Here is a 72,089-nt window from a genome sequence, read left to right on the forward strand (position 1 = left end):
AGTCTAAGTCTCTTTGTAGGTCTCTAAAAACATACTCTATGAATCTCAGTTCTCCTGTATTGGTTGCATATATATTTAGGACATTTAGCTCTTCTTGTTGCATTGATTCCTTTACCATTATGTAATGCCCTTCTTTGTCTTTTTTGATCTTTGTTGGTTTAAAGTCTGTTTTATCAGAGACTAGGATTGCAAGCCGTGTTTTTTTTTTTTTTTCTGCTTTCCATTTGCTTGGTAAATATTCCTCCATCCCTTTATTTTGAGCCTATGTGTGTCTTTGCATGTGAGATGCGTCTCCTGAATACAGCACACCAACGAGTCTTGACTCTTTATCCAATTTGCCAGTCTATGACTTTTTATTGGGGCATTTAGCACATTTACATTTAAGGTTAATATTGTTATATGTGAATTTGATCCTGTCATTATGATGCTAGCTGGTCATTTTGCCCATTAGTTGATGCAGTTTCTTCATAGTATTGATAGTCTTTACTATTTGGTATGTTTTTGCAGTGGTTGGTACTGGGTTTTCCTTTCCATATTTAGTGCTTCCTTCAGGAACCCTTGTAGGGCAGGCCTGGTGGTGACAAAATCAGCATTTGCTTGTCTGTAAAGGATTTTATTTCTCCTTTGCTTATGAAGCTTAGTTTGGCTAGATATGAAATTCTGGGTTGAAAATTCTTTTCTTTAAGAATGTTAAATATTGGCCCACTTAGGGTCATCTTAAACAGCAAAATCACCCCCCTGCAAAAGAACAAACATGTGGTACTAAATAGACTGTGTAAAAAGTGACACTTGCTTATGGATGAAGGCTGAAATGAGAAGGAAGAGCATGGCCTTTTTCCACTTTAGATGGAAACCTGCACATCTATTGGGTGCACCTTTTGCAGCCAATTTTGGTGCAAATTGTGTTTCACTCTGTTTATATTCAAAATGACTCAAGAAGCAATGCAAGTCTTGATTTGAGGGTAGCAAATAAATATTAGCAAAGAGACTAATTCGCAAATTTGTCCTCCACAAATAGTGAGGATAGACTTCGCGTGGATGTGTGTATCACGTATTTTTTTCTTTCCTATGTTGTCTTCTTATCATCTAACAGAAGACATGTTAATAATTAAATTTATATCTCAGGAATTAAGTTATAGAATAGGAGAAATTATCTATCATGTTATGTGGAAGTTTAATTTTAATATGATACATATTTAGAGATTAAATATGGTTTAAGTAGGTATAAATGGGTACCAAATTGACAATTTATAGATTGTGATGGTTTCAATGCTGGATCAACTTGACTAGGCTACAGTCCCCAGTTATTTAATTAAACACTAATTTAGGTATTACATGAAGGTGTATGAAAAATGTAACTAAAGCCCCAAATCAGTTGATTTTAAGGAAGAAACATAATACTGGATAATCTTGGTGGGCCTGACTGAATCGGTTAAAAGGTCTTAAAAGCTGGGCCAAGATTTTCTCAGGAGCAGAAACTCCAGCTATAAACAGCAGTTCAATCTGTGCCTGTTGAGTTCAAGTCATTTATGGTTGGCCTTTCCGCATTGTCTCTTTTATGGACCTGCTTATACAATCATGTAAGCCAAATCCTTGAAATACATACATACATACACACATAGTCAATCAATCTTACTGGTTCTCTAATACTTTTCTTGATCTCATTCCTCCTTCCTGAGTTTCAAACAAAAACTGCTGTGCATGTTTGGTGATGGGAAGGAAAACTGGAACAAGAAGAATGGAAAAACTGGATAAAAATGTGGTTGAGGCTTTATCCACACTAATGGACATCTATTGCCCATAATCTTCCCTTATAAACCTCCTCCTAGGAAAGACTTGGAAAAAGTGGTTTTTGTTGTTTGTTTGTTTTTAATATTTTCTGATACTCTGGGTCCTTTCAATTTTAGGACCTTCTCCTGCTTAGGAAAAATTTGGGCTATAATTATTTCAGGTATTTTATCCGTTCCTTCTCTCTGCCACTGATTTACTCCTAATCTTTTTTCATGTCCTAATTAGTACTTCAATCACATTGTGCCCATCTGACACTTCATTCTGGCATGGACCTGTGGTCTTGTTGTTTCTTCAGCTGTGCACATTGTTGAGCTTATCAGTGGCTAGCCACTACAATTCTAGCAGTTGGTCCTAAGATTAGCTGTATATGGAGCAGAGTTCTTGGCTCCATTATGTGATTACCTTCCTAGCTTTTTAGGTAGTTTGCTGGAGGTGTTTGACTGAGTTTTTTCCAGTGGAATGTGGGCAGAAATGGTGTGTGCTAGTCTGGAAATGGAACCTAAAAATCCTCCCACAAGATCCTTCGGCTCTCAAGCAGAGGATGTAGGCCAGGACTTCATGGTCTTAAGAAATGGTAAAATCTTGCACCCCTAAGAGACTATGATGCAACAGAACAATCAGCTTAGGACGAGGACATAAGTGAGAAGTAAACTTTTACTGTGATAAACCACTGATGCCAGGATTACTTGTTACAGTAGTTAGCCTACCATAACTAATAACAACTAGTATATTCACAAGTCATAAAAAATTCCTTGTTATTTTCTCTAACCCTTTTAAAATGCCGTATGGTAATCTTTAATGCGTACATCAAGTGTTGGACAAGTTTTTTTCTTAAAGTGCCAAAGAGTAAATACTTCAGGATTTGCAGTACATATGGTCTTCATTGTGTTACAATTCAGCTCTGCTGCTGTTGCATGAAAGGTGAAATAGACAATACATAAACAAATAGGGGTGGTTGTGTTCTAATAAAACTTTATTTACAAAAATGGGCAGCCAGCCCATTAGTCAGTGTCTGACCCCTAATTTAGATAATTAATCTCTCTGGATTTGTTTTCATTAAAAATGTGAGGCGGCATAAATTTAACTTTTTCTGCCAAATGAATAGTGAATTCTGATACCATTTATTAAATAGTATGTCTTTTTAAAGGTATAGACTGAATATATGCCTCCAAAATTCTTATGGAGGGATTTATGCCAGTTTTAAAGTCCAGTTTTAAAGTAATGAGATGGTTTATAAATCTGTATTCAGTCCCTAAAAACTATTTTTCTATTTCTTGGTCAATAGTGGGCTGTTTTGATTTCTGTAGCTTTAAAATATGATCTAGTACCTTCTATTGCAAAACTATAATTTTGGCTTATTTTTCAAAAATTTCTTGGCTAGTCTTGTACCTTATTCTTCAAAGTTTTAGAATCGGCTTGTCATAAAATTTCCATAAAATTTTTTTGTTAGAATTTTTATTGGGATATCACTGAATGTATAAGCCTGTTTTGGAAATAGACTTTACTGGATTGAATCTTCTCATTCATAATCAAGGTATATGTCTTAACTTGGGCTGTGATAATAAAATACCATAAGCTGAATGGTTTATAACACAACAAACATTTATTTCTCTCAATTCTGGAGGCTGAGAAGTCCCACATCAAAGAACTGGCAGATCTAGTGTCTAGTGAAGACATGCTTCCTGGTTCATAGCTCGCCATCTTCTTGTTGAGTCCTCACATGTCGGAAGGGATGAGGGAGCTCTCTGCAGTCTCTTTTATAAGGGCACTAATCCCATTTCGAGGAGCTCTGACCTTATGATCTAATTACCCGCCAAGGGCCCCACATCCTAATGTATCACTTTAGGGTTAGGGTTTCAACATAGGAATTTTGGAGAGATATATTCAGTCTATACCAGTCTATTTCTCTATTTATTCACATCTTTATATTTCACAGTTGACTATTATTGATTTCTCTATAAGTTATATACATTTATTTGCATTTCTTATTTTTTTTTTTTCCTCGAGATGGAGTCTCGCTCTGTCACCCAGGCTGGAGTGCAGTGGCGTGATGTCAGGTCACTGCAAGCTCCGCCTCCCAGGTTCATGCCATTCTCCTGCCTCAGCCTCCCCAGTAGTTGGGATTACAGGCGCCCACCACCACGCCCAGCTAATTTTTTGTATTTTTTAGTAGAGATGAGGTTTCACTGTGTTAGCCAGGATGGTCTTGATCTCCTGACCTCGTGATCCACTTGCCTCAGCCTCCCAAAGTGCTGGGATTACAGGCGTGAGCCACCGTGCCTGGCCATTTATATGCATTTCTTATTTGATTTATTTTGAAATACTGTACTACTGCTACTATAGGGAACTTTTTGGTATTTTATTATAATTGGTTATTAATATAATATCAGAAAGTTACTTTTGTGTGCTAATATTTAATTCAGATACTTTATGAACTGTTTGAATAGTTTTTCAGTTGTTTCTCTTGAAATACTATATGTGTAAACAAAGAAGGCACCCTTTCTTCCTTCCCTCCTTCCCATTCTTTATCCTTATAATCCATATCTGTGGCCACCCATTCCCTACCCAGAAATCCTCTCAGATGGGACTGTGGAGAACAATAAAGTAAGACTTTCTCAGAGAGTAGAACTAGAACTGTCAACTTGACTAAACAAAGAACACAATTCACTTTTAGGGTAAGGATTCCATGTAGTTCTGACCCAGTAATACTTGATATGTGCCATGCAGTAGTAATTTTGTGTAATTCCCATCTCTCCCGTTACATGGCGCATTATTGCAGCCATCTTTATTTGCTTGTGTTGAGAGAAAATAATTGTTCATTAGCATATAGGTCACCAGAAAATGAGAAGCTAATTCTGGACCTTTCCCTAATCCCTAAACAGCCTAGGCTTTAAACTGTATGCTGAAATTGAATGAGGCTTTGGAACTGCCTGGGGTTTATTTAATTTTATTCTCGCCTATTCATTCCCCCACCTTCACCATTTTTGTGAAAGTATGAATAATTTATTTTTTGTGTTTGTGGTCTTTTGGCTGTGATACATGACATACTTTCTTTGATATGTAACCTTCTTGGTCATTTGAATCTAAGTGATATATGGTCTTCAAAGATTTCTCTCTCACCAGCCTAGCTGTATGCGTATTTTGAATTCTTTTTCTAGTGTTTTTAGGGTTTCTATGCTGAGAAGGTCTTTCTAGACATCTACTCCACCACAATACTGGAAAAAGAAGTCCTGATTTTTGGAATTGAATTTTAGTAATCTTTGCTTTATTATCACAGGCTTTTCTCTATTGTCAGATTTTGCTGTGGGACAATTTTCTTTTTTGTGGGACAATTTTGTTCCTTTTTAAATTTTTTCTAGTTTTGTGAGTTGAAATGTAGATTAGATATTTTCAGTCTCTCTCATTTTCTAACTAATGCATTTTAGGCTACGTTTTTTTCCTGTCTGTCACTTGGCTATGTCTGAAGTTTTTGAAATGTAATGACCTGAATTAGTTCTAAATGAACTATTTTAATGTCCTCTTTGTCTTGAGTTACAAACCTTTTAAATTTCTAGCTTTATGCAATGTTATTATTATTCCTAGTTGTATTGCATTCAAGTGAGTGGAAGTTACTTATGCAATAGTATATAGTAATATAGTTTATATTAGTATATATTTATATTAACATGTTAGCAAGATATAGTAATATAACAGTATACAGCAATGGTCTGACGAAATTGTATGTGTATTTGAAAATAATGTGCACTCTCTGGTTTGGGTTAAACATCTCCATACATAACTAATGGATGAAAGATCATTAAACTTTTTACCTAAATCTTCAATATTCTGACCTTTTTGTTTCAGAGAAAGAAGTAAATCTCCTATTAACATGGTTTACTTATCATTTTCTGTTTGTAATATCACTTTTTGCTTTCTGTATTTTGGAGTTATTTTGTTTGCTATAGCTCCTATTGTTTTGCCCAGAGATGATCCCACTGTGGCATTTCCCATGGGCTCTCTCCTCCTCCCAGCCCCACCCTTACAGGCATGTAGCCTCTTGTTTCCATCTTTTAGAATACTGTTGTCCGATGTATTACCTTCTCCCTTTAATATAATCCTGTCTTTTTCTTTTTTCAGTTGCTAGTCAATTGGAAATTCCTCTTGTTGTTTTAGGGTAGAGGTATTCCTTTTTTAAAAAAAAAATAATTTGAGTAAAGAATATATACTGTAGTATATGTTCAATCTAATATGTTAAAATTTGAAATGCCTACTTATTTATTCATGCAAATATTTCAGATAAAAAATTCCTAAAAAACAGAGTTGTTTGGTCGAGGCATGTATATTTGAAATTGAGAGATAATGAAAAATTATTCTCCAGTGAGGGTATAGTCAGCCTTCTACCAAAAGAGTACACAATTGAGACCATTTCCACACATTTGTCATTAGTGATTGATATAAATCTTTTACATATTTTCTAATCTCAAAAAAATTGCATTTTATTTGCATTAATTTTGAGTTCAAGTATAAATTCCTACTTGTACACTTTGATTAAAAGTGATATCTGGTTGGGCACAGTGGCTAATGCCTATAATCTGAGAACTTTAGGAAGCTGAGGCAGGAAGACCACTGGAGCCTTGCAGCTTGAACTGCGGTAACACAGTGAAACCCCATCTCTACAAAAAATTAAAAAAAAAAATTAGCTAGGAATGGTGGCATGTACCTGTAGTCCCAGCTACTTGGGAAACTGAAGTGGGAGGACTGCTTGAGTCTGGGAGTTTGAGGCTGCAGTAAGCTGTGATTGTGTCACTGTACTCCGTCTAGGTGACAGAGCAAGACCCTGTCTCAAAAATAAGAGTTTAAAAATTGATCTCTAAAATAAACGGATTGAATTACAAAGGGTGAGTTTGTGTTAGTCTTTTCTTTCAAAAAACTTAATCATAAGATCATAAACTTATGAGTAAGCTAAGAGTAGGCCAAATAATCAGATGATTACATTACCTATGACATGAAATAGAAAATACTGCTCATAAAAAGAATAAACGTTTACTGGGCTGCCTTAATGTTTCAACTTTTCAGCCACAAAATAACTTAGACTTTCAAAATAAAGAGAGATATCTGTTATGTTTACACTAGGCTGAGTCCCAGTTAATTCTGGATACAGCCAACTGGACCGGGTAAATGTCTCTTCAACTCAACTGGAATACTCTTAGAATGAACTGTCTAAACATTTAAAGAGGTAGTTTGTAAAAAAATTTAAAGTGGCAGGTTGCTGCCAGTATTTTATATACAGCTCTAGATAAAGTAAATAAAAATGCTTACCACTGAGAGCAAGTGTCCTTGAATACTGTACTGCTACAATTGAGAAGTGAAAAGAGGATTTGAACAATGCTTCCAGCACCTAAAATCATGCTGCTTTAAAAATGCACCCTATCTAAAGTCATTTTGGCTTTCCTGTAAATCAGTATGTCTGTATACTCATAACTGGTATATAAGATGGCCATTCAGGCAAGTCAGTTTTATCTTACTATTGTTTGAATTAAGATAAATATTTATGTTTTAAAAATTATATACCTTCAATAAGTCATAAAAGGATAAAAGCAGATCTAAGTTAAAACCCAGATTTGACTTGAAAAATTAAGTAAATAATAGTATAGTCTATTCCAATCAAAGCTTGGGAAATATGTCACCAAGTACTTTCTGTCAGAGTTAATAGGATTAACAAAGAGAAATTATTTTATCACCTCCTTAGAGTACAGGGCTTCCCAACATTTGTCCTCACGCCATTCACAGAAAACATTTGCTCAGCCCATTAGGACAAACCAATGAGGAAGTTCCCAGTCTGAGATGACCAGCCACTCCAGGACTCACGTGGCCACCAGAGGGCTAGCACGCCTGCAACCCATTGTGGTACAATGACTGGAAAGCTCTGCTTAGACTCCTCATGATCTTCCTTACCCTGTATCCCATTCTCCCAGCCCCTCAAAATGCTATAGTTGTACTTCAGCTCTGTTCTCCATTGTAGTACTGAAATAGATAGTGAAGAATAGAAGAGGATAATGTGTAGGGGAGACAAAGGGGATGAAACAGTGTATTTTTGGCCAGTAAACTGTCTTATTTTGAGTTTGAGACTGTATACTTTCATCATTGTATCCCCTACAATCAAACACAATGCCTTGTGTATAGTTGTTGCTTATAGTTGACTGGACTGAAACTTTGGGTACCCATCACCACACCATTTTGAGTTCTTGCAATTCTAAGTGTCATAATTAGATCTTTAAATATACTTGAAAAAAGATGATAATAATTTCATAAAGGGAGATTGTGGTATTACTTACCTAATACTTTTTTGCCTTTAATAAGTCTTTTGATGATAAAAGCCAGCCTAAGTTAAAACCTAAGCAGTGTGGATCAAAAATAAAACAATGTACCATTTTCCCAACATTGTTAATGAGTTAGTTTTTAGGTTGAAAGAGCAAGTCAAAGTTTAAACCCCAAGTTGAACTAAGCCTCAGTTTTTAAACTGTAAAAAGGAAAATAGCAATAATAGTACCATAGTACATACCTCCTAAGGCTGTACATGTTATACAAAATAATGCCTAAAGAATGCTTGTTACAGTGCCTGACATGGAGAAATCTCTTAACATTTTATCTATTACTTAGTACATCAACTGTATTCCATTAAACACATTAGCTCCTGAAATAACTTTTCAGTTTGTTATATCTCTTAATAGGTATTAAATAAGTTCAAAGATTATAGAGTACTACAAAGTTTTTAAAAAATATGTCAATGTATGGCTTTGTGAGCTGAACAAATTTTCCCTGATATAGATAGCACAACATGCTTTTCAAATTATCTTTTATTTCCAAGAGAATGATACATTTCTTCTTAAAAATTAATATCAAAATACATACTATTTAAATGAATTAATGTGATCATTCATACAATCTTCTTCATACATTAAAATGTGAGGTTGACTTATAGTAGTCATATATATTAAGCCTGAACTGACTTTTTAATACAACAGTAATGTAATGGCCTCCTCTTTTTGAATCATGTGACAATGCCACTATTGAAATCACTAGTGGTAAAGTAACAATATTTATATAAATAAAAAACCTTGAAAATATTAAAGCTTTTTAAAAGATTCTGTAAAAATCTAATGATGTTATATGAAGTTCAAGAACAAATGTTTGAGTGATAAGTAGTTGAGTGCTATAGGAATTAATAACCAAGATTCCCTGTTCTCATGTTTACTATGTTCTAGTATAGGTAAGTAGACAATAAACAAATAAATCAGTAGATATGTATAATATTTTACATAGTGATAGGTCCTATGGAAAAGTTAAAAGTTATGAAAAGAATACAGAATTCTATGGTTCATAAGTATTGAAAATACTCATTTCTTCTTTTTAACCAGATACAGGCTTACAAAATAGCCAGCTGTTCATAGTATTTTAGGAAGGAAAAGAAGATACTTGTTGAAGAAGGTTATGTTTTAAAAGTATGTGTGACAAATGACATAAATATTCAGATAATGCATTTTTAGGAAATCCTTTAACTTGAAAAATACACAAGTTATCCAGTAAGGACACAATTAGATAATATCAGATGCATAAAAGTTTATATTTCAGTAAAACACTCTGTGAAAAATGTGATTTAACCTTAATCTTAACTTTACATAGGTTGTTACAGGTATCAGTGTGGTCTCTGTTTAGATTTATTCTAAAATAAAAAAATGTTGACAAGTTATCAACAAGGCAGAAAACTTGAAACTTGATTTCGTTAGTTTGAGAAGGGTATTTTTTTAAATTTAAGAATTAAGTACCTTACACTTCTCAAAAGAAGACATTTATGCAGCCAACAAATATGAAAAAAAGCCCATCATCACTGGTCATTAGAGAAATGCAAATCAAAACCACAATGAGAAACCATCTCACGCCAGTTAGAATGGCGATCATTAAGTCAGGAAACAACAGATGCTGGAGAGAATGTAGAGAAATAGGAAGCTTTTACACACTGTTGGTGGGAGTGTAAATTAGTTCAACCATTGTAGAAGACAGTGTGGTGATTCCTCAAGAATCTAGAACCAGAAATACCCTTTGACCCAGCAATCCCATTACTACAAAAGATTATAAATCATTCTACTGTAAAGACACATGCACATGTATGTTTATTGCAGCACTGTTCACAATAGTAAAGACTTGGAACCAATCCAAATGCCCATCAATGATAGACTGGATAAAGAAAACATGGCACATATACACCATGGAATACTATGCAGCCATAAAAAGGATAAGTTCATGTCCTTTTCAGGGATATGGATGAAGCTGGAAACCATCATTCTCAGCAAACTAACACAGGAACAGAAAACCAAACACCACATGTTCTCACTCATAAGTGGGAGTTGAACAATGAGAAAACATGGACACAGGGAGGGGAACATCACACACTGGGGCCTTTCATGGGGTCGGGGCTAGGGGAGGGATAGCATTAGGAGAAATACCTAATGTAGATGATGGGTTGATGGGTGCAGCAAACCAACATGGCATGTGTATACCTATGTAACAAACCTGCACGTTCTGCATATGTATCCTAGAACTTACAGTATAAAAAATAAAAAAGAGTTAAGTATCTGAAATAGATTTGGGATTAAAATTATTTGTATTTCATCTTTTTGGGGCAACTTAAAAAATGCTATTATCAATATATTCCATTCATGAATCTGAAATTCATGAAATGAAAATAAGAAATCAATGGTTTGCAGTATATCTTTTTTAAGGATTCCCTTTGGAGACAAAACATTTAAAATATATGTTAAAATGGAAAACCGCTTCTTAAAAATCAGAAATTACATTTTTCTATTGTCATTTTCAGTGCTATTTAGAAAATATAAATTTAAGCCTACATTTGCCTAGTTATAAATTACGTTTCACCCATAAACCAAAGCAGTTTTGTTGAATCACACTCAGTAAGTTATCACTTGATATAGGTTCCTCATAAGATGCTATTTACAAATATGTATTTCACAACCTTTAAAAAATTCTGAAAAACCACTGATCAAGGAAACAGAAATCTACCAGAAAAAAAAAAAAAAAAGCCTCACAAACTTGTTAATGATTCTTCTCCCTTGAGAAACTGGCTAGGAGGAGCACATTCAGGTAATACATCTTTTCATTTTCGTTTTTCCATATTATTCTACAGAGATAATTTTGGGCACATTCCATCTAATTTCAAATCATACTACATGATAAAAGATTTTAAAAATAGTAATTAAAACACAACCTCTGACAAAAATTGTTTGAAAAAAGAAGTTGATGAAAACAAAAGTTTAAAACAAGTTTAAAACAAAAAAACTTGAGCTCAAACTTTGTGACTGGGCAACTCCTTTAAAAGTAAACATTCAGAAAAAACATTCAGAAAAAGTTCACCAAGTGTTTGAATAAGTTTAGAGGGTGACAAGTAGAGAGGGGTTGGACACGAAGTGGGCATTGAAAAAGATAGAATTGGGGGATAAAAAACATGGGCAAATAATTTTCTAAGAAAAAAGGAACAGAGAGAGCAAAGGGATAAAGGAATGAAGTGTTTCCAATGAGAAAGAACTCTATTTGGTCAGGACATAGTCGAAGGGCAGTAAGAAATGATTGTGAACTGAAATTGTAGCCAGCTAATGAAAGGTTCTCAACACCAGAGTAAGAACTTGGGCTTTTTTCAGTAAAAAAGAAGGAAGTGCAGACATACCTCCTTTTATTGTGCATCACCTTATTGCATTTTGCAGATATTGTGGTTTTGATAAATTGGTTTCTTTCAATCCTGTGTCCAGCAAGTCTATGAGTGCCATTTTTTTCAACAGCATGTTCTCATTTCATGTCTCTCTCACATTTTGGTAATTTTTGCAATATTTCAAATGTTTCCATTATTATTAAATCTATTTTAATGTTCTGTAATCAGTGATCTTTGATGTTTTTGTAAGTATTTGGAGGCAGCATGAACCATACCCATGTAAGGCAGTGAACGTAATAAAAACAAGTGTGTGTTCGGACTGCTCTACTAACCAGCTGTTCCCACATCCCTCTCTCCTTGAGACAAAATAAGATTGAAATTAGGCCAATTAATAATCCTACAATTGCCTCTAACTGTTCAAGTAAAAGGAAGAGTCACATATCTCTCAATTTCAATCAAAAGCTAGAAATAATTATACCTAGTCATCAAGAATTTCTCATCAAGAACAATCTTGGAAAGCCAAGATAGGCTGAAAGCTAGGTCTCTTGCACAAGTTGTTGAATGCAAAGGCAAAGTTCTTGAAGGAAATTAAAAGTGCTATTTCCTTACTATAAGTAATCGAAAAGTGTTCCAGAAAACATGAATAAGAAAATGAAACAGCCTTATTGCCGATATGGGAATGTTTTAGTGCTCTGGATAGATCAAACCAGCCACAACATTGCCTTAAGCGAAAGCCTAATCCTGAGCAAAGCCCTAACATGCTTCAATTCTATGAAGGCTGAGAGAGATGAGGAAGCTATTGAAGAAAAGCTGGAAGCTACCAAGAGGTTGGTTAATGATGTTTAAGGAGATAAGTTGTTTCCGTAATATAAAAGTGCAAGGTGAAGCAGTTAAGTGCTGATGGAGAACCTGCAGTAAGTTATCCAGAATATCTAAGATCATTGATGAAAGTGCTTACACTAAACATATTTTCAAGATAAAACCTTCTTTTACTAAAAGGTGCCATCTAAAACTTTCATAGCTAAAGGGAAGTCAATGCTTGCCTTTAAAGCTTTAAAGGACAGGCTGACTCTCTTTAGTGGTGAATGTAGCTGGTGACTTTAAGTTGAAGCCAATGCTCATTTGCCATCCTGAAAATCCTAGGGCCCTTAAAACTTTTACCTACTCTGCCTGTGTTCAATAAATGGAACAGTCTGGATAATAGGACATCTGGTTACAACACAGTTCACTGAATATTTTAAGCTCATTGTTGAGACCTGCTTGGAAAAAAAAAATTCCTTTCTAAGTATTACTACTCATTGACAATGTACCTGGTCACCCAACAGCTCTGATGATGTACAAATAGATTAATGTTGTTTTCATGCCTCTTAAGACAACATGCATTCTGCAGCCATGGATCAGGGAGTAAATGTGACTTTTGAATATTACTATATAAGAAATACATTATGTAAGACCATAGCTGTCATAGGTAGTGATTCCTCTGATGGATCTGGGAAAAGTAAATTGAAACCTTCCAGAAAGGATTTGCCATTCTAGATGCCATTAAGAACATTTGTGATTCAGGGGAAGAGGTCTAAACATGAACATTAACAGGAGTTTGAAAAGAAGTTGATTTCAACTCTCATGGATAATTTTGAGGGGTTCATGACTTCGGTGAAGGAAGTCACAGCAGATGTGGAAATAACAAGAGAACTAAAATTTAGCAATGGAGTCTGTAGATGTGACTGAATTGCTACAACTTGACGCCAAAACTTGAACAGATGAGGAATTGTTTCTTATGAATGAGCTAAGAAAGTGGTTTCTTGAGTTGGAATCTACTGGTGAAGATGCTGAGACCATTGCTGAAATGACAATAAAGAATTTAGAAAATTATTTAAACATGGTTGATAAAGCAGAGGCAGGGTTTGAGAGGACTGGCTCCAATTTTGAAAAAAGACCTACCATTGGCAAAATGCTATCAAAACAGCATCACATGCTAGAGAAATCTTTCATGAAAGGACAAGGCAATAGATGTGATAAACGTCATCGTTGTCTTAAGAAATTGCCATAGCCACCCCAACTTTAGTAACCACTACATGGATCTATCAGCAAACAACATCCAGACAAGATCCTCTGCCAGCAAAAGGAGTACAAACTTCTGAACGTTCAGATGATTGTTAACATTTTTTAGCAATAGTGTGTGTGTGTATGCATATATTTTATATGGGGTCTCGCCATGTTGACCAGTTTGGTCTTGAACTTCTGGGCTCAGGTGATCCTCCCACCTTGGCCTCTGAAAGTGCTGGGATTACAGGTGTGAGCCACTACACACAGCCTATTTTTTATTAAGGCATATATATTGTGTTTTTCGACATAATGCTATTGCACACTTAATAGACTACAGTATGATGTAAACATAACTTTCATATGCACTGGGAAACCAAAAAAAGGTGTGTAACTTGCTTTATTATATCACTTTGTCGATATGGTGTGGAACCAAACCTGCAGTATATCCAAGGTATGTCTATAATATCAAGGGAAATTTCACATACGAGATAAATTCCAGAGACATTACAGAGGTAGAATGGATAAAGCTTGAGTACTGATTGGAAGTTAAGTGAATGAAAAAAAGAAATCAAAGATAATGCTAAAGTAGAGTTCAGGTAAGGACTACAAGGATGAAAAGGATTAAAGGTAAAAGATTTTCAGTATCTACACTGATTTGTTTATGTCAAGGAAATTTCAAAAGCATAGCCAAAATACATGAGTGATACAAATTTTATTTTTCATGCTGAAATTTTTTTACAAATTTTATTGCATCATACACAACTACAAGAGTAACAGTTACAACTGAATTAAAAAAATAGCATTTTGGGGGCATTTCTATTTGTTTGCTACTATCATAAGCATGTTTTGTTACATGAACAGCAATAATAATTACAATTACAGAACTGCTCAATTCATAAATGTAGTAAGTGTGTCATGATGGAGGCTACTACATAATATAAACAGTTAAGTGCCCAAACATATTTTCATATTCTATATTATTTATTATATAACTAGAATCAAAGATTAGAATCTAGGTAATACCATCATTCAAATATCTGACTAAGTGAATCAAGTGAGCAAGCACGTCAAATCATTTTCCAAAATCTGTTATAGTTTAGTTCTAATGAAAAATATAAGATGAAACATACAAGGCATGGCTTGTTAATAATTTATGCCTAAAACCATTATATAATAAAAATCTGCATCTTTTGCAACTTGGCATTTGTTTCATCTGACACGATGATAAAAAAGATGAATAGTACTATCAGCACTTGGAATTACCCAACTACAGCTGATATAGTACCTCCCAGACTTGTAGTTTCTAAAATTCTGGGGGAAGTGGGACAATTTGAACTATAACAGTCTACATGGTAGTAATATTACCTTTTGGCCACTGGCTCAATACTAATCCTTTTTTGTTTCTTAATATACAAAATATGCTGAAATCATATCTCTTAAAACACATTTCAATTAATGTAATTAAAAACAGAAGGGTAACAGCTTCCTTTTAGAAGACTTAGATTTAGTTATGAAAATTTGCCATATTTGTTAACGGAACATTTTTAGGGTCAAATATAGATCATACTGTATTTTTCAATTTAGAGTCTGTGATAAATACTTGTACAAATAACTATAAACACAACCAAATTAGTTTTAAAAATGTAAATTACCATTTTTATCTCCTTAGTAACTTTAATCACTTGATTTTATCCAATTTAAGGACAAACTTCAAAAAACTGTGAAATTTGTATTCTGACTAAGCACAAAAGTACACAAATATTAGTTCTAGTCAGAAATTTCAGCTGACAAGTGAAAATCTCACTTTGAAAGTAGATCTGGGACACGGAAGTTAAATTTTTGATCTAAACACATCATAAATATATTGCAATGTAAAAATAATTTTTTAAAAGAAATGTTTAACAGTCTTTTTACTCTACCATCTCAAACATGTAAAATTTTTCCCTAAAAGAAAATAGTCTAAGATAAACATCTCATCTGAAACCCAATTTTATAAAATAGAATAAAACTAATTACTCTTATATGTACTTGAGCCAAGTAGTTGCTGCTTCCAGATGTGAGCTAAAAATCATGACCTAATGACATTATGGTAAGCAACCTTTTGCTTATAACCCTAGTAACTTGAAATTCAATTCGTATTGCTTATCAAAGACCCATATGTATTTGTAAATTTAAAAATTTACATCTTTTAAAAAGTACCTAACAAACTATTTTCTTAAATAAAATATAATTATTATATAAAGAACTGTTTATTCTAAGAACTTCAAAAGACAAACAAAATGGGGTGCGGGAGAGTTGGGCACATGCCCTCCAAGAAAATATCTAGAATTATATCACAATAATAAGGCTAAGAACCATGAAGGATTTATTAGGCTAAAGTTTCAAGTCTCCTAATATGTTACTTTAATTGTGTTTTTGATGGTCTCCTACCTATTTGAACATTGCAGTGTCCTTTCCAAACTGCAAATCAGACAATCTGAAGTGTGCTATATTTTATTGTAATTTTCTTAGAGAAAATAATTGCTTCACTGGCCTAACAAAAAAGGCACAGAAAAACTGTACACAAATAAAATATAGCCATTTAAATGTTCCATACTTAAGATGGTTATTCAGTAATTTCAAACAATTTATGTGGTATCTAATATTTTCATACTATTCTTATTTCAAATCTCAAATACATTAATCTCTATTATTTATAAATAATTTCCTTAGACAATGGATCAGTCTTACCTTTATTGGAATGATGAAGGGGTACTAAATTTTAACAGAAAATTAAGCTAAAGATTATGTTCCAAAGCATTTTATAAGTGTTCATTCTCAATTTAAAATATTTTAGAAAACAATGCTACCAAAATCTTAGTCCAGCAGTATTAGTTTGATTGTCACTACTAACTATTTGAACTTTCCTCTCATTTTTAATCATACCAATCTGAGTCAGCAGGGATTTCCAATATATATTTTAAACGATAGAACACAGATATGGGAGACAGAGAAACTTGGTCTGGCTCCAATTGTACTACTTAGTAAGTATGTAATCTTCAGCCAGTCCCTCAACTTCTTCATGCCTTTCCTTCCTCTTCTAAAAGATAAGGAGCCTATCACTCTCCTTTGCTGGACTCATGGAACTGTGGGAAATCACATAAGAAAAACATAGGAAAGAACTCTAAAAAGGGCCAATGTGCTATCAACATACAGAGGTTTGTTATAGTACTGGATTTTATTAGAATGACCAGTCTACTAGGGTGTAACTTAAAGTTATTCCAGGAAGTATCAGAAAAATTTCTGTAACATATCTTTACCATGTCCTCTGGATAGGGTCTGAGAGCAGTTTAGAAAAGTGTATTAATACGTATCCTATTCCTATGGAAAAAAGCACATTGGACATTGACCTAAGAAAAGCTAAAAGCCTCATTCACTCTTTCTAGATGTTTTATGGCTATACTTCTGCTTCACCTGAATGTGTGTTTGTAGTTTTATTAATTTACAGCCTGTTTTGTTCTAGGCTTATTCTGACAGTTACTTAACTCTCTCTGAAAGTAGCCACATGCCATCTTTATTTCTCTTCTATCTTTTTACTTGTTTCAAATTCTTGTTTTTTTTCTGACTCAAATTCCACTAAAACTAGATAGAGTAAAAAAAAAAAATTCAAAAGATGAAGAAAAAAAGATTCAAAATTAAGTGACTAAAAGCAAATGTTTCTTCTACTTTCCATCCTTTTCAGGAGATACTATGCATGCACTCTAATGGTATATAAGAAGCACAGATCATCAGAAAAATCTGTTTAATTTACACAATGTAATTTTCCAAGGTTAAAAGACATAAGCAAGAAATTTTCCAAGGTTAAAAGACACGAGCAAGTAAACAAGGGTTGATTTTTGTATGAGTATATCTAAAAGATAGTTTTGAAGAAATGAATGGTGATAATGAAGTAAATGGGACATGAGGACAGGATGGGAACAGAATAGAAAGGATATGATAAAATGCCTTTAACTTTTTTTGATTTTACAGTCACTAAATGTGTAAAATTTACACATTTTAGTAAATGTGTAGTTCACTAGCTAAATGTGAAAGCAGACAGGTGACTGGTCACATATGGAGAAGCAGATTTGGAAGCCCTACTAGAGATATAGGTGATTTTTTTGAAGTCATATAATTAAAAATTTTGAGACAAAAGGGGACCTATATCATATATAGACATAGATCATGTCAAATGAGAAAATGAGAATGAGATAAAAAATACAAACAGAATCTGTATCAGAGAAGTATGCAGTAGTAGTCAGAAAATATAGCAGAAGAAAAACGAAAATGAAGGTTTTTTTTGTTTGTTTTTTGTTTTTTGTTTTTTTACTGGAAAGGCCATAATGAACTTAAAGGACTGATTTGGGTTTAATAGTAAGGATGGCTTGAGTTGGCAATGAATTAAGAGAAGACTAGTGTTAAAACACACACACACACACACACACACACTCAACGAATTTAAGATACTCAGGAAAACTTGGAGAAAATAATATGAAAATTAAGGGGAAACCTGAGTGTGTTTAAAGGCAGAATTAAATAAAGCTTATGTTTTAGGGTTGAGAGAGTCAGACTAATAAACAGGCTGTTTCAGACCTAAGTTAGGCACTTAGGGATGGGGAAAGGGAAACCTGATTTCTGTCACGAGAAAACAGAACGAAATTAATCTCAACCCACCTACATTTTTTGGTATCATAACCACTCCTACACTTAGTACATATTTTAAATGTCCCTAGAACTTGGTAAGTGAAAAGACAAAAAAAATCAAATGAAAAATATTGAAAATATAAAAGAGCAAAGTTGAATAAGTCAATAATCTATATTTGAAAACAATTTTAAATAAAATTAAAACCAAAAGTAGAAAACTATAAAAAAGTAACTACTAGAGGCATCATATTCCAAGTGATATGCAAAGTGATTAAATTTCTAAATAGGTTTTATTTTAGCCACCATCATTTAATGACAGGATTTCTTGAACAACTTCTATCAAAAAAATAATTTCCTCCTCTGAAACATTGATAAAATTGATAACTGGGTACCTAACAGTTGTAAAACATGTCTACACCATTCTTTAGTATGAAAAGCAACATAAAAAAAATGGAGCATCAAAATATTTTATTTCAAATTTATTTTATGCCAGATCCAACACATAATTGGAACCTATTCCCAATCTATGGGTTTCTGAATTTCATTTTCCTATTTATTGTATTTTTATGAGAAACTTGTTCTAATGAATCTGTACTACTTTATTTGACATTGACTAAAGCTGTATAAAAGCCATGCACAGTTTATTTACAATATTGTACATTAAATGATAATGTTTGAAGATCACACAAAGATTTCACAAAACTATAATACAGAAAGATGTGTGAAAACATTAGGGGCTTTCAAAATTTTAGGTATGAAATTTTGCAAAGATTATTTTGACTTATAAGTGTTAGGCAATCACTAACCTGAAAGAAGTGACAAAAACATGCAGATGATTACCGTTTCAGCAAATGAAAAGCTATAAATGTCTAGCTAAAAGCTAAAATACTGTGTAGCTGAAATACTACCATATAACAATGGGAATTTATAAAACAGGAAAAAAGGTTATTCTTTAAAAGTCTTCCATGAATAATAGACTTTCAGTAATTTTCTATAAAAACATTCAGAAATTAAGTTTCTCAAATTATGTTTATCACCAAAATTATGTTTTCAGTAGTGACTGGAGCTATGACTTTTAAATAATTATTTATTGTACTATAGGGGAAGTATCAGCTTTTCCCTATGGGGATAGGCTGGAGAAGGAAAGCAACCAGTAAATTTAGATTCAAGTAAAAGATCCTAGTACAAATATATTGTTAATACAGAGTGGAGAGTTACAAGAACTGCAGGTCCACATACTTTTAACTGTACTCTTAGAAGTGTAAACTTTAGGTTTGTTCAATTTAAGGTCTCCTATTAGGAAATACCTCTTCATTGAGAGTATAGGAAATATCAATAGATATTTCTTCTTTAAATCCATCTCTTCCAGTTTTTACTGTTGTGGCTGAAGTACATTTAAATATTCAGACTGCCCCAACTGATAAGTTGTGTTTCTTCCACAGTCGACATACTGATATCTCTCCTGGGATATCTGTTCAGAGTGGCCAAAGTATGTTGTTGTCACAGTAACTCTAAAAATAATGTAAGTGAGGAGAGACATTTAATAGTTATATTAGAAGTTTTTCCATAATGAGACTACTTTTACACATAAAAATTATCTCCCAGAAGAGAATATTTGATTAATGATAACTTAATATTGTGCACAGAATCCTCTTAAGGAATATTTCCCCAACAGACAACAAAAATGGATAACTGAGTGAGCCCTGTCGATATCATTACACATAATAAGTGTAATATTTTAAAACGATTATCTTCCGTTAAAAATATAAAAGTTCATTATATGCTTAAAAGTGACCATGGTTCTCTTATCATAGAAAAAAAGGTTAATCAAATGTCAGCTAATGGTCAAAACACCAAACCTATAATCAACAATGTTTTATTGGCTTAGATAACACCCAATTTACAAACCAATAATATTCTTATTACTGTTAATGACTATTTGTCAAGGGAGTAAGGAATTGGATGTGGGGCTCAGTTCACTGTATCCTTTCCATTTTCCTGAACTCTTGTGACATCCAGATTCACTATTTAGCAGTCACGTAGTCTTTCACTACTTCTCTGAGCAACCGTTTCCTAATTTTTAAAGTGGGTGATATTTACTCATAGCACTCCTGTAAGGCTTAAAAACCAACTGAGGTGGCATTTATAAAGATGTGTATATTATAAGCCAATGTTATAAATCTAAAATGTTAACAAGCAATATCTCTTTCAAAAAAGATTTGTACTTACTGCATCATGAGTACTATGTTATGCACTTTGATGGATATCAGAGTACAGAAATCACTGTTAAAGAAATTAAAATGTGAACAAACGCAAGTTACTACATTATAAATTAAAAATTCTCCTTCCTACATTAAAGCTAACGGAGATGCTAAGAATATATAATAAGCATTTATTGGTTGAGCATTTTCTATATTTCAAACAATGACTGATATATTCATGACTTCTTACTCGAAAAACATGTATGTATTCACACCACTGCAGTTGCAGGGTTGTTTAAATGGAGGCTATAAATTACTTATATATTTTGCTCATATTCTGAAATTTTGATAACTAGGTTATTATCTACCCTAAAATTCTGTATCTACGCTTATTCAAAAGATGATGAAAATTTGTAATTATTTTAACATAATAACTAAGTTTAACACAGTAACATAGTAACGAAAAATAAAGTGACATGGTATATATGACCCTAATTCTGAAAAATAAATAAAAAACAAATTTTATGTGTATACATACATGAATATATGTTGAAAAAGAGGAACAGAGAGGACCAGAAGCCAGAATACTACATAACGTACTCTTTTTGACTGATAATAGAAATTAAAAAATATGTATACTCTTTATACACTTCATTATTTGATAATAAAAAGTTATTATAAATCAGAACTTACTACATATAACTCATTTCCTCTGCTATAATGGTAGGTACTGTGTAATCAATCTGAAAGGCAAAAGGAGAAAAATCGATAGAGAATAGGATCAAAATATCAAATATTTCAGATACACTTCATAACTTCAAAGAATTAGAAATTTTTCTCCCTTTACAAGCTTGATTCTCAAAGATTTCATCTTGTATGTGTATAAGACACATTTCTTTTTCTTTTTTTTCTTTTCTTTTTTTTTTTGAGACAGGATCTCACTGTGTCACCCAGTTTGGGGTACAGCGGTGTGATCATGGCTTGCGAGCCTCGACCTACTGGGCTCAAGTGATCCTCCCACCTCAGCCTCCCCAGTAGGTGGGATGAGAGGTGCACATTACCACACTCAGCACATTTTTTTATTTTTTGTAGAGATGAGGTTTCACCATGTTGCCCAGGCTGGTCTCGAATTCCTGGGCTCAAGCAGTCCACCGAGCTCAGCCTCCCAAGGTGCTGGGATCACAGGCATGAGCCACTGTACCCAGCAGAGACACATTTCTAAATCAAGTTTTTGAGGAAATCCCCCACCTCCTTCAAGTTATATGATATACAAAGTTGACATTCATTTAACTCTTACAAAGTATTTCATGACTGAGTCTTACTTGTTTCATATCAAGTGGACCAATATTGGTTATGTTGTTTAAGCGTGCCTTTCCAATAACTGTTTTTGAAAATTGAACTTGGGCAGTGATGTTTTCAACTTCGACAGAATAATAGTTATTGTTCGTTATATTTAGTGTGTTCTACAAAAAAAGGAGGCAGAAAATGTACAAGTTAGCTAAAAATAAACATACAAATATGTATTTAAAATTAAAGTAACTTCAGCTGTGGCTATGCTCATTAATTAAGAAAAAGAAAGTAATACCAAAATGTCAAAGAAAATTAAACCAATTATTTGGTTTTATGTATGAGCACTATGTAAGTAATATGCCAAGAATAAAAACATAATTCAACATTTAAAAAAACAGAAAATGTATAGCTTCAGAATATTAGTAAGCTGTTTCCTATTCTATTAAATACAAAGATGATCATTTAAAATGTTCAACAGTACCTAAAATAATCTTTTTTGTTTAAAAGAAATGGCTATTTCAACTTATACACTAGTAGAGATTTACAATAGCTCACTATGAAGAAGAAATGGGCTAGATTCAAGTCTGGTTGGTTGGGGAGAAATGTGGTTGCATCATTCACATGCTTAAGTAACAACTAATAGCTGGGATCACCTTCTACATTTCTAATTTACAACAATCATCTCAAATTACTGTAAAAAACAGTCATTAAAAAATTTAAAAATGTTAAATAAAAAATAACAGGTATATAAAAGATCTAAAACACTCATACCAAAAGGTATCATAAACAAAATCCGTAACACTAAATGATAAATAAAAGAAATATTTGTAAGCATCGGTTATAATCTATAACATGCAAAGAGCCCTTACAAATTGAAAAGAAAAAGACAAAACTCTAACAGGAAATGAAAAAAGAACAAAGGATATACATAAACAAATCAAAAAGGTACAAAGCTAAATGGCCAAAAATATTTTACAATGCTCAAATTCATTTATAGTTAGGAAAAAGTTAATTTAAGTAAAAATGGAATATTGCTTTAAATTCCTCAAACTAGTACAATTTATAGAAATCACCAAATTCTATTCCTGGCACAGATATGGGAAAAGAGTATATTTGCATACTGCTAGCAAACATGTGAAGTGTTACAGCCATTTCATCAGTAATTTAGTTATATACATTAAAATTAGAATTATGTATAGACTTTGATCTAGCAATCCTACTTCTGAGCACCTATTCCACAGAAATAAAAACATTAGGATGCTAATGAGTGTTATTTGGAATGGGAAAAAAAATCCTGACAATAAAATGAATTCTATTCATAAAAAGAATGAATAAATTATATTAAGTCCTTATATGGAATATTATGAAGCCATCAAAAAGAATCAAGTCAGATAATTAGGAAAGATTTTTACAAGGTATTAACAAATGTGAAAACCAAGATGCACATAAATAAGTACTAAATAATATTTTTTAAAAATACCGATTTTTATAAAGCTGAATATGTGAGTGTATACATAAATGTTAATAGGAATATGGAGAAAGATATGAAAAGATGCAATATGGGATGAGTTGAAGGAGAGAAAATAGTTTTAGTAAAAAAGGATGAAAGAATATGCTACAGTCAGCAATCATATGATTACATTTATGGAGTCATTTACATTGGTATAGTCACAAATGTAAAGAAATTTCAAAAAAGTTCTCTAACAGTAAAAATAATCTTTAAATATATAAACATTTTATCGATTTGGCTCTTAATGTTCATGTCAATTTCATTTCTAGACATGATAGGAAAGAGATAGTTAATCTGAGGTCAATGGATCTGATAAGACCAAGGATTGAAATTTAGAAGAATCTTGGAAGTCTTTGTATATGCAAAATTATGCTGGTACATGTCTTTTTCTGTACTGTCCATAAGTTTCATTAGAATATTTAAAGGATCAATGATGTAATACAGGTTGAGAATACAAATGCTTATGAGAATTAAGACAAAAAATAAGACAGAATAAATAAAAATTTAGTAATGAAGGTTAGACATTTGTTGCTCAGAGTAGTGAGAATCCATTTAATTTAAAAGATGAAAAAGAGATCACCATAATTATTAACAAAGACCCTAAACTACCTATGATCTTTAATTGGCAAATGTACTTTCAGGAATTTATCCTAAAGAAATAACTTGAAATGGAAACAAAGTTTAAGCACAAAGATGTTTTCTGAATATTTGTAATAGTAAAATTAAACATCCATTAAGAAAATGGTTGAATTAATTATAATATGATCATGTAAAAGACTACACAAGACCATTTAACACGGGAAAAGGTACTGTGACCTCAGTTGAAATGTGCATTTGTATATATGTGAATGAACGTGTGTATCCTTTACACATGAGAATGATTATATTCGTAAATGTATATGCACAGTTCGTAAATATAAGTATATGGTAATAGTTCGACCTAGGTAGTAGAAGTAAAAATCTTTATACATTATAGTTTTCAAATGTCTTATAATGACAAATATTTTCATAAGTAGAAAGACAAATGTTACTAAAAAGTAGTACTACTAATATATACTACTCATTTTAAGAAAGCAAAGCAGTTCCATTTTCAAAATAATGATAGATAATGTACAGAAAATTCAGCCTCTTATCTCACTGTCATCTACTTAAACTTAATGTTTATCCAAATAATCTTATTTTTCATTTAATGTTCAGTCTGTCTCAGTTTAAGTGACAGTATTCCAAAATGTGAGAATTTCTGCATAATTATTTAAAATAGAGTATGATATTCACATTTAAATATACTTGCTGGTACTTAAAAGAAAACATCACATGGCTTTTTATTATTTATTAGTACATATTTATGTTATTTGACATGAAAAAAGGCTTTGGAGGTAGGCCAATGTTTTAAACAGTGTACAAAAAGAAAATATGTTCCTTGTTCCAAAGGGCTAAGTGAGAAAATACCCAACAATTTCCCAGTCGTATAGCATTGTGTTACAAATGTTTTATTCACATATATATACATATATTTTCCCATATTGTTGTTTTTAAAGAAAAAGCCCTTAAACTGGCAACTTTTGACAGAAAGCAATAAGGATAAATGGATCCATGGGATCCATTTTTTCTCTGTAATTAAGTAGTGATTCCGCTTTAACATACCATTCCATTTCACTCACTGTCCCGACAAACCTCCCTCTTTCCAACCACCACCACAGACATCTCTACCTCAACCTTAACCATACCATTCACCTCTGCAAGAAAAAACAACTATCACTCTTCCTGGCAGATCACTGTCACTCAGATATATCTCATGGCTGGCCAATAAATATCATCCCTTTTCCTAATTCAATAGTTAGCAAACCATGCTCTTTTCAAACAAATGTTAACATGTAAAACAGGTAGAAAACCTCTCTAAGGTTTCTGTTTGTTTTGTTTTAATGAGTGGCAAAGCTACACAGTCCTTTCAAAAACAAGGTCCTAAGAAACACACATTGTTTGCAAAAAGAACAAAGCTGGAGGCATCACTTCAAACTACACTACAAGGCTATAGTAACCAAAACAGCATGGTACTGGTACCAAAACAGAGATATAGACCAATGGAACAGAACACAGCCCTCAGAAATCATACCACACATCTACAACCATCTGATCTTTGACAAACCTGACAAAAACAAGAAATGGGGAAAGGATTCCCTATTTAATAAATGGTCCTGGGAAAACTGGCTTGTCATATGTAGAAAGCTGAAACTGGATCCCTTCCTTACACCTTGTACAAAAATTAACTCAAGATGGATTAAAGACTTAAATGTTAGACCTAATATTTAAAAAACCTAAAACCATAAAAACCCTAGAAGAAAACCTAGGCAATACCATTCAGGATGTAGGCACGGGCAAGGACTTCATGACTAAAACACCAAAAGCAATGGCAACAAAAGCCAAAATTGACAAATGGGATCTAATTAAAGCAAAAAGCTTCTGCACAGCAAAAGAAACTATCATCAGAGTGAACAGGCAACCTAAAGAATGGGAGAAAATTTTTGCTATCTACCCATCTGACAAATGGCTAATATCCAGGATCTACAAAGAACTTAAACAAATCAAACAACCCCATCAAAAAGTGGGCGAAGGATATGAACAGACACTTCTCAAAAGAAGACATTTACGCAGCCAACAGACACATGAAAAAATGCTCATCATCACTGGCCATCAGAAAAATGCAAATCAAAACCACAATGAGATATCATCTCACACCAGTTAGAATGGCGATCATTAAAAAAACAGATGGTGGAGAGGATGTGGAGAAACATGAACACTTTTACACTGTTGCTGGGACTGTAAACTAGTTCAACCATTGTGGAAGACAGTGTGGTGATTACTCAAGGATCTAGAACTAGAAATACCATTTGACCCAGCCATCCCATTACTGGCTATATACCCAAAGGATTATAAATCATGCTACTATAAAGACACATGAACATGTTGTGTTTATTGCGGCACTATTCACAATAGTAAAGACTTGGAAACAACTGAAATGTCTGTCAATTATAGACTGGATTAAGAAAATGTGGCACATATACACCATGGAATACTATGCAGCCATAAAAAATGATGAGTTCATGTCCTTTGTAGGTACATGGATGAAGCTGGAAACCATCATTCTAAGCAAACTATCACAAGGACAGAAAACCAAACACCACATGTTCTCACTCATAGGTGGGAATTGAACAATGACAACACTTGGATACAGGGAGGGGAACATCACACACTGGGGCCTGTTGTGAGGTGGAGGGATGGGGGAGGGATAGCATTAGGAGAAATACCTAATGTAAATGATGAGTTAATGGGTGCAGCACACCAACATGGCACCTGTATACATATGTAACAAACCTGCACGTTGTGCACATGTACCCTAGAACTTAAATAATAATTAAAAAAAACACAGAGGGCATTTTCACATATGCTAATTTACAAAAGAGAAACCAGTCACTTGTATTTCATCTTTAAAGCTGATAAAGGAATGGTCTATTAAAGGTGGCAAAAACTGTATTTCCCAAATACAATGAAATGAAAACGTTACATTTATAAAATCTATCAAATCAACTATGTCAACACTTTGCTAGAAGTTATTCAGAGTCATATGTTGAAAAGTAAATTGTAATACCTTTTTTCTTTTTTTAGTTTATTTTACCCTCCTAAAGACATTTTCAAATGCTAAATGATTCTGTATATACAGAATTGCCAGTATTTATTATTGCTATTTTTAGCAGAACCAGAAATGGTAGAGAAGGTCAATACAGAAAAGACATACAGAAAGCACACTGACCAGTGTCACATTTAACAAACATTTCTTCTCAATGGGGACAAAGGTGCTGCTTAATAGGATAAAAGAATGAAGTTAAACATTTTTCATATAAATTTATACTCACTGTGATATTTAAATAAATTGTACGCTTCTGAACATCATAACTGACATAGGCTGATTTTACACCAATGTATTTCACGTCGATAGAGCGAGGGAAAAGGAAAAACACAGCCAATCCAGAAAGGAGTAGACAGACAAACACAGAAGCCATCACATACAGCTTTCTGAAAAGGAAAAGAAGGTATTTAAGTACATGTGCATCAGAAATTATATAATGCAACATTAGAGAAGGTACGTTCAATTTCCCCCATATATCAGCAGCAACATATATAAGATACTAAATGTGACCAAATTTTCACATCTGAAAGTATTGGGTATGGTTGAGTCTGAGTCTATTAAGTGTTAAGATGTTCTCTTTAAAAGATGAAATCGGCGGGATGCGGTGGCTCATGCCTGTAATCCCAGCACTTTGAGAGGCTGAGGCGGGCGTATCACAAGGTCAGGAGTTCAAGACCAGCCTGACCAACATGGTGAAACCCCATCTCTACTAAAAACACAAAAATTAGCCAGGCGTGGTGGTGCGTGCCTGTAATCTCAGCTACTCAGGAGGCTGAGGCAGGAGAATAGCTTGAACCCAGGAGGCAGAGGTTGGAGTGAACTGAGATTGCACCACCGCACTCCTGCCTGGACGAGAGAGCAAGATTCCGCATCAAAAAAAAAAAAGGAATCACATTTTTGGACACTGAGATTTTGGGCTTAAAAACAACAGAACATTTACTTTCGTGACTGCCAGAGCAGTTTTCACATTAGATTCAAGCTGAGGAGCTTCATACAAACACACATTTCAAAACTCCCTCTGAATTCACTGAAGCAGAATTTTCACATGTGAGTTTTGCCATTACATGATCCCCTAAAGTGATTGCTCATCAGAACCATCTTAGAAATAATAATGATGGGGAAGGGAGAGCATTAGGAAAAATAGCTAATCATGCTGGACTTAATACCTAGGGGATGGGTTGATAGGTACAATAAACCACCATGGCACACATTTACCTATGTAACAAACCTGCACATCCTCCATATTTTTAAAATTAAAAAAAATGACACAACCACATGCCTCATCAATGATTCTTACTATAATTAGTCTTTTTTTGAGTATTCTCATCTCAAAGTACTTATGTACTCAGTTTTTAAGATATTCTTTACATTGATCAACTCTGCTTTGAAGGTGTTGTTACGTTTCTTTTTCTAATCAAGAAAAGATATATTATGCAGGTATAAGACGAGGAAAAAACTAAAACTTACATGCCTTTGATATTCTTCTAACTCTCCTGAAATGTATTTTCTCCATTTCTTGCTCTTTCCAATATTTGTAGGTAAAAATTTCCTCTTTTCAAGGTTAACCTCAAAACCAGAGTTTCAAATAACTATTTCCTGTTCTCTCTAATATACAAGTCCTCTACTGGATGCCCACAACATCCTTTTTTGTTTCTGAGTCTTGCATGACAATTACTTATTTTCCTTACATTCTACTTATACAAAAATTTTCCATTTTATTGTTTCTTCCACTCTCTTTTCGCCATTTCCTTTCTAAATGCTCTGATGGATTTAATCTTGGTACGTATTACAAGAGCAATTAAAGTGCCTCCTGCAGATATTTTATAAATATTTCTTAGTGTTTTAAGTTGCCCAAGTTAAGAACAGAGCAAACTGGTTTATTAAAAAACAAAACAATACAAGCAAACACAAATTTGCTAAGTCACTGCTACTAAGTCCATGCTGTTGTCTTGAGCAAACAAAGCAGTTCCCACTCACTCATTTTGGACTCCTGAAACCTGAGTAGGGTAGTGATCCCCACTGGATTACCTAACAGGAAATTTAAACAACATTTATAGTATCTACAATACACCAAAATACATAAAAAGGCATAAGAGTTTAACATCATCATAATAAAATCTGAACTTTGTTGGATTTTCTACACTTCAGCGTTTTATTTTTAATTACTTATGGGCTGGCGAATCCATCATAATCTATTTAGTCCTTAGGACTTATAAGTCAGTCCTAGTTGTGAATAAATGAATCATGTTCTAAATTACTCTGTGTACCAAGTTTGTAGCCATAACAAACGTTATTGAACCTGGTGGGACAATAAAACAACATTCCATCTAGTATTTCATTCCAAATTGAAAAGTTGGCTAGTTTACTGACAAAATATATGTCTCCATTACAAAATTAATTAGTAATGATTTTTCTTATGGCTCTAGTGATAGCAACCAAATCCTGGGGGTTATAAGGTGCTGATGAAGTTATGAAAGTTGTGTGGTATATCTGCAATCAAGTTAGAATTCCACTTTCGCCATTTCCTACCTGCAGTATTTAACGCAGTCTACTTTTCTTCTGCTTTAAAATCCATGTTTGAGGATTAAATGACATAGCTAAAGTATACAGACAAAAGCAATTGATAAATATAATTTTCTAATAATCTCACCACAACTCAATTTGTAAAGGAATAAAGACCCAAAGTTGTTCCCAAAATATTATAATTTTATTACAAATTGAGAAACAACAACTGTTCTTGGCCTTGTGTGAGCTCGGAGGACTATTCCCTCTGCTCCTATTGGGTGGTCTTTCCTCAGCCTCAGGTATGTTCCTCACACATATATGTTGATCAGGACACAGCTGCAGGCTTAAGAGCACCCTCTCCAGCTCTCTACCTTCTGGTACTCGGCCCTGCTAACTCTAGTCATTTTGGCTTTCTGGACACCCAGTTCCATCTCCTCCATTGAGGAAGACCACTGAGCTCTGCCTGGGTTGGTTCCTTCCTTGTGCTGCAGGCTGGAACCTTTCTCAGACAGTAAGCTGGTACAATCACAGGGCTTGCTGGTGCAATCATAGGGCTTATCTCCTTTGTTTTTGCTTTCTGTGCTGGCTGATGTCCAATGTCTGAAAATATTGTTTACTATATTTGTCCAGTTTTACAGTGATTTCAGGTGGGGTATTTCAGGCAGCATTCTATTTGGGTAGAAAGTGGAAAATTCAATTTCTTTGATTTTGTATCTCTTTGGTCTTACTGCTAAAACTCTTGCTCCCTAAGGCATTTACGTAATAACTTATTTACTTTAAGTATAAAATTTCCAAACTACACCAAAGGTACTCCTAACAATGCAACTATTAAGTACTGTTTAAAATTTGTTGTGATTCTCTTTGCCATTTGGAACACAACTTACTAGACATTTATAGTCATAGTACAATGTTTTCAAGTCACTTAAAATAATTATTTCAGTTTTGTTAGTGTCACCAACTTCATATACAGTTAGAATAATGTTTTCTTTTGTCTCAATTTTTGGCAGTTACTTTTGATTTCATCTTTTAAGTTATGTAAAAAAATATGTACACAGATATAAACACACACACACACACACACACACACACTTTACTTGCTTATCCACTCCCTCTTCCAAATTCCTTCCCAAACTCAGAGGTGAACCAATTGTATTAGATTTGGTTTATCATCCCATTGTTTGTCTCTTTGCGTGTATATGTGTGGGTGTGAGTGTGTGGTGTTTTCAAAGAAAAACATATTGTCAATATCACACTGTAGTAAAATACAGTTCTCCTTCCATTTTACCATTGTGTACATGTAGTATCTTATTCCATCAGCCCTCTATTATTGGTATTTACATTGTTTCCAGTTGTTTGCTTCTGCAAACATTGGCACAATGAATAATTTGTGCAAATACCATTTACTATATTTGACAACTATCCTTCGAATAAATTTTTCAAAGTAGGATTCCTGAGCCAAAAAGTAAATGCAGATGTAATTTGGCAAATAATGCCAAATTTTCATTCACTAGCAAGGAGTGAATATGCTTGTTTTCAGTCACTACTGTTGACAACTGTATGTTGTCAACATTTTGGATTTTTGCCAATGTGGTAGAAATGGCATCTAAGTGTAGTTTTAATTTGCATTTCTATTATGAGCAAGATTGGACATCTTTTCAAATGTTTAAAGGTCATTTGCATTTCTTTTTTGTGAACTAGCTGTTCATAGCTTCTATTCTGCTTTGGAGGTTGGCCTTTTTCTTCTCAAATTCTGAAGCTCTTTATAGAGTAAGGATATTGGCCCTCTGTCTGTGATACGATTTGTAAACATTACTACTCAGTTTGCTATTTGTATTTTGACTTCAGTTAAGGTTTTGTCTTCATCCTATAAAAGTTTATTTGTCAAATTTATCTTTTTCTGCATTCAAAATCATAGTTTAAAAAGTTCTCCCACTTTTAGGTTATAAAGGGATTAATCCTAATTTCCTTCATATTCATATCTGTCTATACATTTTGTAATAAAAGGTCAGACTGTTTATAAAATCCTTGGTTCGTTTTATTTTCCTGATTTAAATATGTCACGCCACTGCTTATCTGTTTGAGGCACTGTAGTCAAGAAGCAGCATGCCAATCTGATTTTCTAACATTTATAAATTAATTGATCCTTTTGCCTGGGTATTTAGGAGTTTTGTTGTTTTCTTAACCTTAAAGTTCAAGAATTTCACTAACATGGGTTGATTTTTTTCAGGATTGTGGTGTCTTTTCAATATGTAGGTCTCTGTGTTCTTGATTTAATGTTTTGCATTTGTTCAGTTCTATTCCTTTGGTTTTCTTCTTCAGATGCTCCAATTACATACATGTTTAGTTTTCTTTATTTGACTTTTAGACATTTTCTCTCAAATCCTTTACATCAATTTGTTGTTTATGTTTTCATTCCTCCTGTTTATGTTCTATTTCCCTGACTGTATTTCCAATGTATTTGTACTTGTGTTCTTCCAGTTTTGTGGAAATGTTTTTCTTCTAATTCTTTCCAGAGGTCTGTAAATTCTCTCTGCACATACTCTCATTGTTTAGTTATCTCATTTCTGAGCTTCTCAATTTCTGACTTATGCTGTCCTGTTATAGCTTCTATAGTATTAAGTTAAAGTGTTCATCTGCTCTTCTCACATGCCTTTATTAAAGTGTCAGTATTTTGCTCAGCTTACTTTCTTCAACTTCTTAAAAAGTATATTTTTATAAAGCTTTGTTGCAATCCTTTCCAGGTGTTCATGTTTAAATGAAAAGGGCTTTTGTACTTTTAAGAAAAGGTTCCATTTTCGGTGATGGAATATGCCAGCGTTGCTTTGCTAGCTTCACTGTTCAAGGGCTCCATTCTCTGTTGATATACAAAGTATTTGAAAACATGGCCTCCATGTATATTTATCTCCAGTTTTGAGATGATCTCCCTAATATCTTCCTTCCTAACTCCTGTTCTGTAAACATTGGATTCTACTCAACAACTTTTTTTCTTGAGGATACGTATCTGTATCCTTTTGCAGTAATTTTTGTTTCCACATTTCCTAAGGTCTCTGAGGATTTAGGATGGTCCAGTTCCTTCTGATCTTCTCGAAGATACTTAGCAGATCTCTGTGGTCTTTTTGCACTTTCCCCAAGCTAGAGCATGCAAATCTTGTCATTTTTGCAGATTATTCTTGGAAATATTTGCTGGGTGTCCTCTTCTTTTGGGACAAAGTATTTGCTTTGTGTATCAGGGCTCATATGATCCTTAGTAACTCTTTTTGCTTTCCTTCACAACCTCCACACAGCTGCTAAGGCACTTGGGGTCCCTGCTGTCATCATGTTTAAATACCAATTTTTATCCTGGGGTTGTGGAGTACACCTTATCATCCAACTTTTAATGAAAATTTCATGTGTGTGTATGTGTTTCCTACTGCTATTCTAGATCTATTTACATAGATTTGAGAAGATAAAGATACCATACTGCTTTCAAGACCTTACCCCAACCAGAAAATCCTTTCTTGTCTGTTTAAGGATACAAAGCATATGATGACATAATTTAACAATGTGACAGCATTTTTCCTTTTAACAGTTTTAACTAGTTATTATACATAATTTGAAAAAAATACAAAAAACAAAAATAAAACATAAAACACTGCCATATTCTTAGAATCACTTACGTTCTTCTTGGCCTTAATCTCTGATCACTATATGGAATCAATGCCACCAGTTGGTTTTCTTGCCCTAAATGTGAAAGAAGTAAGTTTAGAAATTACTATGATTAGTTAAAAATATAATGGCTCCCCATCACAATCTGGTTTGGAAAGACCAGAATATCATCTGGCACTCATCTGTTTCCTTTAGTAAATTGCTAAGTCTTCAGAAAGTACCCAGCAGAAGTTCTAGAGAAGACAGCATGTTTTTTGACACCTAAATGTCTAGCTAAAAAAAAAAAAAAAAAAAAAGTATAACAAATGAGGGCTCCATTACTTTTTCTTCCACTAAAAAAAATCTAAGTCCTAGCTTTCAGAAGAGCTAAATTTACCAGGCCTTCCTTCAGCTTCACTGGTGTCCATTAAGACTCTGATTTGGTTGTCTGGATGACAGAAGAAGAAACATTGGTATCTCCCTTTCCTGAAACCTCTATCCTCTCTATCATTGCAGAGCTTCTGACACTCCCCCCCTTGAAAACCAAAACCAGCCTTTGAAGTAGAAGTCTCAAGCTTTAACAGCCCCCTACATAATGAGCCTTCCAGGGCCCTTTCAGGTCTCACCCCAAACCACATTAAAGTCACTTCAAAATCCATGATTTCTTTCTTGGGTTGAGCTATATCCATAAGTTTAAAGGATAAATGGACCTTTAAATGTCAATTTTATAATCTTATTAGAAGTTGGCTTATCATATTAACTATTAAGGTACCAGATAGTCAAGTTCTCTTTAAAAGCTTTCTAAAATGCTTCTGTTATTCCCCTGACACATCTATACTCTTCCTCTCATCTGTGCTCCCCCATCACACCCATATATAATTATACAAATACATATAACATGGCTATCTGTATCTTTGTGTGTTTACATATCTCACCTTGTTTAGTGGTATTCATCTGGCTAAAACTACAACCCTGGTTAAAACCAACCCTCTGGCTCCTATGCATATATCAACACAGCTAAACATGGACACACAGAAACACACAACTATACTCACTGGTTTCATTTTTGATCACTCATGTCAAGTAGCACTTAATGATGTCAACAATCATACTACATTTCCCAAGTTCATACTCTCAAGCTGACTCTCCAAGACCACAATTTTACAACTTCAACTCTCTTCAAATCTTTAATATCTTCTTCGCTATCCTCATTCTTAGTTCATTATGTGATAAACAGAAGAGAATTTCTACAAGCTTCTATTATCAGATCTATCCACCTACCTGCTTCTGTGTCCATACTTTACCTTCTCTTTTATTGCCAAGAATAAACTACCCGTGCTTATAACTTACCTTTTATAGAAAAAAAGAGCAGCTCTTTGTTCTTGTGCAGTAGATCTGCTCTTTCGTCTATTCAAGAACATTGCTCCAATAATTCTCTTATCTCCTGAATTACCAATGTTTTCTCTACAGATAATTCTCATCAGTATACAAGTGTCTATTATTCACTCCATCTTACAAAAAAAAAAAAATCCCTCACCTGACCTCACAGCCCCTTCTAATGACCACCTCTCTTCTCTCTGCTATGGAGCCAAACTCCTCAGAAAATCTATTTTCTCTCTATGTAACATCTCCTATGCACTCTTGAGCCCACTCTATACATGCTACACATGCCTTTACCAAAACTGCTCTTTTAAACTCTCCTGTGGCCTCCATATAACCAAATCCAATGGCCAGTTCTCAGTCTTCACACTACCCAGTCTATCAGTAGCATATGACAGGTGGTCACTCTTTCCTCCTTGGTATGCTTTCTTCACTTATGTTCCATGATACCAGACACAATGATTTCCTCCTCTCATTCTAACTGTTCTTTCTCAGGGTCCTTTGTTAATTCTCTCACTGACCTTGATATGCTACAGTGTCTCAGGATTCAGTGCTAGGGTCTCATTTTGCTATCTACACTGACTAGCTTGCTGCTGTCATCCAGCTGAGCTTTAAGTGTCATCTATACATTGGTAACTTGAGGCTGGGCCCTGCAATTGAATTCCTGACCCTTATGATAACTAACTGCCTAATGAACATACCCACTTCCATGTCAAATAGGCATCTCCAAATATCCATGTCTAAACTTGAGCTCCTGAACTCTCCTGTGACATATATATTCAAATAATCTTTTTTTTTCAATTTTAATACATTGCTACTACATTCTTTCAGTTGCTCAAACAAACCCAAAAAAACAAAAAACTCTGAAGTCATCCTTGATTTCCTACTTTCCATAATCTGTATCCAGGCGGCCAAAAAAGTTTACTGGTCATACCTCAAAAATGTAACCAGACTGCTAAAACAGTACTCCCCTATCCCCTGGCCCTGGTGCATTAATCCCTTCAACTACAATAATTATTTTATTCTTAAGTAGCTACTATCCCTGTGAAAATAAAACCATCATACTCAAAGGCCAATGCAAATGTAAACTTCAATTCCAACCCACAGCATTTTAAGATACATTTTAAGCATCTTAAAAATGTATACAAAGTATACTTTATACTTTGTCCTTCTTCCCTCTGGGTGTCTCCAGGGTCACATATCAACTTTCACCAAGAAGATAATGAGAATAGCATAAAGTATCTTTATTATTTCTACTTATTGCCACTGTTCCTAAAGTAGCTTACAAGCAGCACATAGGGGACTATTTCCTTCTGACATCCCCTATGATATATCACAAACAATTTTTTTTTTTTCAGTTTGGCTCATTTTCACATACCATCCCTCTTCATAGAGTTTCTTTAACTGATTAGGGCACAGCCAGCTTATTCTTCTTTAGATAATGAATTAAAAATATTAGGTTGGGCAGGCGTGGTGGCTCACAGCTGTAATTCTAACACTTTGGGAGGCCAAGGTTGGATGATCACTTGAGCCCAAGAATTCGACATCATCCTGGGAAACATGGGGAAACTCCATCCTTATTATTAAAAATAATAAAATTTTAAAAATAACATGAAAGAAGAAGCTTCCTTACACATTAATTCTGGCTGGGCATGGTGGCTTACTGCTATAATCCTAGCACTCTGGGAGGCCGAGATGGGAGGATTGCTTGAGGACAGGAGTTCAAGACCAGCCTGGCCAACAATTGCGAGATCTCATGTCTTAAAAAAAAAAAAAAAAAAAAAAGGTCAACAAATTACTTAAATTGCTTCTAACATCTGATATAGCAAAGTAGCAAGTAACTATGATGTCATCTCTATAGATGCCAAATAGGACTAAAAGTTTTCACTTACAAGGCAGTGAGTATCTGCTATAATAGCAGGTGGGAATGAAAAAATACTGGAGGTAGTGAGGTGGTTTTCTTTACTGCTTTTAGGAACCTTAATTAATATTTTATTTGTTTCTTTTGCATCTTTTTGACTGAAGGTAACTGATATATTTCAACTTTAATTCTAAGAGTCCTCTAAAACAGGTGGTTCCTGAGACCCATAGTTTTTATAATACTTGAGCAAATACCTAAAATCATTATTTAAAGGGAAAACAATGCAATAACACATACCCCTAGGAATTCTTCCTGTTCCCTGACAAGTAGGGCAGGTGACACTATCTCTTCCTGTAAATTCCACATATGGAAACTGAGAGACATCTCCATTTCTTCCATCTTCATTATGGACTTCACTATTAACCAGTCCATTCCTCATGTTTTCAGATGTGACTCCATCATAAGCATCTTCTTTGCTTGAATGCAAAGGCAAATGAGAAAGAGACTTTCCCATGTCTAAAGAAAAATAAAAATCTTACAGTAAACTTCAGGGAAAAAAGTACATTCAAGAACACTGTGAGATATTTACACTAATGAATTTAGAAAAGTCAAGGAACAAACTCTGTAAAATATTTGAAGGGATTTATTCTGAGCCAAAAATGAGTGAACAAGGCCTGAGGCACAGTCTCAACAGGTCCTGAGAAAATGTCCTCAAGGTAGTTGGGTTACAGCTTGATTATACATTTTGGAAACAGAAATTACAGGCAGAGGCATAAATCAATAGATGTAAGGTATACATTAATTCAGCCCAGAAAAGCAGGACATTTTGAAGCAGGGGTGGAAGGCTGGGGGGTGTCCAGGTCATAGGTGCATAGGTGGATTTAAAGATTTCCTAATGGCAATTGGTTCAAACTGTTAAACTCTACCTGAGGAGTTAAAGTCAGCAGAAAGAAATCTTTGTAGTTAAGACAAGGGAGGAGGTTGTGGAAGCAAAGGTTCTTATTATGTAGATGATGCCTCCAGGTAGCAGGCTTCAGAGAGAATAGTTTGTAAATGTCTCTTATTACTCCTTAAAATATTCCAGGCTCTTGGTTAAATCGCTGCTGAATTAGGAAAAGATCTGGAAAGGAAAGGGGATTCTGTACAGAATGTGGATCTTCCCTACGAGAGACAGCTTTGCAAGGCCATTTCAAAGAAATATATTTTGGGGTAAGATATTTCGATTTCTCTCAGGGCCAGCTATCTGTTGAGTGATTCTATATCAGAGTCAGGTTGGGATTTGATATCTTATTGCTACAAAGAGACTCTTGTTAGTCTTAAAATCTCTGTTTTAATTAATGCTGGTCAGTTGTGCCTGAATTCCAAAGAGAGGAAGGTACAACGAGGCATGTTCAATCCCCTCCGCCCACCTTTTCATCATGACCTACGTTTTTAGGTTTACTTTGGAATGTCCTTGACAGAGAAGTGGGGTCCACTGAGTTTGGGGGCTCAGAATTTTATTTTTGGTTTACAGAACAAACATTAAGAGAATGTTCAAACTACCTTTTGGATTATACCTTTTGGATTAGGATTATATTCAATCAAAATAATGTCTGAAACAAAGGAGCCATTTACCAGAGTCCAGAAGTGTTTTTTTAAACAAATAATGTGAAATGATGTCCTATCATGCTTACGATGAGAATGGGCTTTCAAACATTAACATTTGACAAAAGTCTACACCTGCAGGTTCTCTGAAAAGAAACACGCAGGTTTCATTTTTCTTAGAATAAAATAAAAATACATTCTACCTTTTAACTAGTTGGCACTAAAGGCAAAAATTGCTTTGGGTAGATGATAACTAGGTATTTGATGTATATCACCAAGTAACTTCAAAGTAGTACGTTTCAGCCTCTGAAAATTCGCGCACCTTTGTGATAAATACAATCACCACTCTTTTCCATCCTTAAATTTCTTGCTTTAAACATTTAAACACTTGCAACAACAATAAAAAGCCCAAAATTCCAAAATCATGCAGTTTTTTTTACATTCAACAGTTGACAGAGTTAAAATTATGAAGCCAATGTTCCAAAATATTAAATATAATTTACCAATACAAAGCAGCAAAATTTAGAACACTAACTTCAAAAATTTTAGGTTAAGAGTATCAAAATAACAATACAAATGTAAAAATCTAAGTAGAAATAATTAGTACTAGTGCCTACAGAAAAATAACTTCTGCAGGTAGATAATGAAGTAACTTTATACTTAAGATCATACCCTTTTAAAGCTGAAAAGAACTTAATAGTCATATAATACACCCTGCTGGTATTTTCCTGCTTATATCTTGAGAAAAAATAAAGTGAAAAAGTAAAACTTAAAAACAACATAATTATACGCCTTCTAAATTTGATATGTCTTTTATTGGTTCCTAAAAATAGATTACAGACATTCAGACAGATAGCATTTCTTTCAAAAATTCTCACTTATTTAACAAAACAGACATTCCAAGTAAGTCAATTCATCCTAGAGTATGAAGAAAATTTTACTTTCTAGAATTGGCATGCCTGATGGGAGGCTGCTTGGTGGGTACACTCTGTGTTGCTCCAGTGCTGGATGCACTGAGGGCTCTGACTTCACCAGGATGTCGTGTATCAATGTAGCAAATTGCACTTGTACCCCATGAATATATACAAAATAAATACAAAGATAAAAAAATAAAATTCGCATGCCATCCACTTGTTGCTGTCACTCAAACAGAATTAAAAAAACTATACAAATGGTATGCAAATTGTAAAATGAGATTTTCACTTTCAAAAAAAAATAAATCTATATATTTATAAAAATCACTGCCCACATCAAAAATACAAATGATTTATGACTTCTAAAAAATCATTGTCTTAATTTGGCTCAATGACACAATACCCCAGTCAAATCAACACCTGCCAGCCACAGGTAGGTTAGGGAAGACTTAACATCACTGTCTCCACACACTGTAACCTTGGGGTCTATGCGGAACACTAGATGAATTGGGATCATTGGGCCTTATCAGCAAGGCCTTAAGGGCACCCTTGCTGGGATCTCAGTCAACACAGCCAGGCTGTAAGCTGCATCTTAACTGCAGCGTGTTGAGAAGAAAGACATAGAAAGGCAAACTCAAGTGGCTCTCCGTTTCAGCCTGTTTTGTGTCCTAATCTAATAGCTGCCATGATCGATTCTGCTTTAGGTAGGTGTTTGGACAAGTGCCAGACTTTGTGAGACACTGGGAATCCCTGGACTTCTCTACTAGATTTTCCTTAGAGAACTGACAAGTTTAACCACTTTTATTCTTGGAGACTCAATGGTTTAAAAAAGGGGTGCTAGATCCTCTTCTGCAACCTCTCAGGGCTCAATGTTATTATAGCGGTTCCTTACTTTACTGGAAGCCAACATGGATATCAGACTCAGTTTGGAGAGAAAAAATATATTACAGCACTCCAATTTAAATGGCTCCTGATCTTCTGTGTAGACACTGGTTTTAGTTCTAAAAGGGCTTGAGAACTAAGGAAACCAGCGCCTTTGAAAAGCTCCATAAACAACACCTAGCACAAAGCCTACTCTGTAAAGCTGAAAAATAAGATCCCGGCACCACGGTAAGAAAATTCATCAACAGCAAAAGCAAGAGGGCCACCTGGCGCTCAAGGTGTGAGGGCCTAGAGGCAACCCAGAGGCCGGGCTTGGGCCGAAGCCGGGTGTTCCCAGGCTGGGCCTCATTAGAGGCGACACAGCAACTCGATCACGAGCCCTGATCGCCGCCGTACCTGCGGCGGGCCCAGCACCCCAGTGGCCTCCCCTCCTTGTCAGGCCCGGCTCAGCCGCGGCGCAGCCGCTCAGCCCCGCTCCGGAAGGGGACCTGGGGACTGCACGTCCGGGGTCGCTCACCGGCACGCAGAGCACTGCGCAGTCCCGGGCTGCTTCGGCGCGGACAGGGCCGAGGACAGGGTCGCAGAGTCCACAGTCCCGGGAGCCGGGGGGTGGAGCGACCAGCCTGGAGCGCGCGGCCGCCGCAGAGCTGGGACGGGGGAGGGGTAGGACAACGACGGCATCAGCAGAGGCCAAGCGCTGCTGTAACCTGCGCCCGCGCATGCGCAGAGCGCTCCCGGAGGGAGTGGGGGTGGGTGGGTGCCCTTGGCGTGCGCGTGACGCATGCGCCCTTCTTCCTCCTGCTTGCGCTCAGAGGCGTCGATCATGTATGTGAGATTGTGCGCTCTCCAGGTTTCATTACCTTCGTGTCCCCCAGACTTCAAAGTAAAGTGTCCACTCTAGCCACGAATTACCTAGGAACAGTCGCTCCTCCTTTTTCCCATATCAGACCATTTCCTTTTGCAAAGGGGAAAAATGTGCACCATCTGCCTCAGCTTTCAGCTGAGCAGCCTCCACGCTCACGCAATGCGAGTTGTCGCTGACACTCTGGTCCCTAGGAATGGAATAAACTGGTCCGTACACACGCCGCTGACAGCAGCAAAGCTACTTCTATTTTAATTTAGAAACTTGCCAACTAGAAGGAAACAGCAAGCGGCAAGGCCGTATTTTTTGTTTTTGTTCGGTTTCGTTTTGCTTTGCCCACGCTGCCCCTCCCTAGCCCTTAACTCTGGTGCTAGTTACAGGTGTGTGAAATCCGGTCTCGGATCCCAGTACTTAAGCTCTTCGCTGTGGGTTGGGGCTGCCCTCCTCCAACGTCTAGGTCATTTCACTTAGAACATAAGAACAACGACAAAGAGTCGTTCTGAGGGATCAATGAGATGCCGGTAATAATATTAAGGGCACTCTAGTCTCATTGCCTGCGGAGAGTTTAACGTTTAATGAATGGTAGGCATTGTTACAGTCACAGGAGCAAGGAAGTGAGAGTCAGATATTTCTCTCCTCTAAGAGGATCAGTGTGATCCTGTTAGAATTCCCTGATTCTAATTGGGAAATGAAGCTATGTAAAAGTAGGAAATACAAGTCAGAACAATATACAATTTAATGTTTAAAAGGATTACTGTAGATCCATATGTGAGATAACGAGCTTTCTCATACAATGTTGTCGGAGATTTAAAACTCCTAAGTTTTCTGGCTGACAGTCAATATGTATCAAGACTATTAAAATGTTCACATCGTTTGGCCCAGCAATTCCACTCTTTCAGAAGTATCCTAAACCTAATGAGAACTCTAAAAAGATTTGGGTATGAGGTGTGTCCATTTAAATAAACTGAATGTCCAACAAGGGACATTGATAAAATCATTATTTTTAAACTCCTTATATTTAGCCCATATTTTCCAAAGGGGAGGGTCTGGGTGTCTTCCATTAACATTGTTTGAAATTTCAAAATTAATAGGTTAGTTAAAACAAATCAGAATCATGGGGGAAAATTTTTCTCAAAATTATTGACAGTCCACCTGTGGAGATATGATGTTCCCCTTGGAATTACTGAGTTTTTAAAATTATGGAAGAGCCATCTATTGAATTTTTATAAAGCCAGTAAAAACCATCTTATAAGGATGTTATACGCGGAGTGATATAAAATTAAAATCAGGATGCAAAGTATAGGATGTGAGGTATTGTAATAGGATATAAAGTATATTCACATATAGATAACATATAGATATAAATGTACATTACATATCTGCCTTGAAATGGAAAGAAATATACAAAATATAAACAGTTGCCTGTAGTTTGAGAGCATGGATGTTTTTTCTTTATTATTGTTAAATTGGCAAATGGTTCTATAATGTAACATGTATTATTCTTAAGTGAAAAAGTTACTTTTTTCTTTAATTCTTAAGGGAGTATTTAGTATTTTCTCAACCTTATCGTTTAACTTAAAACGTGCTGGCCATATAGCACAGTTCCTTATCCAAATTCCTGGAATTCACATAGGAATAAGTCTTCCTAGGAGAATGTTGCTGTAAGAAGCAGTTTAGTAGCAGGGTTGGGAACACAGCCTTAGGAGCATATGGCCTGAAAATCAGCCTAGCCTGACAGAGATATACAAAATCTCTGTAAGAGTGGGCAAAATACTTAGCCTTTTTTATACCTGATTTTTATTATCTGCAAAATGAAGATAGTAATGATGTCTATCTCAAAGTGTTATAGATGGGAACTGATACCTGCGGGGCAATCAGTAAATATTAGATATTATGGTTACAAATTTATCATCCATATAACAAGGAAGTACTTTAAAGACAGATACTGAATGTTTGGTACATTTGTTCCTATGCTGTTATTTTTCATCAAAGCACATTTTGAAAGGAAAATTTTCTGAAAAGCTTCCGATTATTTGATTAACAATGATTTCTTGAGTTCTGAGTTCAGTACTGGTCTAGGTGCTATCAGATATAAAGGCCAGTGATTTTTAACAGTCTGGGATAAGTTTGAATAGAAGAACATTCTTTCTTAATGATTTCTGGTTATATTTAGTATGATGCTGAAGCTAAGGGATTTCTCTAGGTTGTACTAAATCTTGAAAACAGCCTTATCTCTCATTTCAATTCTCTTTTATCTCCTTTAATGGTAAATCACCCAAATCCTAATAGCAGTCAGCCATAACTAAAAATTTTGCAAAAATTACTTTTCTAGAAATTAGCTGTTAAAAATTATAAGCAGATAAGGAACATAATTATTTTGAAGCATATAATTTGTCAAATGTTAATATATCTCTCTCAGCTCACCCCCTTCCACTGTTATGCTGGTCAGATTATGTTAGAAACCTGGTTAGGTTACATTGGAAACCTGGGATTGAAAAGATTGAAGTTTTTCTGGCTGATTTTCAGAGATAGTGCCCCAGATACATAGCAAAACTACCATTTCCCCCTGTGCCACCTGACTTACATTCACAGGCAGTAAACTCCTGACTCTATTGACACAACTTTGTCATTCCTTTTATTTTAAAAGCAGAGGTCTTTATTAAATTCTGCAGATAACGGACCTATCTGAAACTCTTGCTTATGTCTCTGTACTCCTTTTTAGGCAGGATCTTCTATATTCCCTCTGTCTCATTCATCTTGCTTCACACCTGCATGGAGCTAATCTCTTCCCATGTGTTAAAACTTTCTTTCCCAAATATTCAAATCATTTTTATAGGGTTTTTGTCATAATCATAATTTCTAGTGAGAATAATTTTAGGAGTTCGATAACACTTGATGAATGAATGAATTTGTTGTGCCAGGCATTGTGTAAAGTAGTTTATATCATCTAATTTTTATAGAAATGCTATGGATTAGGTTCTATTATTATCCCATATCTTATTTCAAACAATGGAAATAGAGGATCCTAGGTATTATGACTTGCACATGGCCACACAGCTAGCAACTAGAACTCGGGTATTTTGACTGCAAAGCCACAGCTATTAACCACTGTGGCATGAATATCTGTATTAAATTTGGAAGAGTGAATTCTGTCCTCAACTTTTACTACACAAAGATAAGTGATGACGGTGAGTAAAGTTAACTGGTTGGGGGGGAAAAAGAAGGTATTTTTACTCTTTCTAAGTGATCATCATTGCTGCTGAAAATAGGAGAATTGGGTCCAGAAATCCTTGAGGAGGTGTTCCGAATATAAAATAAGAAAAACACAGAGTCCAATTAGGATTTATGTTATAAAAGACTGTTTCTTCACAACAAACACAAGCTAGAGAAGGTTTTGTTTTGTTTTGTTTAAAAAAAAAACAGTTTAAAAAACTTATCAAAGAAATGAGGACGCAAATTTAAGTAAACTTAAATCCAAAAGATAAGGAGAGCTTCCTAAGAGAGAATAGAATTATAATTGCTTTAATCACCTACAAAACAGTGGGAGAAGGAGGAATGCACCATAAACAGGGCCGAAGGGAGACCTGCCGAATGACACCCCTGTGTGTGGACCAGGATGACAGATTACAATCTCATGTCGTTCCAGTGATAGAATGAGTGTGCACTCACTCTCCAATTCTCTCAAAATTCATGATGGCTGAGAGAAATTTATTTGCAGATTCTAGGCCTTTAACCAATGTACTGCAGCAGCTCTGTGAAGGCTGGAGGCAAGGTGGCAGGCTGCCCAGAATTCTCCTGAGGCACAGAAAAGACAGGCAAGACCTGAGAGTAAACAGAACAACCTGTGGAGATATTGGAAGCTAGGTGTTTGAGCTAAGAAAGTATTGAATAGTTTGGTGGTATGAGCTAGTAGGTGCACATTAACCTTGAGATTTTGCCAGTGCCAAGAACTCAAGCATATTTGAAAGCAATAGTAAACTGAATAGAAACTTCAGCAAAACCTGGAATGTGGGTTTTTGACTCACTGTCGAAAGATTTGATTCAGCCTTCCAAACAATAATCTTGATAGAAAAAATGGCAAGATGTTTTTTGAGGTACGTATTATTTACTGTTTTCTTTTATACAATATCTAGCATACAATAAAGATTATGAGACATGAAGGAGCAAGAAAATGTGAGCCATGGTCAAGAGAGAAAATGATTAGTAGGGGAAAAATACAAAATGGCCCAGATTTGGTATTATCTGGTAGAGACTTTAAATCACTTTGATAAATATGCTAAAGCGTCTGTATAAAAAATGGTAAACATGCATGGACAGGGAATTTTAGCAAAAAGATGGGAACTATTTATAAAAAGCAAGTTGAAATATTAGAAATAAATATTAGAAGTAAAAAGTTCAGTTTTTAGGATTATCACCAAATTGGACATAACAGGGAAAAAAACCTGTAAACTTGAGACGGTCAGTAGAAATGATATAAACTGAATATAAAGAGCAAAATCAAGGACAAATGGAAGGGAGAATCTGATATCTTTAGGATATCAAATCATGTAGCATATATGTAATTGGAACCCAAGGAGCAGAAAGGGGATAGAAGAAATATTGAAAGGATAAAAACTTAGAAATCTCCAGAACTGACTGAATATGTAAATCCAATATATATTCAAGAAATTCAGTGAATCCTAAAAACAAAACAAAACAAAAAACAAATTTAAAGAACACTAAACCTAGGGAAACAGCAAATAAAAAAAATCCTAAAATTAGTCTTAAGAAAGATATACATTACATACTGGGAAACAATAATAATATCACTACTAATTTCTATATCAAAAGTGATGGAGGCCATAGAAAATGGAATAGCATATTTGAAGTGTCTAAGAACATAAAATATATCAATTTAAATTCAATGTCTAGCAGAAAAAAATTGAAATCAAAAGAAAGCTATTTTCATACAGACAGAAGCTGAGCAAATTTATTCCAGAACACCTCCAGCAGAATGTCTAGAAACTCTTTACGCTAATGTGAAATGACACCAGATGGAAGTCTTGATATATAAATAAACATACAGAAATATTTTGTATTGTCTTCATTCTATGTGTATCCCATATATCATATCTCTACATATTTATCTATAGAGACGTATATATTTAAAAGATTATTGACTAAAGTGAATGTAATAACTGTATATTTTGGGTTTAGAACATATGTAGAAGTAAAACACATGCCAATGAAGCCATATTGTATAGGAGAGAATGTAAATAGAATTATAGTGTTGCAGCATTCTTACATTTTTAAGTAGTAATTTGTTATTGAAGGCAAACTTTTTTTTTTTTCCTGAGATGGGGTTTTACTCTGTCGTCCAGGCTGGAGCACAGTGGCACAATCATGTTTACTGCACCTTGAATCTCCCTGGGCTCAGGTGATCCTCCCACCTCAGCCTCTCAAGTACCTGGGACTACAGGCACGTGTCACTATGTCAAGTTAATTATTTTACTTTTTGTAGAAACAGGATTTCTTTATTTTGCCCAGGCTGACTGAAGGCAAGCTTTTAAAAAAATGCCTAAAATAAAAGGATGGGGAAAATATACCATGAAAACAGTAAGCATAGGAAAGATATGACCATATTAATATCAGAAAAGTAAGACCTCAAGACACATAGTATTACCAGAGATATGAAGCACATTCATAATGATAAAAGTCTTCATTATTTAAGAATGTGGGCCGGGCGCGGTGGCTCACGCTTGTAATCCCAGCACTTTGGGAGGCCGAGGCGGGCGGATCGCGAGGTCAGGAGATCGAGACCACGGTGAAACCCCGTCTCTACTAAAAATACAAAAAAATTAGCCGGGCGTGGTGGCGGGCGCCTGTAGTCCCAGCTACTCGGAGAGGCTGAGGCAGGAGAATGGCGTGAACCCGGGAGGCGGAGCTTGCAGTGAGCCGAGATCGCGCCACCGCACTCCAGCCTGGGTGACAGAGCCAGACTCCGTCTCAAAAAAAAAAAAAAAAAAAAGAATGTGTAACAATTATAAAACACAAAGAAATGCTTAACAGAATTAAATGGGGGAAATAGTCAAGTCTATAATAAGTAATTGATAGAATAATAAAAATCAGGTAAATTTAGAAGATTTTATTAACACTATCCACTAACTTGACATAATTGAGTTAATAGAATATGATATCCATCAACTAAAAAGCACAATTTTTTTCAACTGCACAAAGAACACCCAACAAGATAAACTAATCAGATGACAGCACACAAAAAAGAAGTCTCAATAAATTTCAAAAGATCAGAATCACAGAGTATATGATCCATGGCCAAAAATAAAAATCAGTGGCAGAAAATTATCTAGAAAATACCAAAATATATAGACATTAAGTATTTTGCTTCTGAGTAATTCATGAGTCACAGAAATCACAAGTAAAATGAAAAATATTTTGAACTCTATGATAATAAAAAGTCTATCAAAATTTGTTGGATGCACCCAAATTACCAGTAAAATGGAGATTTATAACATTAAATGCCTAGAATAAAAAATGAAGGTTTACAGTGAACTAGTTAAGTGTCTAAATTAAGAAACAGAAGACAAAATCCAACTTGAAGAAATGAAATAATAAATATAAAAGCAGAAATTAATGAAATAAAAGATAGAGAAATTAAAGTCAAAAGTCAGTTCTTTGAAAAGATCAACAAACCCCTAGCAAAGAAATAGTGGAGAAAATACAAATTACTAATATCATTTTAAGAAGAGGAGACATCATTACAAATCTTACAAACAAAGACATAACAAGGCGATATTATGAATAACTGTATGACAGTAGCTCTCAAATGAGGGTAATTTTTCCCGGGGGGGGATATTTGGCAATATTTGGAAATGGTTTGGTTGTCACAATCCAGGAGGAAAGTTACTACACAACTTGTGGACACAGGCCAAGGAAGCTGCTAAACATCCTGTAATACACACTATCCTATCATAACAAAGACCTACCTGGCCCCAAATGCCAATAATGTTGAGGTGGAGAAGCTCTGTTTTGTGTTAATAAATTCATTAGCTTAGATAAAAATGAATGATATCTTGAAAAATACGGCTTGCCCAATTGATAAAGGAATAGAAAAATCTGCACAACCCTGTTTTTATTAAGGAGATTGAACTTGTGATTGTAACTTTCTCACAAAGAAAACTCAATCTCAGATGGCTTTACCAGTGAATTATATCAAACATTAAGTGAAGAGGTATAATAAAACCAATCTTAAATAAATGAATAACTCCTTTTAAAAATAGAGGAGGGAACATTTCCCAACTTATTCTACGAAGCAGCATAACCCTGAAATTATAACCTGATAAATATATTATCAGAAAAGAAAATGGAGGTGCAAATATGTTAATAAAATATTAGCAAATTCAATGCATACACTGAACTCACAGAAACTGAGAGTAATGAGGGTCTGTCAAAGGGTCACAGGAGGCAATGGAAAGAACTCCCAATCGCCAAAACTGCTATACTTTGAGCAATAATATTGATATAAATAAAGTGGTATTGGATGATAACCCAAATTATAAAATACACACCCATGAGTTCTTACCGATATGAATAAATGACTGAGGAAAGGAGTGGGGGGAAATAGACAAATCCCCTATGTGGGAGAATTCCAAATATATATATACTTTTTTTTTTGAGACAAGATCTCATTCTGTCACCCAGGCTGTAGTGCAGTGGCAAGATCATGGCTCACTGCAACGTTGACCTCCTGGGCTCATGTAATCCTCTCACCTCAGCCTCTGGAGTAGCTGGGACCACAGGTGTGTGTCACCACACCTGGCTAATTTTTTTAAAAAAAAATATTTTTGTATGTGTGGAGATGAGGTCTCACTGTGTTGCACAGGCCAGTCTCAAACTTCTGGTCTCAAGTGATCCTCCCACCTTAGCCTCCCAAATTGCTGGAATTACAGGCATAAGCCACTGCCCCTGGCCCCAAATAATTTATGTAAATATAACACCCTCAAGGAGGCAGAACATAACTCCCTACTTCCTAAGTGCGGGCTGCATATGGTGATTTCCTTCCAAAGAGCACAGTATAGAAAGGGGAGAAATGGCAAAGACAGTTTAGAAATTGACCCATACTACCTCAGCCAGATAATCAAGGTTGACAACAGGGATAAGTCATGTTTATATTATGTATCCTAGATATAGTGTGATGAGAATGGCACTTTTTTTTTCCTGAGTCTTCCTCCCCAAGGCTGACTGGGATTCTTCCCAAGATTTCTGAGTCTTCCTCCCTAAGATTGGTTAGGATTCTCCAGAGAAATAGACCAATAGAATGTGTGTGTGTGTGTCTGTGTCTGTGTCTGTGTATGAGAGATAGAGAGGTTTATATTAAGAAATTGGCTCACATGATTATGGAGGCTTGGTGAGTCCAAAATCTGAAGGGGGAGGCTGGTAGGCTGGAGATTCAGGAAAGAGTAGCAGTGCCAGTACAAAGGCAGTCAGGATGGAAACTCAGAGCCCATGTTACAGTTGAAGTCCAAAAGCCATCTGTTAGCAGAATTCCCTCTTGCTGTGGGGTGGTCAGACTTCTGTTCTATTCAGACCTTCTACTGATTGCATGAAGCCCACCCACATTACTGGAGGGCAATCTGCTTTACTCAAAATCCACTGATTTAAATATAAGCTTCATCCAAGCAAAACCACACAGAAACATCCAGAATAATGTTTGACTACACGTTTGGGCACCATGACTCACCCAAGTTGACATATAAAATTAACCATCACACCCAATCTAGTCATGAGGAAAACATTAGACAAATCCCAAGTGAGGGACATTTTACAAAATACCAAATTATTTTACAAAATAACCAGTACTCTTCAAAACTGTGAGGGTCGTCAAAAAGAATGGAAGAGTGGAAGTCTGAGAAACTGTCACAGTTTCATGGCTAAGGAGACATGACAATTAAATGTAATAATACTTCTTGGATGGAATCCTGAAACAGGAAGAGTATATTAAGTACAGACTAAGGGAATCAGAATAAAGTATGGCCAATGTATCGGTACTGGTTCATTAATTGTAACAAATGTACCATACTAATGTAAGCTGTTATAGGGAAACTGGGCATGGGGTACATGGAAATTTCATTGATAAACGTGTGGAGTAATTTAAAATGCTCATGTATTGCTAGTGGGATGTAAAAATGAATTCTTTAGAGAACTGGCAGTTTCTTTTTTTTTTTTTTCTTTTTTTGAGATGGAGTTTTGCTCTTATCACCCAGGCTGGAATGCAGTGGCGTGATCTTGGCTCGCTGCAACCTCCGCCTCCCTGGTTCAAGCGATTCTCCTGCCTCAGGCTCCTGAGTAGTAACCATGCCCAGCTAACTTTTTTGTATTTTTTAGTAGAGACCGGGTTTCACCATGTTGGCCAGGCTGGTCTCGAACTCCTGACATCAGGTCATCCACCCGTCTCGGCCTCCCAAAGTGCTGGGATTATAGGCATGAGCCACCGCACCCGGCCGAGAACTGGCAGTTTCTTATAAACACATGCATTCTAGACCCAGAGATCTACAAGGACATCAAACACGTCCACAGAAAGATTTGTACATGAGTACTCATAGCAGCCTTATACTTAGCCATAACTTGGAGAAAAAAAGACACCAAATATCCATCAACGGGATAAGCAAGGTGACATACATTTGCACATTTGTAATTTATATAATGGAATGCTATTCATCAATAAAAAGGAGCTACTGGTATAAGCAACATGGACAAATCTCAAGAACATTTTGTTGTGCAAACAAATCTAGATGCCAAAGAATTCATATAATGTGATTCTATTTATACGAATTCCCAGAAAAGGCAAAATAAATACTTGGTTATAGAAAGCAGAAAGTGGTTGCCTCAGGTAGAGGTAGAAATTGACAGGAAAATGAGCATAAGGGAAACTACTGGGATTGTGTAAGTATTCTTCATTTTGTTTTGGGTGACAGTTATAGGGTTGTGGGCAATTGCTCAAACTCATTGAATTGATCACTTAAAATACATAGTTTATTATATGGAAGTTACACTTCAATAAGCTATTAAAAATTTATTCCTAGAGAAAGTATTAGAATCTATTTTTTTCTCTTTATCTTACATTGTCTTTCAGCATGGAGGTTCTGATTTGTCTTGGCTTTTCATTTATGAGGCTCAAAACTCTTTACTTCCTTTTCCTCAAACAATAAAGTTACAAATCCAGTTCATTAGTTCAGGGCCCTATTTGATGTTGGTATCCTATAATTCCCATCAATATTCAGACTTGGGCTCTAAATTTCAATCGTGTACAAGATTTGCCTTTGGTTGGCCTATGTTGCCTAGGTTTTTTACTTTCTTTTCGGATCTCTGTTGCCCAAACTGTTTTCCTGGAATTTGTGCCTATTGCCTCTTCTGACCTTGAGTACCTGAGTAAATTTTAAAGTCCCTTTTTGTGTCTTTGTGTCTTTATCATTCATTGCAGTATCTTTGCAATATCATTTCATAAAATAGAGAAATGATATGTTGGCTTTGAAATACATGTTAATATTACTATAATTTGAAATAAATCACTTTTATGAAAAATAAAATAAAGAGGTGAATAATTAATGGAACTTGACTCTATGACTCTGTATTTGGGTAGCTGTATTTTCTCCTGATACCTGGCTTGATCTGATCATAAATAATTTTGATATCACTTTTAAATAGAATACATGTAGTAAATATCATGAAAATGTTATCTGTCTTAAATTGTCTTTCATGTTTACTATTAGTCGTTTTCTGATTTATTTTAAGAACTAATTGGACAAGGAGACTCAGAAGACAGAAAATGGGCATGTGTGATATCCAAAACTTTGAAACAGACAGTAGACACAGACTGACTCCTAGGAACCAAGAGACAAAGTTGCAGTAGCTGTAAAGAGCTGATATCAGATGATAATAGCAGTTATGACGTACTTGAAAGAAGGAATTTGAGAATGCTGTTAGACACTAGGAAAAAAAAATGAGAATTGCGTCCTGCAGACTTGGTGGATTAATTCCACACAAGTGTGCCCTTTTGTTTAGCTGGTCACATTTGTTGTAGGTTTTACGCCTTCACTGCCTGACCCTAGGCATATGGGACAGAGTTTTGCCAAAATGGCTGTTTAAGTGGGTACTGATGTCTTCTGCAAGAGAATCCAACTGTAAACACTTTGCCAGGATTCTGCAATCCTTATTCTTCTTCAGACTTTCCTGGCTTGTTCTTCCTGCCATTGTGGTTCATTCCTGCTCTACCTTTTGCTCGGAATGTGCTCATGATGCAGATTGGTGTTTTGTGTGTTTTTACTGGCTGATCATTTTTCCATAGCTAATGTTAAGTATATAGTATATCATCAGTGTCTTACTTTTATTATCCTCATTATTAAGAATTAATGATCTACATGGAAGTACATTTTTCCCCACTCGTTTATAGATTTATTTGAACTTTTTCCTTAATATAATCATTCTTATTACATTTGCAAACCTATTTTTATTGAAATATTTTGAAAAGCTCATAGAATACTTGGCAGTAGTACTTTGAGTCACAAATACAAAAGCAAGTAACATTAGGGGACATTTGAACAGACTTTGGCACCAGCTAGGTAAACCAATCAAAAGACACTCTCTGCTGCTTGAATCTACTAACTGATGACTAATGGAAAATTACAGAGCCTCACTTCTAACCTTGACATTCCTATAAGGCTTTAGTTTCACAAGAGATCAGGCATGCATATGTAATAAGTAGAGCACCTAAACAAAAATAAGCCTTGTTAAAAACAATAGTCTGTGAGAAGTATCTGCTTGTCTTCCTACTCCTGGCACCAGAATTTGGCTAGAATAATAACATAGGGGTCATCGTTGCAAATATGCCTGGGAAGATTATTTTATTAGGAATCTATAAAGAATTATGTTTATGTTTAGAACCACTGAAGTCATTATGGAATGAAAACCATAAATTTTACTTTGCAATCAGCTGAATATAATTATGTGTAACAGTGGATTTTCAGATTCCCTTTTTACTAAGAAATGGCAGTAAAACTTGTTCTGGTATATGTAGGGATGTTGCCTTCTTTTTGACCAATTCTGGGTTTTTTTCTTGTGATTTCCAAATGCATTAGCTATTCTGTTGTGTCTCTCAGTGTTTGTGTCCTATATTGGTTTTAAAAATGTTCGTAATTCTTAGTCTACATGGTTTTTTGTAATTCTTCAAAGTTTGTTTTAAGCATTGTCTTTATTGGATATATTTCTAAAAAGGCTGATGTCTTTCTTATATTCCTTATAAAATATTTAGTGCCAGTTTTATAGTTCCAGGTATAGCTTTTTTTTTTTTTTTTTTTTTTTTTTGAGGGAGTGTATTGTACCTATCTCTTTTCCTATTATGGATTCTCTGGTAGTCTCTGGGTAGCTGCCATTTGGTCTACTCAAATTAAGGCAATAAGAAGAGTACAGAGTTCTACTAATTTTGGGAAAAAGAATCCAAGTTGAAAAGAGCATAAATGCATTCATCATCTTACTTTTTGCATAAGACCACAAAATTGCCCCTGGAGTATTAATTATAAACTAACTTATGCTGATATTAAACTAATAATTCTGAACATAGTATTAAGATTATTGAACCAAAACATTGTTAATCACAGTATCTGAAAGCAAGTTGTTTAAAATAGTAAAAAAGAAAAAAAACAACCAAAAAGTATTGAAGTGTTTTTTCTTAAGCGTTAAGGCCTAGGTGCCAACAGATGAAATGATGTGTAATAATTGTTATACTCTTTGTTTTCATATTATATTATTTTTGCAGTAAAGACAATTTTTTTTTCTTCTTGGTACAAATCATTCCAAATTTCCACTGATGGGTTTTTCATATTGGAACCTCACATAGAAACTAGATGAGAAATTACAGTACTTTCAACTACTTCCCCCATTAATATTTTCTTACATAATAATTAGTAAATATAAATCTTGTTTTGAAAAAATGCCTCAGGAAAGAATTTTGATCCCTATGGTGGTTGTAGATCTTTGAAATTGTTAACGTGGTATGTAAATAGCCTAGGCATCTCTCAGGTGTGGCAAATGGGCTGAGTAGGTGTTCTTTCAAAGAGAAAATGTAGTCCTGTAGGAATGCTTCTCTGTCTGATTTCCAAAGTAAAACATTTGAATTCAAAGTTTCTTCGTGTATTTTTAAGTTACATGGGTGTCTTTTTATTACAATGTTCCATCCACCTTTTATACATTTTTCACAGATTGAACTCACAAGCTACTAAGTAGAAAAAGCAGAGGAGGCTGGTGGGAGAAGGGCATGAGCAGGGGAGTTCCAGGATGCAGTAAGCTGTGATCACACCATTGCACTCACTAGGCAACAGTATAAGACCCTGTTTCAAAAAAAAAAAAAGGCAAAAGAGCTAAAATTCATGTTTATCAGGATGTTTGGAAGTCCTAAAATTCATGTTTATCAGAAAGTTTGGAAAGTAAATTTATCCGAGATCGCAAAGCCTGAAATACCATAGGTGAACAATAAATAGTTGTTGAATAAATGCATCTTTTTAAACAGACTAAAAATATTTTACTGTCATTTGAACCATGTATATTTTCTCCAGCCAAATGGTGCTAAAGCCTGAAATAGGGGAAATTAATTAATTCCACTCATCCTGTAGTCATTATTTCATCTTTCATTGTTACTAATTATCTCTATTTGTGTTTGTTCACTTGTCTACTGCCTCCTCACCAACATCAATTCTTTGTTCCTTTCCACACATACACACATTTATTGCGTGGACTTCTCGTAAGCATTTGAACTTCTTTGTAAAGCTCATGAATCATACTCTAGAAAGGAAGGAAGACTTACTTAAAGAATATCTTGCTAATCAAAGCCACTCAGGAGAGCACTCATTAAACTGGACCACAAGCTTTGACAATAGTGATGGGTAACACCTCTACTCTAGAGGCAGGAAAAAGGAGCACTATTTTCTTCTTCTCATTTGGAATGCCCAGCAACTCGTAAACATTTTTCCTTCTCCATTTCTTCCACTTCCTAGTGAAAAAGAGAACGTTTTCTACAGTTTACTGTTTCAAGAACATTGATTTTAAGATTAAAAATTCACATGATTGTGATTTAACTTTCTTGGTTTTCTACTGCTCTTCTCATCCATGTACTTCCCTCATCAGTCTCTTCTCTCTAAAGCCTCTTAGCTTCTTGTTTTGCTATAGCTCACTGACTATAAATCAGCATGCTTATATAGATTGAACTGTTCTCTTAAAACATTTTAGTTTACATTAACAAATTACAAATTTATGTTAGCAAAAACCCACCACCGTTGTGGTACAGTAGAAATGCCTGAAAATGGCCTCCTCGTAATGACTTACCTTAGACATTTGCAAATGCTGTAATCAGTAGTAATGATGGCATAGCAAAATAGTATTTGATTAATCACATTAACATCAAAATAAAATTTTGTGTAAATACATTTTAGGTAAGTAAAAATTAGACATAGTCAATGCTAAATAATTTTATTAGGGAAAAAGCAGTGGTATAATCATGAAATATTAATAGTAATATCATGACATATGTGTTTTAACTTGGAGGAGAGAAATGAGATGCCTGAATAATGGCCAAGCATCAGTCTTTTGATATGACATTGCATGCTTGAAACAGATATACTCTCCATTTGTCACACAATGTAGCTATTGTAATATGAACAGTGTAGCAGTCATTGATGATAGTTATGTAACATTCTGCAGAGAAATTTTAACAGGATTAAAATTCTACAGAGCAGCACTATCTATATTGTTTTACTGTTTTATCTGAGCTTTCCCCATGGATTCACTCTACCTATCAAATTTGGTTTCTTAATAATTTCCAAAATGGAAGAGAATGTTTTGTTTTACTATAGCTGCTCTATGATACACATATGATGCTTTTATTATATCAAGTCAGTAAGATGCATTGCAGTTTAGTGACTTTTCTTTTTTTGAGGCCACAGGACAGCAATTGAATAAGTAGGTTTAATTCCTGGAATCAGCACTGGTAAATTTGCTGAAAAGACCCACCAAAACTATTTTATCAATTATAGAATTGTACATGATACAATGGAGACCATAATAGACTTTAGATTTAGAGGATATTGTAACTTAATTAACAAGCAATATGGTTAAATGTCATTTTCAAATAAACAGTACTATCAATCCAGTGTAAGAAACACATGTACTCATAGCTCTTGATATGAGGATCATTTACCTTAATTCAGTGTGCTCACTCCTCTCTCTCACACACCTACATACACATGCACATTACACATACAAATCCAAGGCGCACAGTCTTAAGATTTAAGGGTATATTTTTGAGATACGCAAAAGAAATGCAAAACTAAATGAAGTGTAAAGGAACCAAAATCTTATTAGTATGCTGCTCTTATCAATTAGTTAATTCATCACCTATACTCTAAATACTTTCCTGCATTATTCAAAGGTGTAAAATATTAAATTTCAAAGTCAGAATGATTTTTTTTTTTTGAGATGCAGTCTTACTCTGTCGCCAAGGCAGGAGTGCAGTGGTGCGATCTTGGCTCACTGCTACTTCCACCTCCTGGGTTCAAGCGATTCTCCTGCCTCAGCCTCCCGAGTAGCTGGGATTACAGGCGCCCACCACCACGCCCAGCTAATTTTTGTATTTTTGGTAGAGATGGAGTTTCACCACATTGACCAGGCTGATCTCCAGCTCCAAAGTCAGAGTATTTTTATGTTCTAGATATTATTCATATTGTAATATGGTTATTAAATGGTCTATTTAAAAAATCTGCTGGCCAATAAATTATAATGGTAAATAAATAATAAAACTTGGATTAAAGTACCATGTTTATATGAAATGTCACACAGAAAAAGAATTGCTAAGTTGTCACAGAACACATTAGTTTATGGGTGCTGTTACTGTAAGTTTACCTCAGAATATTTTGAAGTTTCTTACAATGAAATGTTTACACATTGGTACAGAATATTCTGAAGTTTCTTACAATAATTTGCTTACACATGGGTACATGCCTTGGTTATTACTATTATTAATTAGGGGATTTTTAAAAGAATCTATTTTTACCTCTTAGATGCAGAAGAGTTTAAAAACAAAAACAAACAAACACAAAAAGAATGGTTACATTCATGCTTATGCCTTCTCATATAAAGAAGAAACAGTATGACTGGAAAGCACAAGACTGAAAATTCAGACGAGCCTGAATCTAAATTTGTGGATGTATGAATATTTGTGTGTGTATGGGTATGCAGGTAATCCGTTTTCCCCCTTATAAGGTTGATGCCACTCTTTAAGGATTGCATGCCTATTAGGGGGATGTTATGATAAATTTTTAGTCTCTAATATAAATATACTATTTTACTTACACTAAGTGGCTAACATAGAAATATATTACAATGTATGACTTTAGATTTAAATAAGATAAAATACAAAGATGACATCTTATACTATCAGTCAAAGATATCATTGACCAAAGGATGGTGAATGATCTATGAGCTTCTCCTCATCAGTCTGGAATGACTCTAGGAGGCCAGTTTGTTTTAATGTCTTTGAAATGACCTTATTTTAGCATATTTTTAAATATAAATATTTTAGCATATTTTATTTAACACGAATATTTTAGCATAATTTACTGAATATGAATATTCATGTTGAATTAAGTAGTATTATCTAATCCTTTATTTCCTTCATTTTTCCCCTTTATTCATTTTTAATTCTCAGTTGAGACTAATTTTTATCATGTTAATGAAAATTTGTCTTATAAATAGTAATTCAGTATGACTTACTAATGACCACACAAAGTGGATCAGTATACTGAAGCAATGAGTCATGGAAATCTGGTCAGGAATGTCAATGTCAAAGCATTCCTAGAGGAAAGGATAGTGTATAGATTGCTTCTTTCTGAAAAGATAAATAAGAATCCAGAGACATAGTTTATAAATTTTATCTCTGTATAATGATGAATAAAGGAGTTTTTTCTGTTTTGTTTTTTTTACCATGTTTGTGTAATACTCTTTCAGACTTTTTTTATGAAAAAAAGTCTTATAACCAGAAATATATAATAACCACAGTTTGAAGTATTCCTAAGAGTATTTTTCAACTTTGTTTTTAAAGTTACAAAATAAAATAAAATTTAAATGAAAAAATATGGAAGTAGCTAATTAAATTAGTATTAAGGGAGGATACAGAACTGCAAATGCACTGAATAGGCTAAGACTGCAAGAAAATGTTCCAAAATATGAGGGCAGTATTTTTTCTTTATATAAGTTGGAACATTGTCTTTATAATTAACTCAACACAGTGAGCACTCTAGGAATATAAAAGTTAAGCCTTGAAAACTACTATAATGCAATAATACTGACAATACCTTATAAATTGATCATTACAGAATCTGGAAATTTCACAATAAATGTTATGTGGTTCTAAATAATGAATTACATTGTAGGCTATAACTCTAGTAATATCCTATTTATCTTGTACATTATTATAACTTTGAAATCTAATGCACTTCCTTATCTTCTAAGCCATACTGCCTGAAATACAAGGATTATTATTTTAGATAGCTAGAAGTCCTGGTATATTTAATGTTCTAGATGCTGGATGGAAATATTCAAATACAAGGGTCATTGATGACCTCAGTATGTCTTTCAGAGAAAGAAATTTAAGATGGAGTTTTAATAAAGTATTTTTTCCACATTCTCTTTTTGATTGTCTCAAGGTGTCAACAGCGGCAACTAAAATGTGATAGTACTGGACTAAACAAGAAGGCACTGAATCATTCTCTCAACCATAATTACCAGCTAATTCTGCCCTCTAGAGAAATACTTCAAATTTAGTTTTAAATTAAAAAAAAAAAGTTGTCAGTGGTGTTTAAATTTTAAAAATGTCTTTAACCTTTGTCTTTGTCCATTTGTGTTGCTATAAAGAATACCTGAGTCTGGGTATACAAAGAAAAAAAAGGTTTATTTTGCTCGTAATTCCACTGGCTGAAAGATTGGGCATCTGATGAAAGCTTCAGGCTGCTTCCACTCATGGCAGAAGACTAAGAGGAGCCAGATGTGCAGAAATTCTCTCTTCACATGGTGAGAGAGAAAGCAAGAGAGAAGGGAGCAAGGTGCCAGGTTATTTTTAACGACCAGTTCTCACCGCAGTTCACTTCCATCCCTGCGTCTTGCCTCAGGAAGGACACTAATATATTCATGAGGGATCCACCTCTGTGGCTTCAAAGCCTCCCATTAAGCCCCATCTCCAACAGTGGACATCAAATTTCAACATGAGGTTTGAGAGAACAAACATCCAAACTATAGCACTCTGTTCTTGGGCCCCTAAAACTGATGTCCTCCTCACATTGCAAAATATAATAATTCCTTTTCAATCCCCCGAAGTCTTAACTTGTTCTAGCAAAAGTCCAAAGTCCAAAGTTTCATCTGAGACAAGTCTCTTCCAGCTATGTTCAAGTAAAATCAAAAAAGAAGCTGTTTACTTCCAAGATACCAAGGTTGTACAGGCATTGGGTAAAAGATTCCTATTCCAAAAAGCATAAATCAGCCAAGAGAAAAGGGTAACAGGCCTCACACAAGTCTAAAACCCAGGAAGGATGACATTAAATTTTAAAGCTCCAAAATAATCCTTGTCTTCATGTCCTGCATTCTGTGGACTAGTTCAAGGACTGGGTTTCAAGACCTCAGGCAGCAGTGCCCCAATGGCTTTGCTGGGTGTACTCCATGTGGCTGCTTTCATGAGTGGGAAGAAACATCAATGGCTTTCTCAGGCTGAAGGAGTGATATGGTTTGGCAATGTCCCCACCCATATCTTACCTTGAATTCCTATGTGTTGTGGGAGGGACCCAGTGGGAGGTAATTGAATCATGGGGACAGATGTCTTTCCCATACTGTTCTCATGATAGTGAATAAGTCTCATAAGATCTGATGGTTTTATAAAGGAGAGTTTCCCTGCACGAACTCTCTTCTCTTGTCTGCCACCATGTGAGACATGCCTTTCAAATTCCACCATGATTGTGGGGCCTCCCCAGCCACGTGGATCTGTAAGTCCATTAAACCTCTTTCTTTTGTAAATTTGCCCAGTCTTTCTATGTGTTTATCAGCAGCGTGAAAATGGACTAATACAGTAAATTGGTACCAATAGAGTGGGGCACTGCTGAAAAGATACCTGAAAATGTGGAAGTGACTTTGGAAATGGGTAACAAGAAGAGGTTGGAACAGTTTGGAGGGCTCAGAAGGACAGGAAAATGTGGGAAAGTTTGGATTTCCCAAGAGACTTGGTGAATGGCTTTGACTAAAATGCTATAATGATATGGACAATGAAATCCAGGCTGAGGTGGTCTCAGATGGAGAAGAGGAACTTGTTGGGAACTGGAGTAAAGGTGACTCTTGTTATGTTTTAGCAAAGAGACTGGTGGAATTTTTCCCCTGTCCTAGAGATTTATGGAACTTTGAACTTGAGAGAGATAACTTAGGGTATCTGGTAGAAGAAATTTCTAAGCTTCAAAGCATTCAAGAGGTGACTTGGGTGCTGTTAAAGACATTCAGTTTTAAAAGGGAAACAGAACATAAAAGTTTGGAAAATTTGCAGCCTGACAATGTGATAGAAAATAAAATCCCATTTTCTGAGGAAAAATTCAAGCCTGCTGAAGAAATTTGCATAAGTAACGAGGAGCCGAATGTTAATCACTAAGACAATGGGGAAAATGTCTTCAGGGCATGTCAGAGACCTTTGCAGCAGTCCCTCTCATCACAGGCCCAGAGGTTTAGGAGGAAAAAAAATGGTTTTGGGGGCCAGACCCAGGATTCTTGTGCTGTGTGCAGCCTAGAGGCTTAGTAGCATGTCCCAGCCACTCCAGCCATGACCAAAAGGAACCAAGGTACAGCTTGGGCCATTGTTTCAGAGGGTGCAAGCCCGAAGCCTTGGCAGCTTCCACATGGTGTTCAGCCTGTGGGTGCACAGAAATCAAGAATTTAGGTTTGGGAACCTCTGCCTAGGTTTCAGAGGATGTATGGAAACACCTGGATGCCCAGGCAGAAGTTTGCTGCAGGGGCAGGGCCCCCATGGAGAACCTCTGCTGCAGCAGTGCAGAAGGGAAATGTGGGGTCAGAATCCCAACAAAGAGTCCCTACTGGGGCACTGCCTAGTGGAGCTGTGAGAAGAGGGCCACTGTCCTCCAGACCTCAGAATGGTAGATCCACCAACAGCTTGCATTGTGCACCTGGAAAAGCCAGAAACTCAATGACAGCTCATGAAAGCAGGCAAGTGGGGTGGCTATACCTTGCAAAGCCATGGCCACGGGAGCCCACTTTTTGCATCAGCATGACCTGGATGTGAGACACGGAGTCAACGGAGATCATTTTGGAGATTTAAGATTTGACTGCCCTGCTGGATTTTGGACTTGCATGGGGCCTATAGCCCCTTTCTTTTGGCCAATTTCTCCCATTTGAAATGGCTGTATTTACCCAATGCCTGTATCCCCAGTGTACCTAGGAAGTAACTAACTTGCTTTTGATTTTACAGGCTCATAGGTGGAAGGGACTTGCCTTGTCTTGGATGAGACTTTGGACTGTGGAGTTTTGAGTTAATGCTGAAATGAGCTAAGAATTTGGGGGACTGTTGGGAAGGCATAATTGGTTTTGAAATGTGAGGACATGAGATTTGGAAGGGGCTATGGAAGAATGATATGGTTTGGCTGTGTCCCCACCCAAATCTCATCTTAAATTTCCACGTGTTGTGGGAGGGACCTGGTGAGGTAATTGAATCATAAGGGCAGCTCTTTCCTGTGCTGGTGATATTAAATAAGTCTCATGAGATCTGATGGTTTTATAAAGGGTAGTTTCCCTGCACAAGCTCGCTTCTCTTATCTGCTGCCACGTGAGACATGCCTTTCACCTTCTGCCAGGATTGTGAGGCCTCCCCAGCCACATGGAACTAAATAAGCTCTTTCTTTTGTAAATTTCCCAGTCTCTGGTCTGTCTTTATCAGCAGTGTGAAGATGGAGTAATACAAGGTGCATGCTACCAATGGCTCTATAATTCTGTAGTCTGAGAGCAATGCCCTTGTTTTTGCAGCCATACTAGGCACTGCCCAAGTAGAGGCTCTCTCAGTGGCTCTACCTCATGACAGACTTCTGCCTGGACACCCAGGCTTTCCAATATATCCTCTGAAATCTAGGTGGAATTTGCCAAGCCTCCATGGCACTTGCATTCTGAGTACCTACAGACTTAGCACCACATGAATGCCACCAAGGCTTATGGCTTGCAACTTCCAGAGAAGCAGCCCAGGTAGTACCTAGGGCTCTTTGAACCATGGCGAGAGTTGGGGTGGTCAAAACCTAAGGAGTAGCATCCCAAGGTGGTGCAGTGTAGCCGTGACCCAGGCCTGTCCCCTGAAACCATTCTGAGCCAGTGATGGGAGGGAGGGACTCAAAGATTTTGAAATGCCTTTGTGGTCTTTTTCCCATTGTTCTATTAACATTTGGTTCCCTTTTATCTGTACTAATCTCTCTAGTAAGTGGTTGTTCTGCAACAGCCTGGGATTCCTGTCCTAAGAATGCTCTTTTCTTCTCCATCAAATAACCAAGCTGCAAAATTTTATGCTCTGCTTCCCTTTTAGTTATAAATTCCAACTTTAAGTCATTTGTTTGCTTCCATATCTGATTATAAGCTCTTAAAAGTAGGCATGCCAATTCTTGAGTGCTTTGCAGCTTAGAGATTTCTTCCGCTAGATACCCTATGTCATTGCTCTTAAGTTTGGCCTTCCCAAAAGACCTAGAGCATGGAAACAATGCAGCCAAGTTCTTTGCTATGGCCTCATTAGCCTGGGCTACGCTGTCCATATTTCTATTAGCATTTTGGTCACAACCATTTAACCAATCTTTAAGAACTTCCAACTTTTCCTCATCTTCCTGTCTTCTTCTGAGCCCTCCAAACTCATCCAACCTATGTCCATTACCCAGTTTCAAAGCTTCCTTCAAATATTCAGGTATCTTTAACAACCCCCCAACTCCTAGATATCGATTTTTGGTTTAGTTCATTTAGCATTGCTATAAAGGAATATCCAAGACTGGGTAAATTATAAAGAAAAAAGGGTTTATTTGGCTGATAGTTTTGCAGGCTGGACAAGAAGCATGGCACCAGCATTTGCTCCTGGTGGGAGTCTCAGGCTGCTTCTACTCATGGTGGAAGGCAAAGTGGAGCTGTCATGTGTGGAGATCACATGGTAAGAGAGGAAGCAAGAAACCAAGGAGGAGGGACTAGGCTCTTTTAACAACCAGCTTTTGCAGGAACTAATAGAGCGAGAACTCACTGATTATCACAAGGACAGCACCATGCCATTCATGAGGGAGGAATCTGCCTCATGACCCAGATTCTCCCAATTAGACTCCACCTCCAAGGTTGGTGATCAGATTTCAACATGAGGTTTGAGGGGACATCTAAACTATAGCAAACTTACACTGAAGATTTTGAATATTTAAAGTTCTGTACTGTTAGCGTCTTTCCCTAGACAACATTTCTCAAATTATCTGATTACATTTCATTTGGTTTAAACGTTTTGTAAATTTTATAAATTAACAAACTGAATATAAGATTAGTGGTGTTTTCATCATTTTTTTCTCTCAGTTCAGTATCAATATCCTAAGTCACGATAGATAATTGACATTTATGACCTCCAAAATGTATCAATTTTACAGTTAGTTCAGAATTAAAATTAATTATAGACATTAACATTCTTAATAAATTTATGCCAGATTGCTCCCTAGGTTTTTGGCTACAGTGGTATCAGGTGTCAGTTGTCACAAGTTATTCATTAGTATCACAATATGGTTGTTAAGTCATGAGATGGTAACAAGGCCCTGCCATTGTCAAATTTCAAAGAAAAATAAAAGATCTTTTCTTTTACAAATTTATTGTTAATCTCTATAAATTATAACCAGAATTATGCATGAATCATGCTTAACTATTCAGTGTAGAGTGAAATGTCTTAATTTATTAATCGCTTATCCATTAGCTCACTGATTATAATATTAAGTTAAAGTGTAATTTTACATGTCATATGTACATTGGTTATTTCAACCTCATAATGCTTTATGTAAGTTTTTCAAAGTGAAAGAGCCATTTGGATGTTAATACTTTTTGTGATTTTCCTAATTTTTTTCAAATAATTTGCTTGCAACACAAGAGGCTTGTCTATCTTTAAAAAAGCCAGCATTCTTCTTTACATTTTCTTTTTATTTCTTTCGTATTTAAGCCCCTTAGTGTTTTTGATGATACAAGTAGGCTGAACCATATAAAGCTACAATTTCTGCAGTGTCTTACATTTGGCTCAAATTAATATAAAAGAAATTATAGTGGAAAATGGATAAATGTTTATGATAAAGTATTTGAATTTGAACATCCAATGCATAATTCTATATGTCAATTTTTTTTGGAAAAATGATCAATTGGAATTACTAGACAAACCTTAGATTTAGCTTCATCAATGTAAACATATTTTGCTTCTTCAAGATTCTCCAATTAATTTATATGAGGTTAATCATGTTGTAGACTTTATTTACTGTGAAATAACATTTATCTTACAAAGAAGATATAATATTTTGACCTGAAAACATAGGAAACATATTTCTTGTTGATTAATTATTTTGTCTCTAAAGCTTGATGAATATCCAGTCATTCAAATGACTGAATTGTGGATTCTCTGTAAACTCTAGTTATTATACAAGTAGCCTACCTTGATAGGATGATCCTATAAAGGCTTCTTATTGCTTGTAAACAGTCAAGCTGTAAAAAAAAAAAAAAAGCCTTCTTATTGCTTATAAACAGTCACGCTGTAAAAAAAAAAAAAAGCTGTAGGCTTTTACATAAACAAATAATGTATAAGAATAAACTGTAATTATGTTCTATGTTAATACAAAATAATAAATAACTAGATACCTATTGATTTATTCTTTGCTTATGTTCTGTTTTTAACTAGATGGACTCTTATACAGTGATGGTGCAAACAAATGGAAGTCCATATTAATTCATATCTGGTCAGATTAGGATTCAGCAAATTTTTTATTTATACTTTATCCTGGATAATAACTATATCTCTTTTTTAAGGTGCTAGAACTATTATTATATAAAGCCATCTGGTATTTGGTGACATATTCGATAATAAGACAGATAAGAGAAAGCAATAAAAAACATTTTAAAATTTAAAAAGCAGGAATTTTTAGTTTTTAAAATAATACTATTCAGAGTTAGGCTGAATATCAGAAAGTCTGTCTATAGTGAATCTTTATAACACATTATTTAAATAACAATATGAAAATGGAATGAACATTGTAGCGCTAGGTAAGTAAATTTCTGAAGTATTTTTCAAAATGGGCTTCAGGGATGTTGGGTAAGTTATGTTTTAGTGGGATTAAAGGAAAAGAAGATATAAAATTAGTCCACTAGGTTAATTTTATCATCTAGACTAGAGATCTGTGGCAATTTTATTCTATCACAGAAAAATTTTCTTCCATTTTTCGTTTGGCTCCTCCTTCCTTTCTTTGACTTTTATTTTGTCCCTTCGTCTTTCCCACTTTCTTTCCTTCCTTTCTTTCTTTCCTTTCCTTTCCCCCTTACTGGAATTAACACAAAGGGAAAAAGGGGCTTGAATAAGAGAAATGAGAAATCTTTTTAATACTGCAAAGACTTTAAAAGACAAAATGACAAGCTTATAGATAGGGAAAGATGTGTTAATTTCTTCAGTCATGTATTATGTATTATTTTCTCCCCACTAATGTTATTTGTGAGATGACAATGGTCTATTTTACATATCCTCAGTGTTACTCTGCCTATCACTCTCGCTGTAAGGCTCTTTATCCAATTTCACATATGATAACTTTTAGTTTGTAAACCATTGGTTATCAATTAAAAGAAATCATCCAGAACTAACTGTTTGGCTACTATAATTAATCTTTATATAGTCTAATTCCTATTTGATGAGGTTATCTGCAACAAAGAATATTTACTTTAAATCACACTGTTGACATTCTGATAATCAATTTTTACTATCATTAATGTTATCTAGAAGAAAAGAGAGAAAATGATGTATCCCACATACAGGCTAACATTCATCATTTTGCAAATCATAGAATGTTACTAAATGAGGAATTCTGAAATCTTCACCATTCTATACAAGTTCAACTCTGTATATAAAATAACAAAAACAAAAATAATAAATGAATGACAAAAGTATTAAAGATTAGTTTATAGTCTATACTAGACATATATTTCAACTATTCACTTACAGCAAAATAACACATAACAAATTATTATATTCTAGTAGAAAAATGTATACTAAATCTTGCTTCAAAATCTATTATAAAATTTTGCGAGATTAGATATGTCATGACTTTAAACCAGTGGTTCTCACTTGGGGATGATTCTTCCCATCCAGGGGACTTTTGTCAATATCTGAAGATATTTTTGTTCGTCATGACTTGAAATGTGCTACTTGCATCTAGTGGGAAGAGGTCAGAAATGCTTCTAAACATCCTGCAGTGCACAGGACAGATCCCTACAATAGAAAATATCTGGCTTAAATATTTGTAGTACTGCGGTTGGGGGACACTTATTTAGACAAATATGTGCTGAGCACTTCCTATGCTTGATATTGATCTTAAGAACATTTGGCGGTACAAAATAAGCCAGGTAATCAGTGCAATCTCAGAGATGAGTTGAAAGTCAAAATAAGAATGATGATGATATATCATAAAAAGACCAAACAAAGAGCCAGTGTTCAATGAAGTCCAACTCACATTTGCTTGGGGGTTAAGTGTTAGAAAGATTACAGCACTTACTAATGTGCTTTTTCAGTGTCTTAGTAAATTCCTGTATATGGTTATAAATGAAAAATACACAGAGGAATTATCATTGAAAAAATGTTTTCCTCTTTTCTGTTGTCACTCTGGTCACCACTTTCTTTTCCCAAATAAAGAGTTGTTAACTAGATACCTTTGGTAAACATTTAGTTTGTCCCAAGTTTTTTGCTATTACTAACAATGCTGAGATACTGAGATAAATACAGGCATACCTTCTTTTATTGCACTTTGCTTTATTGCATTTCACAGATTTTTGCAGTAATTTTCAAATTAAAGGTTTTTGGCAACTTTGCATCAAACAAATCTATCAGCACCAATTTTCGAAGCACATCTTAAGTAGATGTGCCTTGGGGTCACATTTGGGTAATTCTTGCAATACTTTAAGCTTTTGCATTATTATTATATCTATGTGGTGATCTATGTAATGTCACTATTGTGATTGTCTTGTAGTCCCATGAACTGCACCCATATAAGGTGGCAAACTTAATGGATAAATGTTGTGTATGTGTTGACTGCTCCAATGACTGCCTATTACCCCATCTCGTTCTCTCTCTCTCTTCATTCCTGCCTGTTCCCTGACACAAAATATTGAAATTAGCCCAATTAATAATCAAATAGTGGCCTGTAAGTGTTTAAGTGAAAGGAAGAGACATAAGTCTCTCACTTTCAGTCAAAAGCTAGAAATGATAAAGCTTAGTGAGAAGGCATTTCAAAAGCCAAAATTGGCTGAAAACTAGGTGTCTTGCACCAGTTAGTGAGGTTGTGAATGCAAGGGAAATGTACTTGAATGAAATTAAAAGTGTTACTCCAGTGAACACATGAATAAGAGAGTGAAACAGCCTTATTACTGACCTGAGGAATGTTTAAGTGGTCTGGATAGAAGATCAAAACAGCCACAACATTTCCTTAAACCAAAGCCTAACCCAGAGCAAGACCCTAACTCTCTTCAATTCAATGAAGGCTGAGAGAGGTGTGAAAGCTCAGATGAAAAGTTTTAAGCTAGCAGAGGTTGGCTCATGAGGTTGAATAAAAGAAGCCATCTCCATAAAACTGCAAGGTGAAGCAGCAGATGTTGATGTAGGAGCTGCAGCATGTTATCCAGATCTAGCTAAGATCATTCATGAAGGTGGCTACAGTAAACAACAGATTTTCGTTGTAGACTAAACATTCTTCTATTGAAAGAAGATGCCATCTAGGACTTTCATGCCTAGAGAGAAGATAATACCTTGCTTCAAAGTTTCAAAGGACAGGCTGACTCTCTTGTTAGAGACTGATGCAGCTGGTGACTAAGTTGAAGCCAAGACTCCTTTACCATTCCAGAAATCCTAGGACCCTTAAGAATTTATTAAGTCTACTTTGCCTGTGCTCTATAAATGGAACAACAAAGCCTGGATGACAGCACATCTGTTTACAGCATTGTTTACTGAGTATTCTAAGCCTATTGTTGAGACCTTTTACTCAGGAAAAAAAAAAAGACTTCTGTCAAAATGTTACTATTCACTGACAATGCACCTACTTACCCAATAACTCTGCTGAAGATGGGTAAGGGGATTAACCCTGTGTTCTTGCCTGCTGACATAACATCCATTCTGCAGCCCATAGATCAAGGAATAATTTCGACTTTCAAGTCTTACTATTTAAGAAATACATTTTGTAAGGCTATGGCTGTTATAGACAGAGATTTCCCTGAAAGATCTGGGCAAAGTAAATTGAAAACCTTCTGAAAAGGATTTACTATTATAGATGCCATTAAGAACATTTGTAGTTTATGGGAAGAAGTCATAATATTTACATTAACAGGGATTTGGAAGAAGTTGATTCTGGCCCTTATGGTTGACTTTGAGAGGCTCAAGACTTGAGTGAAGGAAGTAATTCCCAATGTAGGGGAAACTGCAAGAGATCTGGAATTAGAAATGGAGCCCGAAGATGTGACTGAATTGCTGTGATCTCATGATAAAACTTGAGTGGATGAGGAGCTGCTTCTTAAAGATGAGCAAAGAAGGTGGTTTCTTGACATGAAATCTACTCCTGGTGAAGATGCTGTAAATATTGTTGAATTGACAATAAATAATTTAAAATATTACATAAACTTAGCTGATAAAGCAGTGGCATAGTTTGAGAGAATTGCATTAGATTTACCTGTTTCTTAAAGATTTTTTGGAATTCCTCTTACAAACAATCTGAATGTGAATATAGTGCTTTATTTGGAGGGGCAGAGGGAGGAAATTATTCTTCAACGTCTTTATTACTTCTTTGGCAATTGTTCTAATTAGGTGTTCTGTCTTTTTTGGGGTTCACTTTGGTAGTCTATATTTTTCTAGGTAATCATTTTATTCACATTCTCACATTTATTTAAATTGTATTTAGCAAGGTAGTTTCATATAATTTTATTTTCTTTGATATTCTTCTATATCTGTGTTACCTTTTCTGAATTAGTGCTTTCATCTTTTTTTTCATTTTTTTCATGGTTTATTGCCAGTCTTATAGATAAGCATCTTAACATTTTACATTAAGTATGTTTTTTAAATAGGTTCCCCTTTTTAAAATTTGTTTTTGATATTCTTTATTTGTAGTTCTTTGATACTTTAATTGAAATTTTGTATTCTTACTTTGTCCAGTCTTCTATTTTTTTCCTAGAAATTTGTTCATTTCATTTCACTTATCATAATATTGTTTGTAAAAGAGTTTCATGATCTTTTAATTACTGTAAAATCTACTGGTCAATTCTTTCCCTCTTTTTTATTTTTAATATTGGTAACTTCTCTATTTTTTCCTTGCTCAGTCTTATCAGAGAGAAGTTTACCCATTTCATTAGTTTTTTTTTTTTAACAATTATTTTGGACTTTATACATTCTTGTGTACATTTGCTTTCCATTTCTGTAATTTATGTTTTTATGTTTATTATTTCCCTTTTTCCAATTTCTTTAGGTTTCATTTGTTGTTAGTGAGCTACACCTTTGTCAGCAATTTCTTTTCTATATTTTTACTTTAGATGTATCTTGCAAATTTTAAATCTTGTCTGACAATATCAGTTAATTTGAGCACTTAGTCCATTTATACTGAATGTGATTTCTAATATCTTTGGTTTTAAATCTGCTGTCTTACTATTTGCTTTTTGTTTGTCCTGCCTATTCTATAACTCCTCTTCCACCTTTTCTTTCTTTTGAATTGACCATTTTTTTATTAATCAGTTTGTTCTCTGTTACACTAGCATACTTTTCTTGTGAGAGTAGTACTTTAGGTAGTGAGTACTTTAGGTACTACAATATGGCACAACTAGACTGCATCCAACATAGTCCGTCATTTTTTTTACTATCTCACCAATAAACTTCCCCTTTCAAAAATGACTTAACCATGTTTTTCCGCTCATGTTTGCCTTTCCAATTTCTTTAAACTTTCTACCAAATGATGTATAGGAAGACTCTCACAGCCTGTCCACTTACACTTTATCTTTTGCTGAAGACAAATAATTTTTGGGGTTATGCTTCAAAATAAGACATTGACTTGGGGAGATGTATTCTACCACCAGTGTCAGGGGTATACAGCAGGCGAATCCTTTCTCAACTGTTTCCTGCATCTCCCACCTGTGCTACTTTTGGCTTTTCATGTTTTCAGAACAGTCTTTTCATCTGTTCTGTAATGTTGGTGTCAATAGAGTTTACTTCTAGGTTTTCTTCCAGCATTTTTTTTTTTTGAAAGCAGGGGCTGTGATTTCTGGAAGACGAATGGACAAGCACTGGATCTATATGAACTTTTAAAATCTGCAATTCCTATGGTACAGCATGAAATCTTGGTCTTGAAAACTGGGTAGGATTTTGGACAGTGAAAGAAGTGTACTTAGGCATAATGGTACAATGTAAGAGCAGACAAAAAACACAGCGCACAAGTGTACTTAGCAACCTAACTACTGAGTATTAGAAATGAGCCCGGCATTATGCTAGACATTGGTAGTAAAGGGATTCTATACTCAATGATCTGTTCTCAAGGAGGTCACAATGTGGGATGAGCAGCAATTAGCAGTGTTTGACTGAAGCACAGATTATGAATAGCAAGTTAGTCTGGGGCCAAGTTCTGGCTGAATTTCAATGTTACTCATTAACGAACATTTAATTCAGCAAACAAAGTGGGCATGCTGCGGTGAGAGTAGTCAGGTGGTCATTATAGATTTTTGAGTAGGTACCTTGGGAGTAAACTTCCTAAAAGAGATGTAATTTGCCCTACTAAATAGAGGCTTCATCTATGTGTTATGGTATCAATTTACAATTCACAATTATCTTTTTCCAGAGCATAAAGTATCCTTTGTTCTTACATAATTCAAATTTAATGAGAAATTAATGCAACTCTGAATGTTTTAGTAGTGTTAATTGCTACTTTTGTTTCAACACAGAACCCAAAGAGGTAAGGAACCTCACTTCTCATTCTACAGTTGAAAGAAATTATTTTACCAGTAAAATGCAATTATAATGAGACATAAATGTATATTTCTAGATTATTTTTAACTTCACGGGATTTTAAGCATTGGGGCACATTATCACTTTATCAATAATTATTATCATATAAGAACTGCTTATTATATAACATTTCATTCACAGAGTCTTTCATTTCCTTATAGTATATATTTTTCACAGAAAAAGCAGCAAAATTAGAAACAAAGTTTTAATATTTACAACTCTCTCTTTGTAATGTGGAATTCAATTTGGTGTGTGTATTTTTTCCCCTTTTTTAATACTCATAACTGTATAGTGGTGTTTGCAGCAAGCATCTGGGGGGTGGAACAAATGGGGAGAGGTTGGTCAAAAAGTATGAACTTTCAGTTACAAGATGAGTAAATTCTGAGGATCCTATATACTGCATAGTGACTATAGTTAATAACAATGTATTATATACTTGAAATTTCTGAGAGAGTAGATCTCAAGCATTCTCACCAAAAAATAAAAAAGGTGATGGATATACTAATTAATTTGATTGTGGTAATAATTTCGTAATGTATAATATATCGTATCATCATGTACGTTTTAAATACATCTGACATTATTTTTTCAATTATACCTCTATAAAGATGAAAAATTCTCATAACATGCTATATTTTAAAAGGAACACTCATCTATAATTATTTTTATATATTAATACACATTAATGATACACATTATCATTTTTATACAACAGATCTTTGGTTAAGATTAAATATTTTTTAGAGCCATCCTTGTAATTGTTTCATCAAGTGTTGTGTGTTTAATATAATATTAAAAGAATCCATGGTTACATATTAGGATTAGTATTATCATTAGCCCTTTGCAGAGATCCCTGGAACAAGAGGCAAGGGGGACAGGGAAAAGCAGGATTTCATTCGATGCTTCCTGTTTACTCATTTGACAAATTACTTTTCATCAGAACATGTATGTGGAGTATTGTTCCATCCTCCTCCTCTCAATGATGCTGTGGTGTCTGATACATGCACCACCCCTTGCCGATTTTATACTACCCAAGGGTACCCTGAAACTTGTCTCAGTGCTTTTGCATGTGATATTAAACTCAGGCTCACATATTAACTTAGCCCCTCCATAATCCTGTAATATTATCAAGCCATAAACTGATGTCTGTGCTCTTCAGCCACTAAATAAGTTCTTCCATTTTTGCAAGCAGTGATATGCCCATGAATGTCTAAAGAACACTGTGGATGCCTTGCAGGAAACATGTTGGAATGGCCCC

General features: G+C 35.0%; 1 protein-coding gene and 1 long non-coding RNA gene across 3 annotated transcripts; both read right to left on the reverse strand.

Moving 5' to 3' along the window:
* Positions 1-14,230: 14,230 nt before the first annotated feature.
* Positions 14,231-40,315, reverse strand: TMEM106B (transmembrane protein 106B). 2 transcript variants are annotated; one of them, XM_032760436.2, is made up of 8 exons: positions 40,153-40,315; positions 36,553-36,771; positions 33,047-33,110; positions 27,112-27,271; positions 21,723-21,863; positions 21,094-21,143; positions 20,429-20,482; positions 14,231-19,710 (listed from the first exon to the last, which is right to left on the reverse strand). In XM_032760436.2, the coding sequence occupies exons 2-8, from the start codon at positions 36,767-36,769 to the stop codon at positions 19,572-19,574; spliced, it is 825 nt and encodes a 274-aa protein (XP_032616327.1). In that variant the 5' UTR covers positions 36,770-36,771; positions 40,153-40,315; the 3' UTR covers positions 14,231-19,571. The 2 variants fall into 2 exon arrangements, with proteins under 2 accessions (XP_032616327.1, XP_032616336.1); XM_032760445.2 differs by lacking the exon at positions 40,153-40,315 and adding an exon at positions 40,032-40,124.
* Positions 14,231-46,377, reverse strand: LOC131384641 (uncharacterized). The gene is made up of 2 exons (XR_009215700.1): positions 46,300-46,377; positions 14,231-14,733 (listed from the first exon to the last, which is right to left on the reverse strand). It is a non-coding gene; the product is annotated as an uncharacterized LOC131384641 (long non-coding RNA).
* Positions 46,378-72,089: the final 25,712 nt, after the last annotated feature.

The sequence above is a fragment of the Hylobates moloch genome, unplaced genomic scaffold, assembly GCF_009828535.3.
Source record: "Hylobates moloch isolate HMO894 unplaced genomic scaffold, HMol_V3 SCAFFOLD_1, whole genome shotgun sequence".
Lineage (NCBI taxonomy): Eukaryota > Metazoa > Chordata > Mammalia > Primates > Hylobatidae > Hylobates > Hylobates moloch.

Bases quoted from the DNA above. Each gene is read 5' to 3' on its own strand.
- TMEM106B (XM_032760436.2), bottom strand. From the start codon at position 36,769: ATGGGAAAGTCTCTTTCTCATTTGCCTTTGCATTCAAGCAAAGAAGAT. The intron at 20,483-21,093 runs GTAAGTTCTGAT...TTTCTTTAACAG, and splicing joins GAGGAAATGAGTTATATGTA to TGATTTCTGTACTCTGATAT. The intron at 19,711-20,428 runs GTAAGTACAAAT...CATTATTTTTAG, and splicing joins AACATAGTACTCATGATGCA to AGTTACTGTGACAACAACAT.